The 72,089-nt window shown below is 39.7% G+C and overlaps 2 protein-coding genes and 2 long non-coding RNA genes across 13 annotated transcripts; 3 read left to right on the top strand and 1 right to left on the bottom strand.

The window, feature by feature from the left end:
• The first annotated feature begins 22,341 nt into the window (after positions 1-22,341).
• Positions 22,342-24,057, top strand: LOC111916133 (uncharacterized). The gene is made up of 3 exons (XR_002858411.3): positions 22,342-22,436; positions 23,205-23,290; positions 23,886-24,057. It is a non-coding gene; the product is annotated as an uncharacterized LOC111916133 (long non-coding RNA).
• An 804-nt stretch (positions 24,058-24,861) lies between these two features.
• On the bottom strand, positions 24,862-30,407 carry LOC111916139 (uncharacterized). Of its 10 annotated transcripts, XR_006192280.2 has the most exons (8): positions 29,209-30,405; positions 29,068-29,137; positions 28,762-28,941; positions 28,591-28,669; positions 28,185-28,374; positions 27,587-27,726; positions 26,885-27,099; positions 26,500-26,801 (listed from the first exon to the last, which is right to left on the bottom strand). It is a non-coding gene; the product is annotated as an uncharacterized LOC111916139 (long non-coding RNA). The 10 variants fall into 10 exon arrangements; XR_006192278.2 differs by adding an exon at positions 24,862-24,876 and having other exon boundaries at positions 26,436-26,801; positions 28,762-30,403; XR_006192281.2 differs by adding an exon at positions 27,864-27,884 and having other exon boundaries at positions 28,762-30,407.
• Positions 30,408-50,892: 20,485 nt separating this feature from the next.
• Positions 50,893-51,759, top strand: LOC111916132 (uncharacterized). Its single transcript, XM_023911765.2, has one exon. It carries the CDS (start codon positions 50,893-50,895, stop codon positions 51,757-51,759), a length of 867 nt encoding a protein of 288 aa, XP_023767533.2.
• A 345-nt stretch (positions 51,760-52,104) lies between these two features.
• On the top strand, positions 52,105-52,575 carry LOC111916131 (uncharacterized). The gene has a single exon (XM_023911764.1). It carries the CDS (start codon positions 52,105-52,107, stop codon positions 52,573-52,575), a length of 471 nt encoding a protein of 156 aa, XP_023767532.1.
• The last annotated feature ends 19,514 nt before the right edge of the window (positions 52,576-72,089 follow it).

Raw genomic sequence — 72,089 nt, 5'->3', positions numbered from 1 at the left:
ATGGCTTGCACTCCAGCCATTGTTATTGGTTCTGGTGCTGCTGCTACAACAGGTATTTGCTCAATCACTGGCGGTTGATTCCTGTTTTCATCCGCGTTTCCAACGCCACTCCTTATTCTCACCATTTTTGATCTACACACCAAATAAGGTGAAATTAGATCCTCATCCACGATAGATATTCAAATCATCCTTATTACTCCGAAACGTTTACATGTTAGTTCTAATACCGTAGACGTACGCTTAGAATCCTACACACATAGGCTTTCCAGATCCGGATGGCAATAGACCATAGATCCGAACAAATAATATCATATATGGCAACATATAACATTTAGCACATAAAAGCATTTTAGGCAACTTTCCTAAAATAAACTAGTGCTCGTGTCTAAAATATAACAGACACACATCTAACAACCTTCACTTAGCATTCTAACTTTAAGTCTAGAAATCCTACAAATTCCTAGTTCACTTAAACTAATGCTCTGATACAAACCGTGACATCCCCAAAATCACGGCCAGAAAAGACCGATTTCATTTATGCTTTTTAAAATAATTTCAGAGTAAATCATTTTGATTTAAAAGAGTTGCGGAATTTGTTCCCAAAACAAAATATGATAAAATAATATTTATCAAAGCATTTCATCAAGAGATGCACTTTCATTATATAATCAAAACTCGGGATGTCATGTTCCGATACAGACCATAAAGCATAAACGATAACATTACAAGTCATTCAACAAATATATACATATACAGACTTTTAAACAAAACAAGTCGATGATTCATCCATCTTATGCCCTTGCGCCACTTCCTGTAATACAAATAAAACTGAGTGGGTCAGGCTTGGGAGCCTGGTGAGCATATAGGGTTTTCAACCCACAATAAATAATTATATTTAATTTCACCAACCAACAATAACCCGATTACCCATTCCCGTTATCCTCACTTTACGTCCCTAAAACAACATCTATCTCAAGGGACCTAATCTAGGATTTTCATTGGGACGGATATTATTGCGAAGGGGTTTCCTCAACAATAGATATCCTAAAGGCAACCATGAGGGGGATAGAGTACACCGGTGAACACATCGTTCACAACACCTACAGGTTATGAACCTGCTAGCGTTCCACAAGACTGTCTAGAAAGAGTCTGTGGTCGTTATCCATACTCTGCTGAATAACTAGATCAACAACAACAACATCGAGGCCTCTCATCTGTTTATCACACACTAACTATCTACCCATGTTCTACCCAACATATTAGTAGATAAAAATATATATTTTTATACATAGTTTAAAACCTGTATAGCATTCTCATTCAATACATATTCCAATCAACAGATGAGGCACACCCACATAACACGTATTTCATAGAGAATAAATCAATTCTATGAGATAGAAGAAAGTGAATATACATTCACACACATAACAACAAAATTATACACATAACACGTATTTCGTATAAAATACTTCATAATTATGCGTTAGAAGAAAGTAACTACACACTCACTTGATCAGAAGATGATCGGATAGTACTACAACTTGCAGAAGTAGTATCCCTCAGTAGATCTGGAAGATCTTCACAAAAACTGGGCTTCTCATGAGTAGAGCTTCGGCTCGGGAATGGCACTTCTCGGGATCTTCGGGGCTTCGGAACTTGCTTCGGGGATCGAGATTTATACCGGGGCTTCGGGATACTTCTGCCATGCAAAACGATGCAAAACGGGAAAAAAAGAAGAGAATTTGGCGAATGGAGTCGACTTCCCTCGCAACCCTTTTATAGGATATAGGAGCCTGAGGCCTCGCAGTACGCTGGGCGTGTTGCCTTACGCCGGGCGTACTGCCTCCGAAATCGTCACTGCTTACGTATCCGAAGAACTCGAGTGCGAGGCATGTCATGCTTCGCTGTATGCTGGGCATAACCTGGATAAGTCCGGTGACTCCCCTTCATATAATGTCGGATTTAATAATTAAAATTTAATTTTAATTATTTAATAAACTTCGAAAATTCATATCTTCTTCATACGAACTCCGTTTTCGACGTTCTTTATATCCACGTGTAGGTGAGACTATGCTCTACAACTTTCTTTTAGACTTTGTTGGCTAATTTTGACTATATTTTTATTATTTATTTTTAGTAGGCCGGGACAAGAAAACTCCGTTATAAATTCATAACTTCTTAATCCGACGTCCGTTTTCGTCTGTCTTTTCACCAACGTGCTAATATCAACTAGATCTTCGATTCTCATTTAGATTGTTTCAACCAACAATCACTCGATCTTGAATCGAGTATTCGGGTTGCATACTGCTAAGTCGAAACTTCAGAAAATCATAACTTCCTCATACGAAGTCAGATTTGGGCGTTCTTTTTATGCACGCTCTCGGTTTAACGAACTCTACGACATTCGTTTAGATCACTAAGGCTAAATATCGATCTAACGTAAATTTCACTTTTTACGTCATTCAGCGTTGCCGGTTCTGTCGCGAAACTTCAACAGGTCATAACTTCTTCGTTATAACTAGGATTTTTGCATTCTTTATATCTCCGTAATCCTTGATTCAACCACTACATCTTCATGCAAAGATATCGGGCTTATCTCACACTTAAATTTTGACGCTTATTTTATTCTTAATTCATTTAAGCCACACAATTAAGCAATTAAGCATAAAACACATAATATTCAAATAATACATTCTTATTATTTCAAAATGGGTTACAAAGGATAACCTAGACTATTACATTGATATTAATGACAAGCCTAGAAACACAGGCGTTACAAGTAAACACTTATATTGAAGTGTTACAACCATATGTGATTGTATATAAGGGGTGTTTGGCTACACAAGGGAGTGTATGGTCAATACACACACTATAAGTGTGAGTGCGTCCAGGGTGTGCAGCCAGGAGGCGTGTGCGGCCGTACACATAGTGTTCTTGATGTTCTTGGTGTTCTTGACTAAAGATGCTACCTTTTATGAAGATCCTCAAGGAGATTTGGATGATACTTGAGAGGATTTCGGGTCCTAGCTTTGTAGAAGTGTAGAAAGTGTTCCAAATGGCTAAGTGTTCTATATATAGGGAGAGTGTGCGGCTGGGATGGGTGTGTGGCCGCACACACCTTGTGTTGGTGTGATTGGCTCAAATGCAAGGCGATACACCCACAATACTTATCCCACGACTCCTACCATGCTTATACTAGGCTTTATACACTCTATTTGACTCCAAACAGTGCTAGAAAATAGCAAAAACGAGTTTAACTTTGATAAGAAATGAAGAATGTAAGCTAGAAATTTTCGGGTTGTCACATAGAAGAACATCAGATCTAGTTATGTTTGAGCTTTAAAAGTTCAGATTCCCGAGCTTTATCAAGCCAAACACGCATGCAAGCCCAAGATCTACACTTTTGGCTTATTTAGGGCTTTTAGTCCTCATCTGATCATGCATGCACGTAAAGTTGGAAACTTTACGTGTAAAACCCACTCTAGGAACCCAGATCTATGAATTGAATGCCTTGGAATTGATAAAAATCAAAGATATAGTTGTGTCATGCAAGCGACTTGGCGAGTTGTTCATCGGACTCGACGAGTCGAGTCGCGAGTCCCCAAATTTATTCCTTTAGAGAGATTACGAGTGGAATCAGTGAGTAGGACGTGGACTCAGTGAAATGGGACACGAACTCAGTAATAGAGGGACTCAGCGCGTGTACGCCCTGACTCGGCGAGTCCAAGGCAATCTTCTTGCCTCAAGAACATACTCAACGAGTTGTTCATACTACTCGGCGAGTCACAGACTAGACATGTTCATATAATAAGGATGGACTCGACGAGTTGTTCATACAACTCGGCGAGTCGGATGAAGTTAGACCGGATGCCATTATCAGAGAAGAACTCGTTGAGTCTTTGCCAAACTCGACGAGTAGTAGCGAATAGTGGATAAGAAGAGAGTGTAGGGACTCGAAGAGTTGGCGGCCCAACTCGGCGAGTCTGGTCAACTAAATGTTGACTTTGACCAGGGGTAAAATAGTCATTTTACCCTAAGGGCATTTATCAGTACCTGATCTAGTGTTTTGGGATTTGTAGCCAGACAGTTCCGGAGCAGCAGTCAGCCAGTTTTAGAGTTAGCATCTCAGCAGCCAGCGTTACGAGGTGAGTTTTCCTTCCAGTAGGAACGGGTCTACGGCCTCAATGTTGGCCCGTCTAGTTAGCAGTTGTTCCGGACTTTGGTCTGATGCAGTAGTTCAGTGTGCTTGATGTCTTTGTGATTCAAGCATGTCTTTGTGTTATGTGTTCCGAACTTCGATCCGATGTAGTATGCAGTATATGTGCTTATGCTAGTTGATATGTTTATGCTATGTTATGTTATGCTCAGTCAGTTTCCGGAATTCGGTCCGATGCAGGGGACAAGGTCCTAGTTAGTTCCGGATTTCGGTCCAATGCAGTTAGTTCCGAACTTCGGTTCGATGTAGGGGACTTCAGTCCCAGTCAGTTTCGGACATCGGTTCGATGCAGTTTCCGGACTTTGGTCCGATGCAGAGGGCAAGGCCCTGGTTAGTTCCGGACTTCGGTCCGATGCAGTTTATGGACTTCGGTCCGATGCAGTAGGCAAGGCATAATAGTTGTTTACGTGCTATTGTATGGTATGTGGTAGTTTGGGGGAGCTCACTAAGCTTCGCGCTTACAGTTTCAGTTTTGGTTTCAAGTACTTCCGCAAGCAAAGGGAAGAGCTCGCAATGATGGCATCGCACACACCACAACTTCAGTTTATCCTGGGAGTTTATTTCGGATGTTATTATGATAGATACAGTTTTTTTTGACACAGTACTATGACATTTGAGTTACTCATTCCATGGTTTTATTATATATGATTTGATTTTCAGCAATATTAAAACAAAAATTTTTGGGTCGTATTTTGGGACGTTTCAAACGTTGTGCATAAAACCACGACTTGATGTCGAGGATTTTATTTCTTTAATCAAAAATTCATTTTTCTTCTAAATTTTTTACTACTCAATCAATTCCAAACCCTATATTTGATTTTTTTTGTAGTAATAAAAATAATCAAGATGACTATGATAAATATATATCCTTAAACTCCACTAAAAAAATTAAAAAAAAATGAAAAGTAAAATGCAAACCAAGCTCGGGTTGCCTCGTTATAAGCGCTTCTTTTTATAGGAGTCATGAGTCAGACTTTGTGTCGCCTCATGTTGAATCGGTTGGAGTGTCAACCACCAACTTCACCCTTTGTTCTTTCCATTTTCTCTTGTATGCCTGAACCCTCCTAAGATGCGCCTTCTTAGAATGGCTCTTTGAATATTTAAATAAGTGTATGGATATTTGATTATTTAAGTGAGAGAATGGTTTTTTGATTATTTAAATAAGAGTATGGTCTTTTGAACAATTTATTCAAAAGGTAGGGTATTGTTACTACTATATATACAAGACTTGAGGCTTGCAGTTTTCTTGCCTTTTATGAGTGAAAAACGTGATTTGATGAGGGAGATGCATTCTCGCTCATTTTTGTTCATCTCATGAAGATTACTTGCCTTTATACTCTCTTGCAGTTCATGCTTTGGTTATAAACTTCAAGCATAACAGTTTAAGAGTTTATGGACTAGCATCGACATCAAGTTGAGCCGTTATTGGTGTCTCAAAGGTTCCACATTCTTCATCAACTTCCAAGCCTCCCAAGAGGACCCAAAGAACTACAAAGGTTGTTATATCTTCTTCCTTTCTTTAGTTGGTGTTTAAATCTTTCTATAACTTGTAAGGAGATCCTTGGTGGGTATAAAATGTTATGTTATGCTCAAAATTTTAAGTCTTCCGTTGCCATATTTTTTAGTTTATGAAATTATTTTTGAACTAAAACCCAACACAAACTTCCTCTTTTCTCCTACCTTAGCTCTCTCCAATCCCTTCTCCCTTAACTGGGTCTCAAAATGCTTAGTTACTCAGATGGCAACTTTCAAGATGGTTGCTTGTTTGACTATTGGACCAAAATCTGCTAGCAATCCATTAGCAAAATTGTTGACCTTGGAGAGTTCAGTTGGAACTAAATAAGGAACAAGCTTCATTTTCTCCGTAAATCTTTCAGCGTACTCGTTGACGCTCTTCCTTCCCTTCTTCAGATTCTAGAACTCGTTGTTGAGCTCCAGAAGATCTTGCTCAGAGCAGTAACTTCCACCAGCTTAATACCCAGTCTTCAACAGTTTTATGCGAGAACGGTCTTCTACTTGTTGCTACAGTCACAACTTTCAAACATCATCTCTATCTCGGAGATCCAATCCATGACTTCCACCCGTTTTGGGCTTCCATAAAGACTTGGTGGCTTGGATGCCATGAAATCCTTGTATTTGGTTAGTTCCTTCTAACAACTCTTGGCTCTGCTTGGCTAACAATCTGGTTGTAGTTTCCCTCCTCAGACCGTCCTTCATTCAAATCAAGTTGCACAATAGGTACAGTAGGTTCATCCCTATTATTATGAAACATTTGTCACATCTCCTCCTTTTTTTTGGCCATCATAGCCCGAATCGTTGTTTGGAATCCTGCCATCGTGATGCTCGGGTGCAGCTGCTACCTCTAGTGCACGCTTAATCACTCGTGGCTCAAGCTACTGCTTACCGATTCCCAATCCGCTTCGATTTTTCACCATGTTGATCTATACACCAAAGCAAATGTTCAGTGTACAGTGACGACAATTAAGATAGGGATAGATTTATTTACGATAGACGTATAAATCTCTTTATCATGCCGAAAAGTTACATGCTAGTTCTAATACCGAAATTAACTGTTTACAAATCTGAACACATAAGGTTTCCAGATCCAATCAACAATTGACCATAGATTCAATCAAATAATAGCATCATAAGGCATATAAGGCATTTTATAGCTATACACAAATTATTTAGCACATAAAAGCAATTTCAACATTTTACCTAAATAAGCTAGTGTCCATGTCTATTCAGGCATACTTCCTAAATATAGTAGACACTCACCTCACAATCATCCCTTAGCATTCTAAGTTTAAGTCTATAAATCCTACAAATTCCTAGTTTGCTTAAACTAATGCTCTGATACTAATCATGACATATCCAGTTTCACGGCCAGAAAAAACTAATTTTTTTTATTGTTTATTTAAAAATCAGAGTATCCTTTTGAAGAATAATAGTGCATAATTTGTTCCCAAAAACATGATAAAGATATTATCAAAGAATTTCCCGAGAAATGTATTTTAATTATATTAAAAACTTTGGGATGTCATCGTGAATACAGTACATAAGCATAAATGGAAATAACATAGGCCTTACAAACATCTATTATTCTACTGGCCTATAATACATAAGTTTCTTATATGATCATCACACCCGTGCTCTTGTGCCATTATCTATAATAAAAAACTAAATGGGTCAGGCTTGGGAACCTGGTGAGCATATAGGGTTTTCAACCCACAATAATTAAATTCTTTATTTTCATCAAATCATTCAACCCGATTACCCATTCCTGTTATCCTAACTTTCTATCCCTAAAGCATATAATTAAAGGGATCTATCCTAAGGATTATCTTCAGGATAGAAAATAATTCTTAGGGGTTTCCTTAGCAATATATGTCAGTAAGGCAACCATGGGGGTGATGGAGTACACCAGGTGAACACTTAGTTCAAAAACACCTACAGGTTGCGAGCCTGCTAGCGTTCCATTAGACTGTCTAGAATAGTCCGTAGTCGTCATCTATACTTCACTAGACGCCCGTATCATCTTTAAAGTCAAGGCATCTCATCATCTATTTCATCTTTCATCTCTTATCATCTATATCATCCTATTTATCCATCATTACCCAACATATTTATAGGTAAAAAAATACATATACAATTTAAAAAAAGTAAAACATGTATAAATTGTTCACCTAGCATAGATATCTGGGATACATATAAAAGGAACATATAACATGTATTTTATCTTAAATACATATTTATGTGTAAGATGAAAGTAACTATGCACTCACTTGTTAAAGTGACGACTCGAAATTTGGACAACGCTTCATTTCTAGCAACTTTCTTTTCCTTTGACGTAACCTAGTATCATTATCACTAAGTCTTAGTCTAATATTTATTGCGACTAATTATTAGTCTAGATTCATCATTGATTTAAAGTCTACTGATATATAGATGATAAGGGACAACCAGGTAAGATCATATCAGAGGTAGGGTCCGTTTGATATATAGAGTATACTGTTTGGAAATCCCACTTTAAACACCTCACTAAATCTAACCTTGTCATCATCCTCGTAAGTAGATCAATTAGTATAACGACTTGGAATCACTGATAAATCTTGTTTATAGGTTCATAATAATTATAATGAATTTAAACATAAGTTACATTTAAAGCGTAATAGGTGTAGCTCAACTTACATGGTTTCTAGCGAAAACTTAGAACTCCGTGGTCAGAAATTCATCGTTGAATCTTTTTTCTAAAAAGATTCTTGTAGTCCTTCAGTGCACACCATACTATACCAAAACTATAGAAAGAGAAGTCGAATCATGAGTGATCAAGATGCTCAGCGATAATAAAAGAAAGACTCTTGAATCAAAAGAATGGTGCAAGAAATATGAGAGCCTAGAGCCTCATATTTATAGTAATTGAATTTTAAAAAACTACCATTTCTAGATACTTAAATGACCTGATAGTTATTTAAATGAGCCAACGTCCATTTATAATCCTACTTTAAATAGATTTAACAATATTTGTACTAAATTAATGTCGAAAGTATTCAGTGTTAGTCTTATAATGACTGCATTGTCGATACTTTTCTAATGATATATACATATGTATACATATATATGATTTATACTTTATTTTAATACGTAAATATGATATTATAAATTATAACTTGTTCATACGAACTCTGTTTTTGATGTTCTTTATAGCCACGCATAGCTATCGACTAGATCTACAACTTTCGTTTAGACTGCATCAACTAATTTTGACTTTATTTTTCGTCCACAGTTTTATAAGATTAAATAATTTTGCAAAAACCATATCTCTCTCGTACGGACTCCATTTTTTTCATTTTTTCTCAAAATTTTTATTTTAAAGAGTACTACGGTTTTCTTTTGGTGGCTTTAGCTAAAAGTCAACCATTCTCTTCGTAGCTTTTTACGTCACACATTCCTTGTGCGTGGCTGACTTTTATATCTTATAAAAATTATATCGAATTCATACGGAGTTGGATTTCTACGAAATTTATATTTTCGGGATCAAGACGACGTGTACTTTCTCTGTGTGTGTGTGTGTGTGTGTGTGTGTGTGTGTATATATATATATATATTGACACACTTATTTTTACGATTTACGTGCGATTAGGTTGATTTTTTCCTATTGTATTATATTATAATAATCATGAAGCACATAATATTCACACACTTCTTCTTTATTACATCAAATTGGTTACAATTGTTGACCCTAACTATTACATCATCTTATTAATTCTTAGTGAGAAACGCAGACGTTACAACTGGATTGCTCTTGAGTTTGTTAGCTTATAACACAAAGCAGTATTGCCTCAATCCAACTGCACCATGCCAACATATACAAACAATAATCAATAACTAGCAAGTACAGATAATCATACAGATCTACCAATCCAATAGATCATTATAGCATAGAAACATCATATACACAAGGATATGTAACACAAAAAAATGGGTCAGCATTGGTGCCTTCGACCTACGAGTATAATGAGAAAACTCACATCAATCCAAAGACAAGATAGACCACATTCCCCAGCTGACGATATCCACTATCGTCATGCTAAACGCATAATAAAACTCTAATTAATAATTAAGGTAAAACCTAACTCATGAAAGACCTAGGCTTACAATTAAACCTCCTTTAGGCAAAAGACTATTTTACCCTTCCAATCCTAAGTCCTAACACGGTTGACCAAAAGTCAAACCGGTCAAAAAGTCAATGTTCAACCCTAGGTTGACTTACGCTGAGCGTAGCATAACCTACACTCAACATAGAGCTATACCCAGCATAGAGCTACGCCTAACGTAAAGAGGGATACGTACAACGTAGAGCCCCTGCTCCTAAAAACTTATATTAAGCTCTAATACAACAAGCCAAACTTTCAAACTCCCTGATCTGATCTAAATGAATGTCTTAATGGATAAAGTGTATGACTTTATCCCTTTGCATGCCCAAGATGAACACAAAACCAAACTCTAAGTCCATATTGTTACCTTTTTCTCAAGAAATCATGAATAGATGGATGAGAGTCCCCAAGCTCTCATTTTTGTGACTCTATAACCTCAAAAACATCAGAAAGAGGCATTCAAATGGTTTGGAGTTATCCATACTCATAAAAACCAATATTATGGGGAAAAAAGCATAAAACTCATAACCATACTAAATCTGACATGTATAAGCATCAAGATGAAAGCTTTATACCTTCCAAAGATAAATGTTGTGTTGCAAATACCAAAGCTACACACCTTGAAGCTTCCTACTTGATTCTAAAAACACTTTCTTCCTTCAAAGAGCACACAAAACCCTCTAAAAGCTCCAAAACTCACAATTGGTGGATAGAGTTTCAAAGGAACGACATGAAGTGATGGAGGTTGGTCATGGGAAGGATTACATGAAGTTAGAGCCCTTAAATACAACTCAAAACCTTACGGTTAGGGTTTTGGTTTGCAGCGGCTACGCCTAGCGTAGAATAACCTACACCCAACATAGGTCATTAAACTCACATCTAAAATTTAGCACATACGCTCAACGTAGCTTTCCTACGCTCAATGTAGGGCAAAATTCCCAATACCCATGCAACTCCAAACAACAATAACTTCTTCGTTTCAACTCCGTTTTCAATGTTTTTATATGCACGGAAAGGTATTGACGAGCCCCAAAATTCTATATAGTTACGTTTGACTAAAAACATATCGAACTAAAATCCTTAATTCATGCAAGAGGCCTACGATATCACCTTTCTAGTTTTACGTTTTTGCTTCGTGGCACAAATCGAGGGCTTTAATCACTTAATCCAACATTATCAATATTCGAAAGGGTCTAAACTCTATTCCTTTGAAATTATAATATCACTAAAACTAGGTGTTACAATGAGACAACTCATAGTGAAACATATTTTTCAAGTAGACCCAAAATGATCCATACATCAAATGTAGGAGACGGTGACAAAAATATCATCCTCGATGATAATTTAAGACCGAACAAGCATGATATGCTCTTCTAAAGTCCATGTAAGTGGTTGATTTGTAGCCATTTTTATTTCTATAATTAAAGACCATCTAACTCTTAATTATAATGGTTCAAGACCATTACACATACCTGAATGCGTACATTTCAAACTAACATTTTAGACCAGGATTCAACTCACACATTCTAGAAAAATACCTCGCACTATTAATATGCATTTACCATCCACTACATAGCTGGTTACAAACTAAGTACAATATCAAACTAATGGCATAAGAATGAGTTCATATGAATTTGGTGTTTGGCATTGTGAAGAAGAAGATTGTTATGTTTGTTCGTATATTAACCCATTTCCTAAAGGCCCAAATTTCCCACTCCTAGATAAAATACATGATGAATTTTTTCAGTGATGACAAACGACGAAGAAGCCAATCTAAGGGACCCTGAAAAGATTCAGATACTCAATCAACGTTCATACGATCTAACAGAACATGTAAATGAAAAAGAAAAATTGATTGTTGGAACTCTATTAAAACTTAAGGAGGTTGAGAAGTGGATTTGGGATATGGATGTGGAGATAGATAGACTTCGGGCGAAACATGGTCATCTAACAAATGTTAGAATTAAAGGAGATTTCATCGACCACGAACAAAATATGTGTGTAACATACACTTGACTAAACTTGTTCAATTATCATGTTTCATATGCATGTTAGTTTAAAAATGAATATTATTAGATATTATATGGTTTTAAACGTTTAAAGTAGGTAGTTATAATAGAATAAAATTATATGTGTTATAAACACCATTTTTCGATATGGTTTTGAGCGTCAAGTTATAACGAAATAGTTTTATAATATTTGAAGTAAACTAAATTTAGAATCATTTGAAAGGTATTGGAAGCGATGGGGATGTCTTATGTGATTCCGATCAAAAAGTCAACTATCGGAATTAATGAAAGTATAACGTCTAAGTTGGAAATATGTAAAACTGATTTTTTAGATCTTTTCTGGGATTTTTTTTTTGGAAGTTGTAAATTATATTGTTAGAAACGTATAGGCGAAAACCTCATCGAAAACGGAGTTCCGAGCGAAAAGTTATGCAATTTTTAGTGTTTAGGGGTAAAATGGGTACCCAAACCGGGTCAAACCCGACCCAACTCGGATTTTTACCCATTAAAACACGATCTTGGGTCATTTTTCTGCCATTTTCAGTTCCTCACCATCTGTATGGGAGATTTTCACACACATGATCAATCTTGAACAAGTTTTGAAGATTAAATCAAGCTTTTGAGTGTTCTTGAAGTATCAAGTCTAGTAATCAAGGTATGAACTCTTAATTTTTGGATTAACCCTTGTAATTAATGAGTTATTAAGAGATTAGGGTTTGATCAAAGTGGGTTTACCACTTATTCCATGAAATTAGGCATCAGTTTATGTTATTAACCTAGAATCTTAAATGGAAATCAAGTAACTACATGTAAACTTGAGAATTAATCACGGTTTAAGAGTAATTAGAGAAAATTAGTAATGAAACTCATGGTTTATACTTGAATCAGCATGAATTACTAAAATATTCAGTGTTATCATTGTAAAACAAGAACTTAGTGATATTGATCATGTAAAGGGTAAAATAAAATCATAAAGGGTATAATTGTCCTGTTTTTGTAAAAATCACCAAAATTTGTAGAAAAATAGTATGGATATGTGCTCTATATCCATGGAAAGCTAAGAATTTGTACTTTGATTTTTGTTTTAAAACCAAAATCTAATTCCAGACTTAAGATGGGTGAAAATAGCTATATGTTCAGAGCAGTAAGGCTGAATTTTGAAAGCTTTGGGACATTTTGATAGCTTTGGGATGCTGTGTTGTAAAATTCATAGTAAATTATAGAAAAACCATAAAAATGTGAGGTCAGTGGAATTATAAAGATATAGGAGTCTATTTTGTTAATATTTAGAATTTGTTAGTTATTTTGATATTTAAGAAGGGTAAATAGATCTGCAAGTGACAGCTATACAAAGAACAAAAAACTAAAATTTCCAAATTGAAAACAACATAACTTGAGATTAGTTGAGTAATTGCTTATGAAATCTGAAATATGAACTCCAGGGGTATAATTGAAGGTTTTAGAGGCCTGAGGATGGTGTAATTTCATCAGAATTCAGAATTCTATCGCAACATTCGGTTACAGCACAGTGAGTTAAATATATAGGAACAATTGTATGTTATGTGTTATATGTGCTATATGCTTTCCTGAGTTATTTTGGTTTTATACTGTTGATCATGTAGAGCATGTCTCGTATCACTTCTGGTATTGGCTTTGAGCCTTTGGCCATGTATAGCATGTCTAGTATTATTCTGGTATCAGATTTTTGCCTTTAGCCATGTAGAGCATTTCTCGTATCACTTCTGGTATTGGCTTTGTGCCTTTGGCCATGTAGAGCGTGACTCGTATAACTTCTGGTATTGGCATAGGGCTATGTAGGGCTGAAAGCCTGTATATTCTAGCAAAATGATAATAAGAAATTGTATGTTTTCTGTTCCATTTGGGGTGAAGTGTTATTGATGTATATCAAGTATTCAAATTGTTATGTCTCATTGATTGTATATCTTTGAATCAAATCATTGATTGATATGGAAAGTTTGTCACATGATTCACATATGCCTTTGTTGTTCTTTGTTCTTCTTTGCTTCTGTCATATTGGTATATATGGCATAACGTTATATTGTATCTATTTTTGAACTCACTAAGCATCACCGCTTACCCCTCTCAATGTTTAACTATTGCAGGTGATATTCATCCAATATAGTTATGTACTATTAAAAGATGTAGAATATATAATACTATAACTTTTGTATTTAGTGTATAAATTCCTGGGAAATTATGTAATATACTAAAACTTAGTCCGTTTGTATCCAGTCTTTTGTAATTAAACTATCAATGTAAAATATTGTTTATGAATATGCATGTAGCATGTTTTAGAGTAACTTGGAGTAACAATTTCTTTAGTATGAAAGTTTGGGTGCTTTCAATCATGGTATCAGAGCAGTAGTTTAAGTGAACTAAATATCACAGATTGGTATTTAGACTTAAAGTGTCTAACGTTCAATATATGAACGGAGTCATTTGTAAGTATTTGGATACAAACCATAGGAAACATTTAAGTGGGGTATTGGGTAGTGATAAAAACCAGCATTCTAAAATATTAAGTTACTTCAAAATTTTCAGAAAATTAGTTTAAGTGAACTAGGAATTTTGAGAATTTCTAGACTTAAGCATGGATTGATAAGGGATGATGATACGATGTGTATCTAGTATACTTTAGGTTGAATACCTAAATGGACACAAGCACTAGAATATTAAAGGAGACATGCCTTATATTCTAATATGTGCTAAATGATAAACGAATATTGCATGCCATAGGTTTCTTGCTTATATTGCTATTACTTGAGAAAGTTTAAGGTCTGTTGCCGACCTTGGTCTGGAAGAGGAAATTTTATGTATTTCAGATTCTAAAATTTTCGTGTTATAACTGATAAGATTTTTTTTCGAAGTGATAGAGAGACTTATGATAGTTGACATCGATAATTTTATCGATAAATGATCGAGGGATATCATAAAATAATATTTATCAAGTGATATCGTAAATAGTGTATTAATACCTATAGAGTGGTATTGTACATTCAAAGTATAATTGATGAGATAATAACACCTTTAGAAGAATGATGTACGTTTGAAACACATTTGGACGAAATGAATGTTTTGGTGTAATCTGTGACAACCCAAAAATCTCCGTTAGTTTTAACTTCGAAATTAAGTACGTCAAAAATTAGCCAAATTTATCCCAAAAATATTTTTGACCGGATTTAAACCCGTTGGAATATTTTAAATAATATTCGTCAAACGAACCGAAAATAAGGCGGTCTAATTTTAAAAATTGTCGTATTTAACGGTAGTCGTGAAAAACCCCGTTCGCGGTTGGTGTCGGGTGGACCCCAACCAGGCCATAAACTCCACCCTATATAAGGGTTGAGTGGGTTTCATTCCAACCCTTTTCCACACCTTAGGAGTCTCTCTCTCTCTCTACTTTCTCTCTCTACAAATCGGGTTTGGTCAAAAATCACCTCTTTCAAGCCCCAAACTAGTAAGTGATCTACCCTAACTTGTTGTTTAGCTCATTTAACTTGTAGATTCGTGTTTAAAACACCCAAAACCCTCAAGATCATGAGTTTACGGTCCAAGAACACTCTTGGACCGTAAACACTCATAAATGGGGTTTTGATGCCCAAAAACCCTTCCAAACCACTTGTGGAGCTTAGTTATGACTTAGGGGCTTACATGAAAGGACTTAGAACACCAAAATCTTAACATATGGGGAGTAAACATGAGTTTACGATCTAAGAACATTCTTGGACCGTAAACCCATCTTCAAGGACCATAAACACCTTTTTGGGTGTTAAATTACCCCTCAAACACCTCCAAAAGCTTCCATGAGTGCCTAGAGCCTTGTATTCCTTCCTAAGATGCACCAAAACATGCCCCAATGAGCAACACTTGAGTTTACGGTTTGGGAAGGTCTCCCAAAACTGTAAACACCTTTCCAAGGTGTTTAAGTGCCTTTAACACCTTCCTATGCTCATAAAAGTGACTAGAAGCTTGCCTACATAGCCTAGAACCACCAAAGCACAAAAGAAATGGACTAACATGAGTTTATGATCGTAAACTCATGTGTTTACGACCGTAAACTCGTCAAGGAGTGGTCCAAGGACTGTAAACTCCCTATCGTGTCCATTTTGAGACCCAATCACTTCCTTAGCCCTTGATTCAACTCTAGCATGATTCTATGAGTGAGATAAGGCCATTAAACATCCCATGACACCACTACCATGAGTTTACGGCCGTAAACTCATGGGGGAAGTGGTCTTGAAACCGTAAACACCCATACGGGCCATCATTTGAAGAGTAAACTCCAATGTGAGTCCATACACACCTTATATGCAACCCTTGGTACTTCTAGCACTTGTAGCAAAGTGTTTTTATGTAGTAAGACATCCTTACTTGCTTAATTAGTTATTAAATGACTAATTAGATACTTAAATGTATCATTACATGTTAAATAGGATTCGAGTGTGTGGTCAAGTCCTCACTTGACACTTAGCATCCTATACCGTCCATTCATCCGAAACGCCAACGTCAGGTGAGTTCATACCCCCGAATTAACCTTTTAAATGATTTTAACTGCGTTTATAGGGGGAATACAAGTGGATCTATACAGTTTTTATATAAATCACATGTGATTAATAATTGTATAGCCAAATACATTTTTGCATGATAACTGTTTTATCTAGCTTAAGATTTTCCAATCTCACTTTCAACTCTTGTTAAAATATGAAGTTCTCTTTTAGATTATCATAAGTATTCGGAAGGTTTTACGAAGGTTTTACAAAGGTTTTCAAAGTTTGTTTTATAGAATGACATCAAGTCGAACTTCCTTGTTAAGGTTTTCCCAAAGGTTCTCTTCACCTAAACTGTTTTATTCAAATCGTTTTCAAAACTTGTTTTACAAACTAACATCAAGTCATAAATTTCTTATGAGTAAAGGTTTTCCAAAGTTTTCATCAATGTTATCTTCTATGCTTTTATTTTGTTAAATGCATGCCTGTATTTGTATAGTTATATAAATAATGTTTAAAAGACTTAGGAAGGCTAGTTCGCCCTATTTCCTTTTCCTCGTTTGGATGTGGTCTGGTGGGTATCGGTTATCCGTCCGAAGGTCATTTAAACATTAGTTATATATCATGTATACATATACGGACATAAAGGGATCCATCGACCAGTTCATTTCCCTTGGGTAGCAAGGGCATCCTTTCATTCACCATTCATAGATCAGAGACACTAGTAACTATTATAGGAATAGTTAGGAGATTCTATTTACTCTTTCTAGTATGAGAATTCCAAAGGAATCAGTTCATTCGTGAGTCTATATCGTTATTTCCAGTACTTACATTAGAATTCAAAATACGAGATGCATCTTCAAGACGCGGATATCCCCGTCGTCAAGTTGGTAACCAGAGTCTCCTGGAAGGAGAGCGAGCATTGTATGTATAGATCTATATGGGACTGACACTCCCGCACCCTGACTACTAGCTACAGTCCTCGGCCTACCAAGCCAAGGGGTGACAAATGTCACATTTATTCCGATGCTTGCAGGGCGTCAAGTACTCTAGTGTCAATCAGTATGGTTACGAGTATCTCCATGTTTACCTTATAATTCATGGCTTTATGGTAACGAGAATCAACACCGTACTTCGAGACAATCCACTTAGGATTAGCGGATGTTTTAGACCTTGCTAGCTGTGTCATTCATTTGATACTGTCTGGGGTCTGCGTTTCTTTATTTTTGACCTTGCTAGCTGTATCGTTCATTTGATATTGTTTGGGGTCTGTGTTTCTTTGTTTTAGACCTTGCTAGTTGTATCGTTCATTTGATAATGTCTGGGGTCTGTGTTTCTTTGTTTTAGACCTTGCTAGCTGTATCGTTCATTTGATACTGTCTGTGGTCTGTGTTTCTTTGTTTTAGACCTTGCTAACCGTATCGTTCATTTGATACCGTCTGGGGTCTGTGTTTCCTTTTGTTAGACTGAGCCAGGCGTATCATTCATTTGATATTCCCTGGAGTCTATGTTTTCTTTTGCCTTAGTCAGCAGTATTTCTGCTGAGGCATATGTTATTTTCCCCTAGTATTTTACTAGTGATATTCTCCTACTTTTTTAAAGTCACATACCATATTTTGGTAATGATAGTATGTAAGGGAAAATTACTCTTTAAAACCTAACTCTGTCGAGTCTTGGTAGAAGACTGCTTTTATTTAGAAAATATAGGATTTTCTGGAAAGGATGCTAATACACCGTAGATTCTAAACTACTACTTTTCATAAAGTTATTTTGAATAAAAATGCTTACTTACACAAATGACACTAAATACTTATGAACTCACCAACATTTATAAAATGCTGATACTCGCTTTCAAAATAACTTGTATTCTCAGGTCAGCGATAGACAGGTACATCCCAGGAGCTTTTGTGGAGTTAGACTAGAACCGAGCTGCATATATACTAGTTTATGTATTACTTTAATGTCTCTATGAAATGTAACTTATGTAAAACTATTACTATTAATGCAATGGTTGTTGTACTTTGATTATTATACTACATATGTTGTGATACTTGACATGACGTCATCCACCCCAGAACGTTTCCGCCGTTCCGGTATTGGGGTGTGACATAATCCATGAAGTTATTCCACCGCTATCCAGATTGAAGTGGTGATTGCTTATAGAGTCGGAAGAACCAAAGATGATGATAAATACTTCGGCAGTATCGAAATTGATGTTGTGTAAGATTTAGAAGAATTAAAAGAAGAAGATATATACGCATAGTATTACATAAGAAGATATGTTGTTGTTAGAAATGATAGAGAACCGAGTCAAAGCTAGTAGAACATGTTGAGATGCAGCTATAATGCGGACATCTTAGGATAAACTCCTATGAAGTAGACTTAAAAGATACAACCATCAGAAGAAAACTTACTCATATGCAGATATGACGATGTCATGAAAGGATAATGAAACGAACAAATGTGCATGATGGTTTTCATGAGTTAGAAGATGATGCAGGTAGTTGGAGACCGTTTGTCTCCATGTTGCTAGAGTAAATTCAGGTATAGTGTGTCATGTAGAGTAGACACTACCCGAGAAAGAATTTATATGAAGAATTGGAAGTAAAATTTCTATCGACCTATGAAAAAGTATTAGAATATGCTAGATCGAGCATATGCATGAAAAGGATTCTAGAAGGCGAGTATAAGAAATCCAAGATATGTTTGATAGAAATGCGAAATCCCCAGTTGACTCTAGGAGAAATTGTCGTATGTACTTGTTTGAACACATTCATGTGTGATAAGTTCCTTTGTAAAATTCTTGGTATGGTGACTTGGAGACTGCGAGACAATTCTTGGAACGAGTATGAGTAGGTGTGAATGGTAGTAGAGGCCTATACTACCGGAAGCACAGGACAGGACTCACGCTTGAATCAGGAAAAGTCACAAGGTTACTAAGGTACTCATAGTTGATATTGTTTTGTTTGTTTCCTTAATTACCTTCGTTTCGGTGATGACCAAGAAGATGATATTTGTTCAGACTTTAGTGGTCATAAAGAATAGACTTCGATTAAAGTAAATTTGCGAAGTGAATTGATTGGTTCAGAGAACCATGTCTCGTCTAGTAACAAAATTTCAGTCAGAGAATTGAAGAAGGAGATGGTCAAGGTAGTTGACAGAAATATAATGATCTTCATTAAACGATTGAGCAACCATTAGTCAGAGATGCTTCCTATTATGAAGACGATGAAAATTTAGTTATTCATGGAAGGATTACGGTATGAAATCCGTGAATTAATAATTAATCGAAATATTCTATCATTCGACAAAATTGTTGAGTATGCACGAAAGTGTGATCATGACTTAGAAATACGTGGTGCCACTCTTTCTATTCCGAAGCATCCACGTGTTGATCAAACTGTCTCTGTTTTCTTTATTCCACCAGCTCGATCTGCTCGATATGATTCTAGCAGACAAATACAATCTCATAATACCTTTCGTGATCGCGGTAGGTCACAATCTTTTTCTCTCCAGTCACCATCGTGTCGAAAATGTGGAAAGAATCATCAGGGTCAATGAATGACAGAAAAGGGCCAATGATTTGCTATGGATGCGGAGAAAAGGGTCATGTGAAGCCCATTTGCCCGAGGAAGAATGTTACATGCTATGCTTGTGGTGCTACTGGCCACAAAAAACATTTTTTCCCTACGCTTTTTAGTTAGATGGTCGGAAGTCAAGCTTCCGTTCAACAACTGATGAGTACTTCAACTAAAAAGGAGGAGGTTCCAAAAGCTAAAGGCCATGCATACTAGATTATCGCAGAGGAGGCACGCAAGGACCTGAATGTTGTGACCGGCACTTTTCTCGTCAAATTCTAGACCTGCTCACATCTTATTTGATTCTGATGCCTCAGATTCTTTTGTGTCTCGAGAATTCGTGTATTCTTTTCAAATTACTTGTTACGCATTTGTCTAATCATCTCATGTAGATACCATATGAAGTATATCATTACTTGCTGATAAAGTCTATAGAGATTGTGTCATAGAAATTGAAGGTTATAGTTTTCTTACTAACCTGATTCCTATCTCTTTGCCCAACTTTGAAATTATTCTCGGCATGGATTGGTTGTCAAAGAACCATGCAAAACTCTTGTACTACGAAAAGATGGTATGCATCCCTATCGAAGGGGAGGATTCTATTTATGTCTACAGTGAAAATAATAATTTCTTTCTTAAAAACTCGTAAGTTTATATCGAATGGATATTTTACTTATCCGGCTTATACAGTTGATATCTCAAAAGAGGGGAATAAAATTGTAAATGATGTTCCCGTTAATAATGAAAATCCTGATATTTTTCCCCGACGATTTTCCTGGTCTTCCCCCGATAGGCAAATAGAATTCTAGACTGGCTTTATGTCTAGTGCTGCTCCAATTGCCAAAGTTTGCTAGACAGAATGATAGCATTTGGGTAGTTATCGACCGACTAACTAAGAGTGTACATTTTCTTGCCATGCATGAAATAACTTTAATGGAGAAATACGCACAGTATACTTGGATGAAACGAATGCGAGACATGGTGTGCCACTAAAGATTATTTCCAATCGTGATACTTGTTTCACTTCTCATTTTTGGGCAAGTATGCAATGTGAAATGGGATATCGTGTTACTCTTAGCACAACCTATCATCATCCCAGACTGATGGTCAGAAGAAAAGAACAATCCAAACAGTAGAAAATATAGTGAAGGTATATAAAGCATTATATAGGCGTAAATGTCATACTATGTTGGCATGATGTAGGACAGAAAGTCCTTAGTGCTCCTGAAATGATTCAAGACACCACTAATAAGATTCAAATTGTACGAGAAAGAATAAAAGTGGCCCAGGATCGACAAAAGTTCTATGCAGTAAAGAGAAGACGACCTATAGAACTCCAGGTGGATGAATTCGTAATGCTGCAGGTATTCCCATGGAAATGCATTATGTGATTTGGGAAGAAAGGAAAATTGAGTCCTAAAATTGTTGGACCTTTCAAAATCATCCAGAGAATTGATAAGCAAGCATACCGCTTGGAATTGCCGGAAGATTTGGCAGGTATTCATGATGCGTTTCATGTGAGTTATCTATGTAAATGTTCAAGCATATATGATGAAACGGTCCCGTTATCCAAGGTGAAATTGGATAATAAAGTAAGATATGTAGAAGATCCCGAAGAGATTATAAATGAGAGAACGGTTTATTTATGTAATAAAGAAGTAGAGTTAGTGTTTATTAAGTGGAAACATCATCGAGACCCAAATTATACTTGGGAAAGTAAGAGTGAGATAAGAACGAAATATCCCCGGTTATTTAAATCGATATGATTTCGGGGACGAAATCCTCAAAATGAGGAGGTTTTTGTAACATACACTTGACTAAACTTGTTCAATTATCATGTTTCATATGCATGTTAGTTTAAAAATGAATATTATTAGATATTATATGGTTTTAAACGTTTAAAGTAGGTAGTTATAATGGAATAAAATTATGTGTTATAAACACCATGTTTCGATATGGTTTTGAGCGTCGAGTTATAACGAAATAGTTTTATAATATTTGAAGTTAAACTAAATTTAGAATCATTTGGAAGGTATTGGAAGTGATGGGGATGTCTTATGTGACTCCGATCAAAAAGTCAACTATCGGAATTAACGAAAGTATAACGTCTAAGTTGGAAATATGTAAAACTGATTTTTTTAGAAGATCTTTTCTAGGATATTTTTATTGGAAGTTGTAAATTATATCGTTAGAAACGTATAGGCGAAAACCTCATCGAAAACGGAGTTCCGGGCGAAAAGTTATGCAATTTTTAGTGTTTAGGGGTAAAACGGGTACCCAAACCGGGTCAAACCCGACCCAACTCGGATTTTTACCCATTAAAACACGATCTTGGGTCATTTTTCTGCCATTTTCAGTTCCTCACCATCCGTATGGGAGATTTTCACACACATGATCAATCTTGAACAAGTTTTGAAGATTAAATCAAGATTTTGAGTGTTCTTGAAGTATCAAGTCTAGTAATCAAGGTATGAGCTCTTAATTTTTGGATTAACCCTTGTAATTAGTGAGTTATTAAGAGATTAGGGTTTGATCAAAGTGGGTTTACCACTTATTCCATGAAATTAGGCATGAGTTTATGTTATTAACCTAGAATCTTAAATGGAAATCAAGTAATTACATGTAAACTTGAGAATTAATCACGGTTTAAGAGTAATTAGTGAAAATTAGTAATGAAACTCACGGTTTATACTTGAATCAGCATGAATTACTAAAATATTCAGTGTTATCATTGTAAAACAAGAACTTAGTGATATTGATCATGTAAAGGGTAAAATAAAATCATAAAGGGTATAATTGTCCTGTTTTTGTAAAAATCACCAAAATCTGTAGAAAAATAGTATGGATATGTGCTCTATATCCATGGAAAGATGAGAATGTGTACTTTGATTTTTGTTTTAAAACCAAAATCTAATTCCGGACTTAAGATGGGTGAAAACAGCTATATGTTCAGAGCAGTAAGGCTGAATTTTGACAGCTTTGGGATGCTGTGTTGTAAAATTCATAGTAAATTATAGAAAAACCATAAAAATGTGAGGTCAGTGGAATTATAAAGATATAGGAGTCTATTTTGTTAATATTTAGAATTTGTTAGTTATTTTGATATTTAAGAAGGGTAAAGAGATCTGCAAGTGACAGCTATACAAAGAACAAAAAACTAAAATTTCCAAATTGAAAACAACATAACTTGAGATTAGTTGAGTAATTGCTTATGAAATCTGAAATATGAACTCCAGGGGTATAATTGAAGGTTTTAGAGGCCTGAGGATGGTGTAATTTCATCAGAATTCAGAATTCTATCGCAACATTCGGTTACAGCACAGTGAGTTAAATATATAGGAACAATTGTATGTTATGTGTTATATGTGCTATATGCTTTCCTGAGTTATTTTGGTTTTATACTGTTGATCATGTAGAGCATGTATCGTATCACTTCTGGTATTGGCTTTGAGCCTTTGGCCATGTATAACATGTCTCGTATTATTCTGGTATCGGATTTTTGCCTTTAGCCATGTAGAGAATGTCTCGTATCACTTCTGGTATTGGCTTTGTGCCTTTGGCCATGTAGAGCGTGACTCGTATAACTTCTGGTATTGGCATAGGGCTATGTAGGGCTGAAAGCCTGTATATTCTAGCAAAATGATAATCAGAAATTGTATGTTTTCTGTGCCATTTGGGCTGAAGTGTTATTGATGTATATCAAGTATTGAAATTGTTATGTCTCATTGATTGTATATCTTTGAATCAAATCATTGACTGATATGGAAAGTTTGTCACATGATTCACATATGCCTTTGTTGTTCTTTGTTCTTCTTTGCTTTTGTCATATTGGTATATATGACATAACGTTATATTGTACCTATTTTTGAACTCACTAAGCGTCACCGCTTACCCCTCTCAGTGTTTAATTATTGCAGGTGATATTCATCCAATATAGTTATGTACTGTTAGAAGATGTAGAATATATAATATTATAACTTTTGTATTTAGTGTATAAATTCCTGGGAAATTATGTAATATACTAAAACTTAGTCTGTTTGTATCCAGTCTTTTGTAATTAAACTATCAATGTAAAATATTGTTTATGAATATGCATGTCGCATGTTTTAGAGTAACTTGGAGTAACAATGGCTTTAGTATGAAAGTTTGGGTTCTTTCAATGTGTCCCTTATAATTTTCAAATTTGTGAATATTAATTTAAGTATGTAATAGCTTTTGTAAGGTTCGTTTATTTAATTCGAATGAAAAGTATCACCCTTTAAGAAAAGCATACCATTTCTTTACATATTTAAGTTTAAAATGACATTGTATTATTTAAACTTAGAGTTTATTTCTAGGATAATTGAGAATTTACATATAGTGAAAACTAACAGTGTCTATATGATAAGTTCTTTGTATTACAGACAATCCTGATTAGCTCTACGGATTCCGAACACTTATTTTGCATCCCAAAATCATATTCAATAGATAGTCTATACTTATTTCCTCTTTATAGAGTTTTAGTAACAGATTTGAAGTTACTTATATGGTCATAATGGTTAAAAGTAACAATAAATCTACTTGTAATGTATTTCGGACACGTCATAATGGCTAAAAGTAACAATAAATCTACATGTAATATATTTCGGACACATTTTATGCATTCATGACTCGTTCTATTCATTCCAATGTACATAAAATTGTTTATAAACTTGAGTTCAAGTACATGAATAAATAGAACTAACCTATCTGTTGTATCAATGATATAAAACGCTAAAAAACTTTGTTTTTTGGTTGCAAGAAATTCAAAACGAGCAGCATCCATAATGATATCTTGACATGTGAATGTCTGGCGCCATATTTATACAATCCGGTATTGGGCTTGACCCGTTTTGCCTGCTTTAAAATGCCCATTCCTAAATAAATGATCTTTAAAGAAAAGGTTATTATATAAAAACACCCTTCAAAATTTAGTTAGATTACTTTCCATATATATATATATATATATATATATATATATATATATAATACGGTTCAGGTTCATTTGAGACCATTCTAATTTTGTGAGACCGTGAGACCAAATCTAAAAATAACTTTAAAATGCAAAATAAATGGAAAAATCCAAAAAAAAAAATTTTAAATATTATTTTCAGAACTTCAATTAACTAAAAAAAATATAAAAAAATTAAAAAAATAAATAAATAAAATCCGTTTTTTTTTTTTTGAAAAATACGTGAAATATTCTAAATAGAATATTACACTGACATATTCTAAAAAATAATTTTAAAATGCAAAATAAATGGAAAAATCTAAAAAAAAAAATTTTTAAATATTATTTTCGGAACTTGAATTAACTAAAAAAAATTTTAAAAAAAAAATCATATTTTTTTTAAAAAATACGTGAAATATTCTAAAAATAATTTTAAATGCAAAATAAATGGAAAAATCAAAAAATTCTTTTTTTAAATATTATTTTCGAAACTTGAATTAACTAAAAAAAATAAAATAAATAAAAAAAATTAAAAAATGTGTCTCACGGTCTCACAAAATTGGGCTGTCTCACATGAACCTAACCCTATATAATACTATAATAGGATAATACTAAAATAGGCTGCCATAATACATATATAAAATATGATTATATATGATAGTTGGGTACGTTTGGTAAAGTTGTGGCAAAGGAAAACAAGTTTTGTCAAAGCTTTTTCATATTGAAAAAACTTACAAAAAAAAGTCTAATCATGGTTGCTTTAAAAAGTATTTAATGTGAACTGTAATAGTTAAGTAAATACAATATCTACATACAAGTGAATTAAGCATAGAACAAACTTTAATTCGGAATATTTAGCGTATTTCTTCTATTTCTGCTTATACTCAGTCATGTTTTGCAAGCATTTTTGCTAGTTTATTAATAGATTTTTACCGTTACAAAAAATCTAAATATAGTTTTTGACCCAATTAAGCACTTGGGTTGGAGCTTGCTTGGGTTCGTTCACTGAGGTTAGCAATGACTTGAAGGTGATGGTTGCAAACATCAAATCCACCGAGAGTGGTAATACTCCTAGCATCTTGTCATATCAGCTTTTTGAGTGTCATCTTATTTTATTACATTTAACACCTAATTTAATAGGGAGTGGTAACACTCCTAACACTCTATATTTTTTTTTTCTTTTTTCTAATTTTATTAAATTACTTTATTTTAATACACAAACATTTTTTATACATAAATATTAGTCAAATTTTATTTTTTTAAACCACCAACAATTAATATAATATAAACTAGATAGATGACCCCCGCATTGCGGGGGTCGGAAGGTGTCGTTTTTGTGCGGAAGTATAGTACATTGTTCTAATTGGTAGCTATAGTAAAGTATGTTGCTATTGTCAACGTTTCGCCAATTTACAAATACACAAATATGTTGTAGTATGCTATAATATAATGACCCCTTTATGTTGCAAAGTAAATAGCAAGTGCAAGTAGTTCTTACCAATCACATCAGCTTTACAAAGAAGGGCAAAACTCGGAATATGAAGTTCTTGGATCATAGCATGTGTGCTCTCAATGCATGGCTGTTATTAACTGAACAAATTTAAGTGCATAAATATATAATATTTTTGCATTTAATTTAAATTCATTTGTAGACGAACCCCATCTAAACCCTACATGAAAAAGGCCACATATTATGTAAATGCAATGCATTATTCAAGTCTACATTTTATAATAGATTATGAAAATTAAGAAAACTGAAGGAATGATATGTTGCTGAAGCTGTTTCAGCTACGTGGGGATTGCATCCTCCGGAGTTCTACTAAAAAGCTTTGTAGGTAAGTGCCCAACCACCTCAACTCTCGCTCTGTATGTTATAAAAGTATTTAGAAGCTAGATCCATAAAATAAACCAACATTTAAAACCGAGAGGGTAAAAAGGTAATTATACCTTCGAATAGATAATTTGTTGGACAACAGTAGATGACGGAACAACTGCAAGCCATATTGGTACATTGGTATGACAACATAAGCTGCAAACATCTCTCTTATTCTAATCTTTCTTGCGACTTTTAAGGCGAATTCCATTTGAATACAACTATCAACTCCTAATTATTCGAAAAAAAGTACCAACATTTCCATATCACAATCCTGTGCTTTTATTTTCTGCAAAAAAAATGAGATTGCAATTAAAATTTATAGTAATTGACTTTCTTAATGAACTTTATGATAGTCAAACATTCAAAAATAGCCGATGTCGACTATAAGTTGGACACATGACATGATAAAAGAAGTGTTAATAGTTTCTGCTTGTAAGTTTGTCTTCCTAGATATAAAAAAATACATATGTTTTCATTTAGCTTGAAATGGAAATTGCATATCATGTGATACCCTTATTCAATTGAAATATAAATTTAAGAAATTGATAAACAAATCAATTACAATAAAAGAAGTGTTAATAGTTTCTGCTTGTAAGTTTGTCTTCCTACATATAAAAGAAAATACATATGTTTTTTGAATATCAAAATTACCACAAATTAGAGAAATAAGCATACACTCAAAGTAACATCTACAAATACAAAATTACAAAATATCAAAATTCATCTTATGCAGTTTTAAATATTCAGACAAAGTTTTAGAAAAAATACTCAACTCTAACCTGTGCAGAATCCTTCCTGGAGTTATCACCAACAATTACTATGTAAAACCAATTTGAACCAACTTCCATGCTTTCAGGACTATGTACTCCATCCAAATAAAACACCACGCCACCTTCACATTGCTAGAGCATCCCTACACTCATATGGCATACAAAAAGCATCAATGATTGAATAATAAATATGTAATAATGACTTTTTCTTAAATCAAAGTAAGTATGTTTGTATATGAATGTTGGTCAAGATCTTATTGCTGACTTGTCCTTCAACAACCTCTCATATGTATCTTTTCGACTGTAAAAACAATATCAAACATGTGGATTATAAGATCTAGCAGCATATATCAACATTCTCTGCTGATAACAAATACCAAAATGCCCCTACTATCTATGTAACAAAACTGAATCAACAAAGTACAACAACAATGAAAATATGGATCTACTTAATGAGATAAGCACTTCATGTTCATAATCATATGTTATACCCCAACCATAAGTAATTGTATTCTAGTAAAAACTAAGTTGCAAATTTCAAACATACTATTAATACTATCTATGAAAATAAACTTTAATGTTCCTTTAAAGAAGGATTTACCTGTTGGTGATTCTGGTTGCTGGTGAATCCATGGTTTTTGTTTGGATGATATTACCCTTCTCCTGTTTTCTGGCTTAGTGCTGCTGAAAACCCAAAGGCCAATTCAGACATAAAAATCTGTTTGTTGACCATTGTTATGGTCAATCACAACGGAATGGCGTCGTTTCTAGTCTGATGCCACCTGTTGGTCCTGAAAGACATAAAACAGGGAGTTTAAAAGGAGTTTGAGTATGGATGAATAGATCCAATTATAAATGTCAGAATCAACTAAACTAAGAGTCTACTTAATCAAGTAGGGTAGACAAACCAAAATGGAGTTTCCAACAAATACCAATATAAATAACATGAGAGAAAGCCAAAGAAGAAGACAACAAAACAAAAAGGGACAAACAGTTAGAGACACAACTATATTTTAAGCAGCTAATGAAAGGCGGTGAGCACCACTTCCTCCCACCTTCTTATCGTCATCTCCTACTAAAGTGAGCCTTCATAGGAAAATTTGATACCTTCGTTATTGATCTGAATCTATTAAAATATCTAAGTATACAATCAAATTAATGGAAAATAAAGAACTAACCAAGATCTGCCGGAAACCACCCATTAGGCAGTGGTGTATTGGGATACTGTTGGAGCCAGGACACCCTCTACCCTAGGAGTATGAATGATGGAATAGAACGGCCAACCCACATGATTAAAATGAAGAATAATATAAATAAAAATACTTCCCGGTATACGACCTTAGAATGTCATGACCAAGCTATCACCGAAGAATCGATAGAGGAGGAAGCGGAGGTGGAGGTGTAGAAAAATGAGACGAAGATGTGATGAGTAGGGAATCCCCAATACTGGAAATGGAAATAATAATATAACAACTCCTCCATACCTGGTAGCTTGCGTCTGCCCCTGACTCCACTAATTGCAACGATCGTCGACGCTGAAGCTGTTGAGCTCTCCTGGTTGGGAAACAGGATTCGACCTCAGCTGAAAGAAATAAAAAAACGCAAGAAGGTGACTAATTAGTGACCTTATCGATGAGTTATGGCTGTGGTGGTTGAGACTGGTGTTGCCGACGCGTTTGATTTTCCTCTGTGTCTAATACGAACGGTCGTAGGGTTGTGGTTGCCGGCATTCACAGCGATCGAAGAGAGAAGGCGGAAGAAGAAGCAATCGGTGGAGACATCGATTAGAGGATGGAAGGATCGAGAACTCAAAGTGTTAACTGTAAGGCGACGGAGGAATAAGGCAAAGAAGAAGCGGTAGAGAAGAATACAAAGAGATTATAGAATGGGAAGCGGTGGGTAACATTGAGAAAAGTGTGTATGGGCGGTGGATTGTTTGAGGAGATAACACCTGGCCATCACGTGTAATCCACTGTCGGTGGTGGGTTCTTCTGCATCATATGGCGGTGAATGTAGTAGCGGTGGTTTGTTATTGGAAGAGGAAGCGGTTGTATGCATATTAAGCGAGAAGATGAGCGGTAAAGCGAGACACAAACAAAAATAGAGGGACCGAAAATGTAATTTAAGGGACCAAAATTGGGCAAAATGTCTCACGTTTAAACATAGACAAATAAAGAAAGGACTAATTTTGCCAACCCTTAGCCACTTTGGGTGGATAAATTTAATATATTGTATAATCAATTACATGAAAATAAGTATAATATTTAAATGCGTGGTCCTTTTGGTAATTTCAGAAACTTGGTTTGTGAGAGAAATTAAGATGAGGGTGTGATGTGTAAGTCTGAGATTTTTAGAGGTCCATTTCTATCAAAGTCAGATTTTCATGTCTTGTCCTTCCCAATAACAATCGATTGCATTTCGTCGAACACATTGGCTGCATTACTCATCTCTCCCTTTCTCTAACCTATTTGTGAAATTGTCAAAGCTGAAAACATGTCAATTCAATCATGACTTTACCCAATTGGTTTTCAGGAAGAGAAGGAATACCGCAAACCAAACTGCGAATAACTCAAAGTTTGTGAAGAGGAGATTAGGGGCTGAATCACAAAAAAAAAAAAAAGAGTCAATCATCTCTCTCTCCCTCCCTCCCTCTCTCTATCTATCTATCTATCTCTCTCCTTGGTGGGTTCTTTGCAAGCCATTTAACATAACCAATGGGGTGGAGTAGCGAATTGGTAGCGATGATAGGGGCGAGGCTTAGCACCACCCACTCCCTTTAGTAGTAAAGTTCCAGACGAACAGGTTTTGAAGTTCAACAACAAGTAAATGATATGTAGACAGCCATGGAGAGGCTTTTGGGTGATATGCAAATTTGGTCCTTAGAAAAAAAAGTTGGAGGTGATTATTTTGACATTTTGTATTAAAGAACTATTAAAAAAATTTAATAAACATTAAAGAAAATGTAACAGTTAAATTATCAAGTAAAATAGTCATTTATTTCTTTTTAATTTTAATTGATCATATCCACAATATTTTACACGAAGAAAATGACCAAGCCAACCATTTTTGCAATTTTTTTCTAGATATTAGCAGACGGAATAGGCATTGTGGTGTGCTCGTTGTGCTGAGGTGGCACCCTCAACGACGTCATGACGGGGGAGAACACCGCCCCCTTCTTGTTGCATCTTGTTGTGGTGCTTCTTGTTGTCTCCATGACAAGAAGAAACGAGCAATTCTATTGGCTGTCAAATTATCTTTCTCTATCTCTCTCCTCTTAACATAGTGTGATAACATCATGAACACCACCTGTAACGACCGAAAAATACAACCAATTTTAAATTTTCAAAAACATCTCGATTCCATTAAATCTTTACAAAAAGGTTTTCAATACAAAACATTTAACGTGTTCCCAGAATCACAATACTACGAAATCATGAGGAGTGGTACGATCACGCCTTCGCCTTGCCACGATCCCCTGAAGAACCTGAAAAACATAAAACCACAACTGTAAGCCCGAAAGCTTAGTGAGATATCCCCAAAATACCAACCACAAATACCATACACACATAACATGCCATAACATATCCGATCACAGAACAGCCATGCACTTCGGGTCTACTGTGTGATTGGTCCGCCGCACCGGCCTACAGTCCACCTGGTCCACCCTCTGAGTCTATCCACATACATCGAGTCTGCAGTGTGATTGGTCCGCCCGCTCCCGGGCCTTCAATCCACCTGATCCACTCGCTGAGTCTACAGTATGACTGGTCCACCCGCACCGGGCCTTCAGTCTATCTGGTCCACTCTCCGAGCCTTCGGCACGTCTGGTCCGCCCTTTCGGGGCCTATAGCCTATCCGGACCGCTCGCTGGGCCTTCGGGACAACCGGTCCGCCCTGGGTATCTTGGCCTACAGCACACAGCAGGACCCGCCTCAACCCAACTACAGTCCAAACAACCATGTGCACATATACATACAATCATATAGCAATTCATAGTCAACAAGCAGATCAAACAGATCACATAGCATATCATCATCTAACCAGGATACCGACCTAACAGGTCACTAGCATAGCATCTCCCTATCTCTCAGGATACCGATCTCAATCAGGTCTCTAACATATACCATCCTAGCTCTCAGGATGCAAACATATCATAGCAACAACATAACAACAACTACCTGGGTCTCAATCCGATAAGGGTCGACCTTGGTGCCTTAGACCCTGTTGATATAGTGAGGATAACTCACCTCGAAACTGCCGACTGAATAGATAACCCAAGCTGCTCCGATCACTGATACGATCTCCACTATTGGACAATCACCAATGCACTGAACTCAAAACAATAAACAACAATTACCAAAATGCCCCTAGAAACCACTGGCCAATCCTTGGTCAAATACAAGGTCAAAGTCAACCCCTGACTGACTCTACTCACCGAGTCAACCCCGATGACTCGCCGAGTCCCCATACTCAGAACTTCCCTCAATCCGCGACCTAACTCGCCGAGTCACCCCGAGACTCGTCGAGTTCAACAACTCTGAGTCCACTCGCACACAACTCACCGAGTCATCCCTTGACTCACTGATTCTCGACTCGACCATAAAATATTGGGACTCCTCGACAAGACTCGCCGAGTCCAAGAACAGGCTCGCCGAGTCTAAGGCTATCTTCAACCTACTCGCCGAGTTGTTCATACAACTCGCCGAGTTCCAGGCCATCTTCATCCAACTCACCGAGTTGTTCTTCCAACTCGTCGAGTTCCAGCTCATCTTCAAGCAACTCATCGAGTACACCCATGTGACTCGCCGAGTACCACCGGTCTGAATCCATTCAGAAGCATTACAGGCCATGCAATTGCTCCAAAACATAGATCTAGCCTCCTACAACTCATCCATCATGTAAAGTGGCTAACTTTACGTGAATCCAAAGAGATCTATGCAATTTTGCACATTAGGGCTAAGGTTTGGGACATGATAGCTTTATCCAACACTCAACACAGGGACTTTCATGTTTTCCAACACTTCTCCATTCCAGATCTGAGGTAGCAACCTCAGATCTAACCTCTAAACTCCAAAACACCAAAAGATATGATCTCAACACCCCCAAAATGAAGAATCTAGACAATAGCAGCTCAAACAATGGAAAGATACCTCAAAAGGAAGCTCCAAGAGAAGATTATCCTGAATCCTTGCAAAGCCCTTTGATCCAAGCCTCTTCTTCTTTAGAATCTCTTCAACAACCACCTCTCCAAGCTCTAATTTGCTCAACAATGGTGCTTCTCCACGATTTTGGGGTTTCTGGGACTCAAGGGGTGATAAAGAGGCTGGGAGGAAAACATAATGTTCTTTATATAGGGCTCAACCCCGTGAATTAGGGTTTTCTCCACTCAGCGCCTACTCGCCGAGTCCACCTCATTGACTCGCCGAGTCGGCTACTTAACACGCGACCAAATCGCGACTCTACTCGCCGAGTCCATCCATGGACTCGCCGAGTCACTCTTTCCCAATTTACTCTTTTAGCCCTTCCACTCTACTCTTGATATTCCGGGATGTTACAATTCTCCCCCACTTAAATTAGGCTTCGTCCTCGAAGCCTACAACAATTCAATCCCAAAGATACTCCCACAATGCGCCACCTGGCCTTAACCGGCCAAGTCCCTCAAGGCATACCCATCGAAACTCAAACACACTTTCTCTTTCCTTACGGTGTCCTGACCACCGTCTCGAGCCGGCACCGGCTGTACCCTCTGATAATCACACTCAACAACCGAGAATTACCCATGAAGCATCACTGCCCCAAATCCCAACAATCACTCGACCCATAAGGGCTAGAAAGCCATGAACCATCGGATCCCTGATCCGAATCCCACTCTATCCATCTCGTGACGACGGAAATACCCATTCTCAATCTCAGAGCAACTCCCACGAGTTCTCCTCTTGCAATCACATACACATACTGAATTTTCTCTAGCACCCTCAGGTTGGGAAAACCTTATACACTGATGATATCCTCCAACACCCCCCCCCCAGGATGAACCACCAATACATATCCAATACCCTGATCAGAATCACACTAAGAGCCCAAGACTCTCTCCCTGCATCCCTTCCGAGTCTCTTGGCTCTACATCTGCGGAATTCCTCCGCAACCTCAGCAGACATCCCAAACCGGATGAGCTTCTATTCCACTGCCGCAAACACGCTGCTTAAAAACCATACTCGAATTACTCTAATCATAACTCTGCTCTGCCGTTTTCACTTTCGTGAACTTGCACTCCCTCTCGGAGTTACACACCTCTCTCACTTCCTTTTCCAAGGAATCCACTTGGCCATATTGCCACTCCAACAAGTGCCATGGTGCTCGCCCAACGCTACACCACCCATTTAGTGTATCCACTATCCATCCAACACACATACTCTGACTCTCATCGCAGGGACTCTCAAGCCCCTGCACTATCTCCACTAATCAAGATCACTACCCGGGGGCAGACCTTCTAATGCAATCACACTGCAACATACACAATCCGTATCCTCAAACTGATCCAATAATACCTGCAGAGTCTTCAGCATGACTGGACCGCCTCACCAGGCCTTCAGCCCATCTGGACCACTCTCAGAACCTTCAGCCAATCTGGACCGCTTTCAGTGCCTTCAGTTTGACTGGACCGTTCTCCGAGCCTTCGGCCTGGCTGGTACGCCTACCGGCCTTCAGTCTATCCGGACCGCTCAACTAGCATCCAACATTCCGAGCTATCCCCCCCGGAAATCCTCCCATGCATACCGTTCTAGCCCTCTAGGGGTTCCGAACTCTAACTCCATCATACATACTCGATCCCCGCCTGCTCCCAGGCCCCCCCCCCCCCAATCAAATGCCCTAGGTCTGAATCCCGCCCCGCATGTCCGACACTTACTCCTATCAGCCTATACTCTAGGCTGACAGAACACTTGTTGAATCCCAACAGCTAAGCACTTTCAATTACTCATCGATCTCCCGGAGAATTCTCCAATTCTCCCCCACTTGGGCACTAACTATCAACCACCGGTCGCCATCACCGACCTACCAAAACAACTCTTGCACAAAGAAAACACTTACACACGGACTGCTTCTCACAAGCATAAACAACCTCAACAAGATCTCACATCAATCACTGATCATCCTGCTCGAAATAAACCCAATCTGCATCTAACCACTCCTCAGAAAGCAAATATTACCCGGCCTGCAACCCAATGTCGGGTTTCCACTAATAACCCTCATGAATGATAACCAACGGAATTCCAAAACAATAACCCATAATCAAAACCACAACCCGCAAAATGACGAATACCACAACGAAAACCAAACAAAATACTAGCTCATAAACAATACACCACAATATCACAAGATAACGAGATATCAAGAAAGAAACATACCCGCAGCTGCATCCGACACTGCTCTGACCTCCTCTGCCGCAAGCTAATAAGCACGACCCTGAGCCCTTGGGGGCTCCGCTCCACCCTGACCTCCACCTGTGATCCTCAAAGTGGCCGGTGCTGGAGCCTGCACCGGTCCTGCAGCAAGCTGTGGACAATTGACCCTCAAATGCCCAACCTGATGACAATGATAACAAATCCTCAAATCCCGAACTAGCGTTGATTGCTGACAATCCCTCGCATAGTGCCCCTCCTTTCTGCACTTGCGGCATGCACCACCGGACCTACAAACCTCGGTGTGACCCCTCCCACACTTCCCACAAGTGTGGTTGCTCAGATCCCCCACTCTAACATCAACGGTCTTGGACCGTTTCGGCGTCGGCTGCGACTGCACCGGAGCCTGCCTCAGCTCACACAACTGCAACTCAATCTCTAACTCACGCCGCCTAGCGGCCTCCTGCAACTCCAACAAGGTCTCGCACCTCTGCGCAGACACAAACTGTCTGATGTCCCTCTTGAGCATGCTCAGATATCGGGACATCTGAGCCTGCTCCGAAGCGAACTCTGGGCAAAACATCGCCCTCTCAGTGAACATTCTGGAGATCTCAGTCACCGACTCTGAATCCTGCTTCAGCTCAAGGAACTCCTGAGCCAATCTCTCCCTCTCAACCTGCGGAACATAACGAGTGCTGAACATTTCTCTAAACTGATCCCACGAAACCGCAGCCCTCTACGCATCCGAATATGACCCCATGGTCAATCTCCACCAATCCTTCGCCCCAAGCCTCAACAGGTTCAGAGCACACCTCACCCTCTGATCAGCAGGGCATGAACACGTGAAGAAACACCCGTCCACGTCTGATAACCACCTCATAGCAACAATCGGGTCCTGAACTCCATCGAATGTGGGAGGCTTCGTATTATCGAAGTCCCGATACTGAAAACCCCGACTAGCTCCTCCCCCTGCCGCTGCTACAGCCGCTGTAGCCGCCGCGGCAACCATCTCAGTGAGAGCTGCATAGCGCTCATCAAAATACTCAACCATGGCGGTCTTAATTGACCCAAACAGCTCTGGCAACTCAGCCCGGAACAACTCAGCAATCTCATCACGCAGGATCTCACGAATCCTCGCATCCAACTCACTCGTGCTCATCTGACCGATAACCTCGGGCGGCACCGATCCGCCCGGAACTCTCTCTCCAACTCCCGATCCTGACCCGGATCCACTCTCATCATGCCTCCGATTCTCCATACTGAAAAGAAACACCACACAAAATCTCAGACTCTTCCCACCATCCTGGGATCCAACTCTCTCAACCCAACCCTAGAGATCATGGTTTCCCTAATACGCGTATGGGTCCTGTGCTTTCAGTAGTACGGGCCCATACTACCTTCCACACCTACCCATATTTGTATGAAGTGTAACGACCCAAATTTCACGTCCAAAAATTTTGTTTTAAAAACATTACTTTAGAAAACATTAATAGTTTAAAACATTGTTTGATCAAATCATAACAAAACGTAAGCCATGTCTAAAAAGTCAAATCATACAATCATCAAAATATCAGAGTATAAATCCCAGAGAATCTCGTAAGTGCGGAAACCCGTGTGTGTGCATGATGTGCCGCTACCGCGCCGGCTCCTTCCCCTTCGACGAAGAGGTACCTGAAACTAAAACTATAAACTGTAAGCACAAAGCTTAGTGAGTTCCCCCAACGTACCACATACCATACAAACAAATAACACGCATACTGCCAGACTATTCTGGGGTGCCTGACTACCCGGTTCGGCCATTCTGGGGTGCCGACTACCCGTGTCAAGCCATTTTGGGGTGCTGACTACCCATGTCAAGCCATTCTGGGGTGCTGACTACCCATTAGTCCTAACAACCGATCCTCAGGGACTAGTCCCCTCCTACTACCACTATCGCATATAACATAACAGGCCAGCATGCAAACATATCATCACGTACTGTCAGACATTTCTGGGGTGTCTGACTACCCTCCGGTCCTAACAACCGAACTCTACTATTATCACATATAACATATCATGCTAGCATATAACATATCAGATAGTAGTAACCTAGATGATATCACAAAGACAATCATCTAATACAAATCCTACTGTTGGGCCGGCATTGTGGCCGTAGACCCACCGCTACTGGAAGGTAACTCACCTCGAAGTAGCTGCCGAACTGAGCGGGAACTGACTGTCTACTGCTGCTGCTGCTCCGGAAATCCTCCGGCTGCAATTCCCACAACATACTCAATAAAACACTGCTAACTGTCCTTTGGGTAAAATGACCATTTTACCCCTGATTATGACCTAAGTCAAAATCAGAGTTAACTTTCAGTTGACCCGACTCGCCGAGTTGGCTTTCCAACTCGCCGAGTCCCTACCCAAACGTTTGCCCTGAATCCCGTTCCTACTCGTCGAGTTAGGCGACGACTCGACGAGTTCTCCTTCTTAACAGATACTCAAGTCCTTCATCCAACTCGCCGAGTTGTATGAACAACTCGTCGAGTTCATCATCATCCGATGAACACTTATGCTAAGACTCGCCGAGTTGTATGAACAACTCGCCGAGTCTGTTCTTGATCTAAGGAGATTGCCTTGAACTCGCCGAGTACCTCCATAGATGAGTTCAGCTTCCGATTCACTGAGTCACACCCCATGACTCACTGTTCACTCGACACTACGAAAAGGGGACAAACTCGCAGACTCGTCGAGTCATATGAACGACTCGCCGAGTCGTTGCCATGCACCCACTAAATACACAGATTTGCTCGATTCCAGTCCATGCCATTCACAGATCTGGACTTCTAGGACACGAATCACACGTAAAGTTTCCAACTTTACGTGTGGATATTCACCAATATGGATTTTAGGGCTCAAAATGTCTCAAAAGGGTAGATCTAGGGTTAACAAGCAACATGGGGCCATAAAGCTAACAGATCTGAGCTCCTGGAGCTCAATCTTGCCTAGATCCAGAGGCCAAACATCTTATTACGACATATAATGCACATACAAGCTTGGGGATTTGTCCAAGAAAGACCTAAATGAAGTACTAAGCATAGAATCATGGGGAAAACGGGTTATACCTCAAAGGAACTGTTGGAAGAACACAATAATGTCTGGATGGCTTCCCTTCTTCTGGATCTACTTCCTTCCTCCTTTAAAACCTTCAAAAACACACACAATAGCCTCAAGCTCTCAAGGAACAAGCTTAGAACGAGGGTTGGGAGCTCGGGGGGGTGAATGGGGGCTGTCCTGGGGCGGATAGGCTGCTTAAATAGGGTGCAAACCCCTGAAACTTAGGGTTTCATCCAACAGCGGTGACTCGCCGAGTCCAGAATATGGACTCGCCGAGTCGCCAACTTAAACATGTCCCGGGTCCCGTCCTGACTCGGCGAGTCTGACCTATGACTCGCCGAGTCCATGGCAAAAAGAAAGAGAATGCTCAAATAAGATTTACGTACCAGGAACCAGGTGCTACAAATCTCCCCCACTTATTTTAGACTTCGTCCTCGAAGTCTGCTGCTCGAACCTGAAACAGCTCGGGGTAATGCTCCATCATCTCGTCCACCGGCTCCCAAGTCCATTCCGAACCCTTGCGGTGCTGCCATTGCACCTTCACTAGCTCCACCCTCTTGTTCCTCAAATCCTTCGACTTCCTGTCGAGGATTGCGACTGGGCACTCAATGTAATTCAGGCTGTCATCAACCTGAATATCCTCCAACGGCACTACCGCTGAATCGTCCACTAAGCACTTTCGCAGCTGAGAAACATGGAAAGTGCTGTGGATCTGGCTGAGCTCGGCTGGCAGATCCAACCTATACGCCACCTTGCCCACCCGGGCTACAACCCTGAACGGTCCGATGAATCTCGGGCCCAACTTGCCACGCTTCCTGAATCGGATGACGCCTTTCCAAGGAGACACCTTCAGGAGAACCATATCCCCGACTTGAAACTCCAAGTCGGATCGACGCTTGTCGACGTAACTTTTCTGTCGACTCTGAGCAGTCTGAAGCCTGCTCCGGACCTGCTGAATCCTCTCGGTCGTCTTGAGCACCACTTTGGTGCTCCCCATGACTCTCTGGCCAACTTCACCCCAGCATATCGGGGTTCTGCACCTTCGTCCGTACAACAACTCAAATGGAGGACAATCAATACTCGCGTGGTAGCTGTTGTTGTATGAGAACTCGGCCAGGGGAAGATAGGTATCCCAGCTACCACCGAAGTCTAGCACGCACGCCCGCCCGCAACATATCCTCCAGAGTATGGATGGTCCGCTCGCTCTGGCCATCCGTCTGCGGGTGAAAGGCGGTGCTAAAATGCAGACGAGTGCCCAACTCGTCATGGAATCTCTTCCAAAATCTGGAAGTAAAACACACATCCATGTCCAAGATCACCGATACCGGCACCCCGTGCCGTGCCACGATCTCCCTGATATAGATGTCGGCCAATTTCTCGGCCGATATGCTCTCCTGAATCGGAATAAAATGAGCACTCTTGGTCAATCTATCCACGATGACCCAAATCGAATCCACTCCACCTGCGGTCCTGGGAAGCTTCGTGATAAAATTCATCGTGATATCTTCTCATTTCCACAGTGGAATATCCAACGGCTGCATCTTGCCATGCGGTCTCTGATGTTCGGCCTTGACCTTCCTGTAGGTCAAACACCACTCGACGTACCATGCCACATCCCACTTCATGCAGGGCCACCAGTAATCCAGACGAAGATCCCTATACATCTTCGTCGCCCCGGGATGAATAGAGAATCGGGACTTGTGCGCCTCCTCCATCAAAATCTGGCGCACGCCTCCGTGATACGGCACCCACACCCTACGGTGTAGTGTCAATAGTCCTCGGCTATCATAATCAAAGGAGGACACCTGACCCACTACACGCTCACTCTTCCGATGTTCCTCCTTGATAGCCTCCTGCTGAGCCTCCCGAATTTGCTCCAACAGGGGAGTCACCACGGTCATCCTCAAGCAGACGTCCCTAATCGGCGCCGCCTTGCGGCTAAGCGCATCGGCCACCACATTGGCCTTCCCCGGGTGGTAAAGGATCTCGCAATCATAATCCTTCACCACATCCAACCATCGACACTGCCTCATGTTCAGATTCGGCTGATCCATGAGGTACCTCAAACTCTTGTGGTCCGTGTAGATGGTACCTCGAACCCCGTAGAGGTAATGTCGCCAAATCTTGAGGGCAAAAACCACCGCCCCCAACTCCAAATCATGCGTCGGGTAGTTTGCCTTGTGAGGCTTGAGCTGCCTCGAAGCGTAGGCAATGACATGCCCCCTCTTCATCAATACCGCGCCAACCCAGAAATGGACGCATCACAATAAACCACAAAATCCTCTACGCCGTCTGGCAGGGCTAAGATTGGCGCCTCGCATAATCTCTGTCTCAGTGTCTCAAATGCAGCCTGCTGCTTGGGCCCCCACCGAAAGACCACGACTTTCTTTGTCAGCCGCGTCAGGGGCACGGCTATCTTGGAGAAATCCTGAATAAATCTCCGATAGTAGCCTGCCAATCCTAGGAAACTCTGAATCTCAGATGGAGACTTCGGAACCTGCCATCTCATCACGGCCTCGACCTTGCCCGGATCGACCAGAATCCCGCTCTGGTTGACGAGGTGTCCAAGAAATTGCACCTCGCGCAACCAGAACTCACACTTGGAGAGCTTGGCATACAAGCTCTCCCTCCTCAGGGTCTCCAACACCTCCCACAGGTGTTCCTCATGCTCTTCCTGAGTCTTGGAATATACCAAGATGTCATCGATAAAGACTATCACAGACCGATCCAGCATCGGTCTGCACACGCGGTTCATGAGGTCCATGAACGCGGCAGGAGCATTGGTGAGCCCAAACGGCATCACCACAAACTCATAGTGGCCATAGCGCATCCGAAACGCTGTCTTCTGCACTTCTTCCTCCCTGACCCTCATCTGATGATAACCCGATCGCAAGTCAATCTTGGAGAACCAAGATGCTCCCTGAAGCTGGTCAAAGAGGTCATCAATCCTCGGGAGCGGGTAACGGTTCTTCACCGTTACCTTGTTCAGCTCCCGGTAATCTATACACATCCGATGCGACCCATCCTTCTTTTTCACAAATAGGATCGGGGCTCCCCAAGGCGAACTGCTCGAACGAATAAATCCCTTGTCCAACAGCTCCTGCAGCTGCGTAGACAACTCCTGCATCTCGGGAGGAGCCAACCGATACAGTGCTTTGGCTATCGGAGCCGCACCAGGAACAAGGTCAATCCTAAACTCTACCTGCCGCTCCGGAGGTATCCCAGGTAGCTCCTCCGGGAAAACATCTGCAAAGTCTCGAACCACCGGAACCTCGCTCACTATCGCCTTGCCCGCCTCCCGGGTATCCATCACATACGCGACATATCCTGCGCATCCCTGCTGAAGGTAGCGCCTAGCCCTCGCTGCTGAACATACAGTGGGTTCACCCTGAGGCCTCTCACCATGAATCACTAACTCTCCCCCGCTTGGGGTCCTGACCCGCACTAGCTGTTGCGCGCAGTCTATCACTGCCCCCATTAGGGCTCAACCAATCCATGCCAATGATCACCTTGTTCCCGCGCAACGGAATGGGAACCAAGTCTACCAAATAACGCTCCTCAAACAAACGCATAACGCAATCTCGAAACACCATCGATGCTCGCACCGATCGATCATCAGCAATCTCTACCTCTAAAGGGCAATCTAACTCGCCCGAAGTCTCATGAAACTTCTTGCTAAGCGCAAGAGAAACAAACGATCGGGATGCACCCGAGTCGAACAATACCTGAACTGGGATGTTGTTCACATGGAACGATCCTAATGCATACATATACATACGGAGCACATATCAATATCATAACATCATAAAAAAAAAAAATAGAGGGAAAGAATCATACCCGTCACCACATCGGGTGCGGCGCGTGCCTCCTCGGTAGTCAACTGGAATGCTCGGCTCCTCACCACCAGAGCCTCTGCCTTACCCTGCCGGCCATCCGTGATCCGCAGGGTCGCTGGAGCTGGCGCCTTTACTGGCGCTGAAACTGTCAACTGGGGGCAATTGGCCTTCTTGTGGCCCCTCTGGTTGCAGTGAAAACACAGCAACTTTGATGTCTGAATAACTACTGCCGGAGCAGTGCAATCCCTGCTAATGTGCCCAGGTTTGCCGTACTTGTAGCAGCCTGACGATCCCATCCTACACGCCCCCTCGTGCGGCCTGCCGCATTTCCTGCAGCGGCTCGGTCCTGACTGGCCTTTCGGCCTACCATCTAATCCCTTGGGCTTCTTCCTTGAAGCCCCTCCTGCCTGTCCCTCCTCTAATTTCCGTTTCCGGATGTGCTCCAAATCTATCTCCCTCTCCCTGGCCCTGGCAATCATAGAGTCCAAGGTAGGGCAAGCCGAAAAGCTAACATGCTCCCGGATGTCAGCTCGTAGCATATCGTGATAACGAGTCCTCCTCATATCCTCGTCACCAGCATACTGGGGAACCAACAAACCCTCTCCCGGAACTTGGCGGTGATCTCCGCCACAGTCTCCGTCGTCTGTCTCATATCCAGAAACTCCCTGGCCAGCTGCTAAAGCTCGACGGATGGCGCAAACTCTTCCCTGAACCTGGTCACGAAGTCCGACCAGGTCATAGCCTCGATAGCTGAGGCTCCTAACGAGTCACCCACTGACTCCCACCAATCCCGGGCTCGGTCCCGTAAACATTCTGCTGCATACCTCACTTTCGACCCCTCAGGGCAGAAGCTAGTCAACTGGGCAAACTCGATGTATGCAATCCATCGCCTGGCAGCAATGGGGTCTTTCACCCCATGGAAATCCGGCGCACCACCGCCCCTGAAGTCCTTGAAGGACAGTGTGCGAGATCCTGACTGGCTAGATGCCAAATCACTCCTGAATGCCCGCAGGCGATCCTCCATCAACTCCATGATCCCTTCCTTGATCGACCCAAAGAGGATGGGGGTCGACTCAAGGATGCCCCTGGTGATCTCTGACGCGATGAACTCGCGTAGTCCCTCATCTACCGGCTCGGAACCTGATCCCGAACCTGACCCCTCTCCTGAACCGCCATCTACCGGCCTCGATCGAAGTACCACCATTCTGCAATACATCACAACAATAATTAGAGATACTGATACTTCCTGAGGGATCACAACTACATACAAGTTCCCCGGTCTTGTCTTGGCCTTCCTTGGTTCGGGTACGGATCATCTGCTTTCAGTAGTACGGGCCCATACTACCTTCCACATCTATTCGTACCTTCTTCAAGGATCGCCTCGACTCCACCAGATCCCTTTCCCTATTGCTGATCACTACTATACTCATCCCAGGCTCGTCCTAGGAAATCTCCAACTCTACTCGATCCAGTCCTCAGCTGCTGCAGACCTTCTTGTAATGCCAATTAGCCATCACCTGAATACCATCACATGCGATGAGACTCAGATAATCCTTCGAGTACCTGACTCGTCCCTACAACGGTTGGACTCAAACAAGAGCTGCGCAGCAGGATCAAATCCGGCACTCTAAGATTATTCAACTCTGATCACATGTGACGTGACGTATTCGTCTAATGGCTAATTCCCATTATTCGGAGTCCCACATAGCACGAAGCAAGCAGCATTCAGACAAGGGAATCAACCTCAAGCAACTCCGCTCTCATGGAGGGAAACTGAACTAGCACACAGTGCTAACTCACACTACCGGGCACAACCCTAACAGGCTACCCTACTGTTGTCTACTCGATACTAGCATGCAATTCTCATACAGCTGGAACACATAAAGCAGGCACATAAGGCATCACTCCTAGATCCTTAGTCCTATTCTAGCATGCTGTTCTACAAAAGCTGATAAACATAACATAAACTCGTATGGATACTTTGGGGAATACTTACTTGAGCTCGGCCGGTCGCGCACATCACACACTTCGTTCTTTCTTAAACTCTTTTCTCAATTTTTAGAAAACATTTTCTTTTAGAAATTCTTTTAATCCCTCGATTTGAGTTCATACACCCCCGAAGGTGAGTCCGAATCCCTCAAACCAGGGCTCTGATACCAACTTGTAACGACCCAAATTTCACGTCCAAAAATTTCGTTTTAAAAACATTACTTTAGAAAACATTAATAGTTTAAAACATTGTTTGATCAAATCATAACAAAACGTAAGCCATGTCTAAAAGTCAAATCATACAATCATCAAAATATCAGAGTATAAATCCCAGAGAATCTCGTAAGTGCGGAAACCCGTGTGTGTGCATGATGTGCCGCTACCGTGCCGGCTCCTTCCCCTTCGACGAAGAGGTACCTGAAACCAAAACTATAAACTGTAAGCACAAAGCTTAGTGAGTTCCCCCAACGTACCACATACCATACAAACAAATAACACGCATACAGCCAGGCTATTCTGGGGTGCCTGACTACCCGGTACGGCCATTCTGGGGTGCCGACTACCCGTGTCAAGCCATTCTAGGGTGCTGACTACCCATGTCAAGCCATTTTGGGGTGCTGACTACCCATGTCAAGCCATTCTGGGGTGCTGACTACCCATCGGTCCTAACAACCGATCCTCAGGGACTAGTCCCCTCCTACTACCACTATCACATATAACATAACAGGCCAGCATGCAAACATATCATCACGTACTGTCAGACATTTCTGGGGTGTATGACTACCCTCCGGTCCTAACAACCGAACTTTACTATTATCACATATAACATATCATGCTAGCATATAACATATCAGATAGTAGTAACCTAGATGATATCACAAAGACAATCATCTAACATACGACTCCTACTGGTGGGCCGGCATTGTGGCCGTAGACCCACCGCTACTGGAAGGTAACTCACCTCGAAGTAGCTGCCGAACTGAGCGGGAACTGACTGTCTACTGTTGCTGCTGTTGCTCCGGAAATCCTTCGGCTGCAATTCCCACAACATACTCAATCAAACACTGCTAACTGTCCTTTGGGTAAAATGACCATTTTACCCCTGATTATGACCTAAGTCAAAATCAGAGTCAACTTTCAGTTGACCCGACTCGCCGAGTCCCTACCCAAACGTTTGCCCTGAATCCCGTTCCTACTCGTCGAGTTAGGCGACGACTCGACGAGTTCTCCTTCTTAACAGATACTCAAGTCCTTCATCCAACTCGCCGAGTTGTATGAACAACTCGTCGAGTTCATCATCATCCGATGAACACTTATGCTAAAACTCGCCGAGTTGTATGAACAACTCGCCGAGTATGTTCTTGATCTAAGGAGATTTCCTTGAACTCTCCGAGTCAGGGCATTGACTCGCCGAGTACCTCCATAGATGAGTTCAGCTTCCGATTCACTGAGTCACACCCCATGATTCACTGTTCACTCGACACTATGAAAAGGGGACAAACTCGCAGACTCGCCAAGTCATAAGAACGACTCGCCGAGTTGTTGCCATGCACCCACTAAATACACAGATTTGCTCGATTCCAGTCCATGCCATTCACAGATCTGGACTTCTAGGACACGAATCACACGTAAAGTTTCCAACTTTACGTGTGGATATTCACCAATATGGATTTTAGGGCTCAAAATGTCTCAAAAAGGTAGATCTAGGGTTAACAAGCAACATGGGGCCATAAAGCTAACATATCTGAGCTCCTAGAGCTCAATCTTGCCTAGATCCAGAGGCCAAACATCTTATTACGACATATAATGCACATACAAGCTTGGGGATTTGTCCAAGAAAGACCTAAATGAAGTACTAAGCATAGAATCATGGGGAAAACGGATTATACCTCAAAGGAACTGCTAGAAGAACACAATAATGCCTGGATGGCTTCCCTTCTTCTGGATCTACTTCCTTCCTCCTTCAAAACCTTCAAAAACACACACAATAGCCTCAAGCTCTCAAGGAACAAGCTTAGAACGAGGGTTGGGAGCTCTGGGGGGGTGAATGGGGGCTGTCCTGGGGCGGATAGGCTGCTTAAATAGGGTGCAAACCCCTGTAACTTAGGGTTTCATCCAACAGCGGTGACTCGCCGAGTCCAGAATATGGACTCGCCGAGTCGCCAACTTAAACATGTCCCGGGTCCCGTCCTGACTCGGTGAGTCTGACCTATGACTCGCCGAGTCCATGGCAAAAAGAAAGAGAATACTCAAATAAGATTTACGTACCAGGAACCAGGTGCTACATTAAGTACTACCACAACGCCCTAGAGAAACATGCATAACAACGCTCAACCCTCACCACTAGAGGAACACTGAAAATATCCCACAAGGAACCCTAGGCTACAGGCATCACAAATCTGGCAACATATCATGAAATTCTGAAGATCCCTAGCCTATCACTAGCATGCTGTTCTATCAAAGCTCAAAAACAAATAACATGCATGGTATTTTGGGGTTACTTACTGGCTCCGGCTGATTGTACCTCCGCGTCCTCCCTTACTTATTTTGAAAACCATTTTAAATACCCTTTTGAAAACTCTCCTCGATTTGAGACTGGAGTCACACGAATGTTACTCCAATTCACTAAAACCAAGGCTCTGATACCAACTTGTAAAGACCGAAAAATACAACCAATTTTAAATTTTCAAAAACATCTCGATTCCATTAAATCTTTACAAAAAGGTTTTCAATACAAAACATTTAACGTGTTCCCAGAATCACAATACTACGAAATCATGAGGAGCGGTACGATCACGCCTTCGCCTTGCCACGATCCCCTGAAGAACCTGAAAAACATAAAACCACAACTGTAAGCCCGAAAGCTTAATGAGATATCCCCAAAATACCAACCACAAATACCATACACGCATAACATGCCATAACATATCCGATCACAGAACAACCATGCACTTCGGGTCTACTGTGTGACTGGTCTGCCGCACTGGCCTACAGTCCACCTGGTCCACCCTCTGAGTCTATCCACATACATCGAGTATGCAGTGTGATTGGTCCGCCCGCTCCCCGGGCCTTCAATCCACCTGATCCACTCGCTGAGTCTACAGTATGACTGGTCCGCCCGCACCGGGCCTTCAGTCTATCTGGTCCACTCTCCGAGCCTTCAGCACGTCTGGTTCGCCCTTTCGGGGCCTATAGCCTATCCGGACCGCTCGCTGGGCCTTCGGGACAACCGGTCCGCCCTGGGTATCTTGGCCTACAGCACACAGCAGGACCCGCCTCAACCCAACTACAGTCCAAACAACCATGTGCACATATACATACAATCATATAGCAATTCATAGTCAACAAGCAGATCAAACAGATCACATAGCATATCATCATCTAACCAGGATACCGACCTAACAGGTCACTAGCATAGCATCTCCCTATCTCTCAGGATATCGATCTCAATCAGGTCTCTAACATATACCATCCTAGCTCTCAGGATGCAAACATATCATAGCAACAACATAACAACAACTACCTGGGTCTCAATCCGATAAGGGCCGACCTTGGTGCCTTAGACCCTGTTGATATAGTGAGGATAACTCACCTCGAAACTGCCGACTGAATAGATAACCCAAGCTGCTCCGATCACTGATACGATCTCCACCACTGGACAATCACCAATGCACTGAACTCAAAACAATAAACAACAATTACCAAAATGCCCCTGGAAACCAGTGGCCAATCCTTGGTTAAAGACAAGGTAAAAGTCAACCCCTGACTGACTCTACTCGCCGAGTCAACCCGATGACTCGTCGAGTCCCCATACTCAGAACTTCCCTCAATCCGCGACCTAACTCGCCGAGTCACCCCGAGACTCGTCGAGTTCAACAACTCTGAGTCCACTCGCACACAACTCACCGAGTCATCCCTTGACTCACTGATTCTCGACTCGACCAGAAAATATTGGGACTCCTCGACAAGACTCTCCGAGTCCAAGAACAGGCTCGCCGAGTCTAAGGCTATCTTCAACCTACTCGCCGAGTTGTTCATACAACTCACCGAGTTCCAGGCCATCTTTATCCAACTCGCCGAGTTGTTCTTCCAACTCATTGAGTTCCAGCTCATCTTCAAGCAACTCGTCGAGTATACCCATGTGACTCGCCGAGTACCACCGGTCTGAATCCATTCAGAAGCATTCCAGGCCATGCAATTGCTCCAAAACATAGATCTAGCCTCCTACAACTCATCCATCACGTAAAGTGGCCAACTTTACATGAATCCAAAGAGATCTATGCAATTTTTCACATTAGGGCTAAGGTTTGGGACATGATAGCTTTATCCAACACTCAACACAGGGACTTTCATGTTTTCCAACACTTCTCCATTCCAGATCTGAGGTAGCAACCTTAGATCTAACCTCTAAACTCCAAAACACCAAAAGATATGATCTCAACACCCCCAAAATGAAGAATCTAGACAATAGCAGCTCAAACAATGGAAAGATACCTCAAAAGGAAGCTCCAAGAGAAGATTATCCCGAATCCTTGCAAAGCCCTTTGATCCAAGCCTCTTCTTCTTTAGAATCTCTTCAAAAACCACCTCTCCAAGCTATAATTTGCTCACCAATGGTGCTTCTCCACGATTTTGGGGTTTCTGGGACTCAAGGGGTGGTAAAGAGGCTGGGAGGAAAACATAATGTTCTGTATATAAGGCTCAACCCAGAGAATTAGGGTTTTCTCCACTCAGCGCCTACTCGTCGAGTCCACCTCATTGACTCGCCGAGTCGGCTACTTAACACGCGACCAAATCGCGACTCTACTCGCCGAGTCCATCCATGGACTCGCCGAGTCACTCTTTCCCAATTTACTCTTTTAGCCCTTCCACTCTACTCTTGATATTTCGGGATGTTACACCACCCTCTTCTTGTTGCTTCTTGTTAGCCTGGAGGGAGTGGTGCCACCGAAACCGCACTCCCTTCCTCGCCACGTAAGCGTCATGTCACTTTTTACCACTTAAGTGTGGTTTCTTGCCACACCAAGGGTGTGGTGCCACAGTTTTAGTTTTATTTATTATTTTTTTTTTGCTTTTTTTTGTTAACTATTTTAATTTAATAAAACTTAATTTTTAATAAAAAAAACATAATTTTAAACACATAATATTTCATTAATTAAAAATACAAATACCATACATTACTTAATTTAAAAAAAACCTAAAAATTTAGAAAAACAAAGTAGAAACAAAAACCCTACAACTTAAAAAAAACACACACACACAAGAAACCATTAAAAACTTGAAAAAAAGAAAAACTAGAAATTAGCCACGATTCATGTAACGGTTTTTCACTTCCTCCTTCATCGCCAAAACCACTTCAAGCTCGGCCCCGGTCATATTCGACGTGTCCATTGCTAGTATTCGTATGTCGCTCTCCCTTTGTTTCCGAAGCTCTCTCTCAGAAGCAATTTTCAAAATCTTGTCCATTCTGTCTTTTATATCCTTCATGTCGGTTCCCATTTCTTTCAAATCATCTGAATCCGACGCTTTGCCTTTGCCTTTGCTTTTTGATTTGTCTTTTCCCAATGGTCGGGAAGGTGGTGAAACTGGAACAGGTTCATCTTCGTCCAGATCAAATTGAACACGAGCATCTGATGTAGTGTGGTCGGACTCAGATGTTCTACTGCGTTTTGACCCACTGTCGATATGTTGGTCAGATGTTTTGCTACTCAGCCATTTCCTATTATCTTTCAAAAAATTCCAAACTTCAAGAAACTTGAAAGCCTTCAGATTTTCTTTTTGATACACTTTTAACGCTTTCTTCAAAATGACTTCATCGCTTTCTCCACTTTTCCATTGACGTTTCATGTTGTTCCACAAATCATTAAACAACATGACTTCCTTGTTCATCTTCCCCCATTTGGAGTACACTTGATGTTTTGAATGGTATTCTCCACGGTTCATTCCTTTATGGAACCTGTGTAAAACGCGAATCCAAAAGCGGTCATGCTTTTGGTCTTTTCCAACTGTCGCATCTTCTGAAATATCGATCCAAGATTGTGCCAACACTAATGCTTCCAAAGGTTCCCAACTTCTAGCCTCCGCGTTCTCTTTTCTTTTAGTTGCTGCTCGAGTGGGCTGAGTTTCTGTAACGAATTCCGGTTCAGAATCAGAAACAACCGTTTCTGGTTGTGTTTGTGTTTGTTGAACAAACTCGGGTTGGGACAAAAAATCAAATGGATTAAAATCCGGGTCGGGTTGTGGTAATGGTGGTGTTTGTGGATGTGGTTGCCCTGGTCGTTGTGGAAAACAAGGAAACATACCGCCATAGTGGTAATACGGAGGTGAGAAAATCGGTTGATCAAATGAAGGTATTGGGGTGTTGGCGTTTTTGACTGGTGTTTTTTCTTTACTAGGTCTTTTGGAAGAAGACATTTTTTCAAAGAAAATTAGATGAAATGATTGTGTTTATATGTGTTTAAAGGTTGTGTAAATGTAAAAATGATAACATATATATATACACACACACACGGAGTAAATGGTTAAAAAAATAAAATAAATTACACTAATCTTTGAACGGTCAAAAAGAGAAAAGGGGCAGAACTAATCAGCAAACGCGGTCTTCAATGGCCGCACTGCGGTCTCGACCACACCAAACCACACCCTGGGGGGTGTTCGCGGCCCACATAACGTAACCGCGGTTCCAAACCGCATACCACACCGAGCAGCCTATAAGACCTCCCCATACCTATTAATTAATGGTCTTAGAAGTTGTTAATAACAAAACACGGGAAGAGGGAGAGGTGGAGGCGGTATTGGGAGATCGAGAGTTTCACACATTTCCCAACCGGTTAGATGGACAGTCGGCCGACGGCGTGTGATACGTAGCCCTCGATTGCCGCACCAAAAAAACCGATTTAACATCAACCCAATGCTCATCTCCTCTGAACTCGATTCTTAAACTAAAGCCTCTCTTCTACAATCATATTATACCGAATCCTAATCCATGGCAAAAAAGAAAACAAACCCACAATCCAAAAACAACAAATCCCCCGAAACCCAATTAGCAATCCCGCGTCAAACCATTGATGAAGGCTCTTCCGAGAAACTCTACTACTTGAAAACATTGAATGCAATGTTGCTTGAAGAGACCGTTGAGCGACGTCAACAGGTGCATACGCTGACCCGTGTTAATCGCTCTTTGGGATCAGAGTTGAATCGGTGTGAATCCCAGTTAAATGAGTTAATTGAACGAGTGGTGATGTTGGAGTTTGAGAATAAATTGGTGTCTGGTTTTTTTGCGTTGCTGGGGAAAGAAATGTTGGAGATTTGCGGTAAGGAGAGAGTTGCAATGGAGGAGGAAATCCGAGAATTGGAGAGAGACGCGAGTCGGGTTTTAGACGAGACAAATGCAATCGAAAAAGCGAAGAACAAGAAAGTCGTTGATTTTGAGGAGAAATGTATCATGAGTTTTAAAAAAGTAGAGGATATGAGAACGGAGATTGATGTCCTGGTGAAAGAAAAACAAGAAATGGAGGGAGATTTGCGAAGATTAACTGAAGAAAAGAATTTGGTTTCTAAAGATTTGCAGGAGGCTTTGAAGAAGACAGAACACCAGAAACTCATAATAGATGAAATTGTCGTGGAGAAAACGAGAATAAATTATGCCAAGAATCAAGGGGAAGGTTACATTGTTCAGCTCAATGGAGAAATCGATGACTTAAAGAACACAATTCGGACACAGAGGGAAAGTGAGGGGTGTCGAAGGAAAATCGTGTTCCCGAGTTTCATTAATGGAAGGAAAGTGAGGGGAGGAGAAGGATTTTGGAGTCATATTTTCCTCCCAAATTGGGCGGATTTGAGAAGAAAGTGAGGGGAAGGAAAATTTTATGCTTTATTTGCTTTTTCCTCCTAACTCGGGAACACAAAAACTTAAAATTTTCCTTCCATTTCTTTTCATTTCCTTCGAACTCGGGAACACGGAATAATGAATATTTTCCTTCACCTCCCTTTCTTTCCGTCAAAATTTTTCCTTCCCTTTCTTTTAATGAATTTACAAAAAAACTCGGGAACAAGGCGATTTACGTGCAGCAGTGGATAGAGCCAAAACAGAAAGAAACAAGGCTCAATCCAAACTCGAGAAAGAAAACTCAACTCGAGAGAAAAGATTTCAAAGATGAAGAATGATTTCGAACTGAGATTGCAACGGAAGATATCAATGGCGACTAGAGGCATGACCACACTCGAAAAAGAAAAGAAAGAGTTGGAAAACACTTGTGCATGGTTAAGATCCACTGTTGAAGATGTCAATAGGAAACATTCTTACACGTTTAATGATCTAAATCATTCTGAAGCTAAAATGGAACGAGTCTTGAACATCTTGAAGACCACCTCTTTGATCTGTAACTCAATGGGAGATGATCACAAGGGTATTGATAAAATAACTGAATTTGGAGACAATATCAAACATCACGTAAAAGAAGTTGAAGCGATCATGAAAGCTTTTGAAGCAATGAAGAAAACATTAAAGGATAAAGAGAAAGAAGTTGAAGCAATTACGAAAGCATTCAAGGATAAGGCGAAGGGGAAGAAGTTCTGGACAATGGTGTCATGTGCAACCACCGTTTTAGTTGTTGTTTCTTTAGTTTGTTTTTTTCGAGGCTATCGCTTAAACGGAGGATTTTGTTAACCTGAAAGAGAATTTGTCGAATATTAAACATATATTTTCTTTAGTACTGCCATTCAAAACCAACTATTCATTCAGTTGTATCACGTTGCATAAACTAGCATGCAGACCAGTTGGAAGGCACTGTGCAATTTAGTAAAAATAAGCCTTAAATAGATTTTTAAAAAATTAAAAATCAAAATTTTAATTTGTCATTTCATCTGGTAATATATTTATAAGACAATTTCATCCAAAAAAATCCAAATGAAACAAATATATTATAATACCAATTTTTTAAAGAAACAAACACATCCTTTTCATACATGGATTCAAAACTGACAAACACATTATTACTTTGCATTCATCCTTCATAAATATGATAAACACATAGTCTAACAAAACATTGGAAAAAGACTCCATTCTTGAATCTTCAACAATAATTAACAAAAAAAACTCCAAGTTTAAGGTTTCAAAGCATTCTTGCCCTGCTATGAATGTAATGTTCATGATTGAACTTACAATCATATCCACATAACGCCTGAAAAACCGAAAAAAATAGTATACACAAAAGTCTATATGTCATTGATAAAAAATAACTAATTTGTAATTCTACATTTGATAAATTTAGTATACGAAAAAAACACATTTACTGCTTTTTGGAGGAGTTTGAAAGCAAAACCATCGAGTATAATTACCTTCTTTGAATTCATAATTTTCATTTTACTTAGAAGAAAATCAAACTTGATGCTCAATATTGGCCGAAAATCTACTTCTAAACCTTTACATTATTGCAACCACTAGAACCACATTAAGTAAAAAAAACAATTTCTAGAATTTTAGAAAAATAGCAGTCATAAATTTAAATTGAATGTCGATTTCTGTTTCTGATCAAGAAGATAAGAACCGGCTACCGAGATAATCAAGAAGGCAAGGCCATTGTTGCCAAGGAGTCTGGACAATTTAACTTAAAAATATTGTTGTTTTAAGGAGTTTAGAGGCTTCATCATCATTAATTTATGCCCATGCCTAAATTAAAATCACCAATCAGCAGCGAGACTGAAGAAACCAAAGGGACATTTACTTTTTCCTAAAAAAAATTTATTCCCGCTCACCAATGCTTGCGCCGTTTCTGATTCCTACTCAGATGTTGCGTCGTTCGTGTCTCGCCAGATACACTCCCCAACCAAGGCTAACCTAGGGATGAGCGTGGGACGGAACCGGTACCAACCCGTCCCGTTCCCGATTTTCCGAATACCGAATTTGATCGAAAGTCAATCCCGAGTACCGAACCGAATTAACATCATAGGTACCGATACTGGGAATGGTATCGGTTTTCGGTACTAGTACCGGTACCGACGATACCTATTCTCGAATTCATGTATTTAGAGTACCAATTACCGTCCCATATTTTTAAATTCGGTACCGGTTCCGATACAGTACCGGTATGGGATCGGGATTTTGGATAAATTGCTCATCCCTAGGCTAACCTAATAAGATATGGGCAACGGAGTTTTCTTGTCCCGGCCTACTAAAAATAAATAATAAAAATAAATTCAAAATTAGCCAACGGAGTCTAAACGAAAGTTGCAGAGCGTAGTCTCACCTATGCGTGGATATAAGAAACGTTGAAAACGGAGTTCGTATGAGGAAGATATGAATTTTTGAAGTTTATTAAATAATTAAAATATTAAATTTAATTATAAATACCCGATATTATCCAAAGGGGGGGAGTCAGTGACCTTATCCACATTACACTGAGCGTAATTCGGGGTTTCAGCCCTCTATAAATAGATGTCGAGTGCAGCCGATTTCTATTGCTCATTTCTTCATTTCTCTAGCGTTTTTACCTCGTTTTGCGTGCAAGAAATACCCCAAAGCCCCGATATCATTCCCAAGACCCGAAGCAAGTCCCGAAGCCCGAAGATCCCGAGAAGTGACATTTCCAAGCCGAAGCTCTGCCCGCGAGAAGCCCAGTTTTTGTGAAGATTTCCCGGTTTCACCGAAGAATACTACTTTTACAAGCCGTAGTGTTGTCCGAGCATCGTCTAATCAAGTGAGTGTATAGTTACTTTCTTCTAACACATAAATATAAAGTATTAACTATGAAATACATGCTATGTGTTATATATTATTTGTCTATTTGAGATGGGCTTGGAATTGATGTTTTTATACTGGTGTTAAATGATTTAAACTGTGTTTGTATTTATATTTATAAAAATGTTGGGTATAACATGGGTAGATGGAATAGTTGGTGATGATGTGACTTCGTGCCTATTGAGTAAAACCTTGGTGACAATGTGAATTCGTGCCTATTGAGTAAGCCTTGGTGACGATGCGACTTCGTGCCTGTTTGATAAACCTTGGTGACGATATGACTTCGTGCCTATTGTGTAAACCTTGGTGACTATGAGACGTAGTGCCAATTGTATAAACCATGGCGACTATGTGACGTAGTGTATGTTGTATAAACCGTGGTAGCAAATGGACTTTGTGCCAGTTCCTTAGGTAAATCCTTAGGAATGAATGAATGAAGGATAGTTGGTTCTTATGGTAAACCCTTGACAAAATAAAGGAGATATGGGGATGGGTATTTGGGTTGATTGTTTGATAATTGAATATAATAAATTTATTATTATGGGTTGAAAACACTATATGCTCACCAGACTCCCAAGCCTAACCCACTCAATTTTCTTTGCATTACAGGTGATGACATAAGGGTATAAGTTGGTGGACTTGATGAGAGATTTTGGATTATAGATCAGTAGTTATAAATAACTATTGTAAGGTCTATTTTATATTATTTATGCTTTTGGTCTGTATCGGAACATGACATCCCGAGATTTTGTTATTTAATGAAAATACATTTCTTTAAGAAATGTTTTGATAAATTTTATTTTATCATATTTTATTTTGGAAACAAATTCCGCAACTCTTTTAATCAAATGATTACTCCGATTTTATAAAACAAAGCATAAACAAATCGGTCTTTTCTGACCGTGAAATTGGAGATGTCACAATTACTCACCTTAAAATGGCTTGCTTTCTTGATGTTCTAACACTACTTGTACAATATAACTCGAATCATCATGTATAAGTTTAATTGAGAAAAAAATAAAAAATGTTGAAAATAGGGGAATCATTCTCAGCCGCTCATTTATTTTTGTCGCAAAACCTCTATCATACCGGCGGAAACAGGAAAGAAATACACATGTGTTTTCCAACAAAACATGTTTCCTTAAACTATACTAATCATTACCTTAATATATACAAAAACATAGTTTTTTTCGTTTTTATTTTATTTTTAAGGAGCTATTTTTATCGAAAAATGATTTTTTAAATATATCAAAATTCATAATTTTTTATTCTCTATAAATAAACATCCATATAGATATAGTTTTAACATAAATTTAAAAAAAAAAATATAGTTTCGACTATCTTTATTCATAATGAATAAAAATTCATCAGGTTTTTACTACAGTACATTCGTTATTCACTTATGAATAAAAAAATATGATTACTTTTTTTACAGTTTAAGTATCATGTATACTACTTATTCATATATGAATAACATATTAACTATGTCACACCCCCAAACCAAGGATGGCAGAAACGTCCAGAGGTGGAGGACTTCATGTATAGTATCATAACAACATTTGCAATAGTGATTAAAGTAAACACAACCAACATATATATAATTGAAAGAGTTACATCATTGTATGAATTACATGTTTCCAAATCAATTACAATATCTTGGAAAAAATGTGAAATGTATGACGCCTTAACGTCTCATCCTCAAAAGCACTTGGTTACCTGTTTAGTGATTTCCTGAGAATACAAGTAGTTTGAAAAAGTGTCAACACAAAGGTTAGTGAGTTCATACCCCTACATTTTCATGTTTTCTTAAGTTTTAAGAGGGGGGGAATACAAGTTAAACACCAAGAACACAATTAAAAAATTTCTAACAGCTTTCATCAGAAAAGTTGGGCTCCATTCACGGACAATTTTGATCAACTTAAACATTTTAGTTTTCAAACCTGTTTTAGGTGCAAGTAGTTCCAGTTCTTAGATTTAAAATGGATACTTGCACATCTCCATGCGATTTTTCTACAATTTATGGTGATTTTTACAAAACTGTCTATCATTTCAAGAACCAATCCGGACCAGTCTGTGATTATGGACATTTTCACACATGTTGGAGACCACTAAAAATCATGAGAAAATTTATGAACAAACTAGGCACGTTTTACAAACTCCCAGAATTTACGGATTCTGATTTGGACCTGTTATGAATTTTCTATAAATTTTCTAAGAACAGTAATAGAAAATGTTATCATCAGAAAAATATCATCAATTTCATTTCACCTTGTAACATGTTGAGCAAGGTGTATATCTTTATGTGATTATATGTTATTGCAATATATGAAATTTTGTCCTAGTATATAGACATGCATAAGTTGACAAATGGATTTTGATATATAGAACATAGAGAATAACAAATTGTTGTAATCAAAGTACATCCATTACATACAAACATTGGAATAAACTATGTTAAGTATAGTTTGTGTATACTACTACTACTACCCTTGTTTTGATAAACTATAATAGGTATAGTTTATGATACATCACATAAGACATTCATTACAAAAAGGGTACATTTATACAAAAGGGATTTTCATTACATTACATGTAAATTCGTTAATGACTTTTGTGAGACATTCACTTCACTTTACCAATAAGTCATGCATTGTAACCAGAGTCTCCTGAAGGGAGAGCATGATAGTTGTATATTGATCTATATTGAGTCTGACAAACCCATACCTTAGTTGCATGCAACAGCTAGACCGGCAGGTCTGGGGTAACAAATGTCATAACATTTCCGACGCCTGAAGAACGTCGTTTCAGGCCAACTAGGTCATAGCATGGTTATAATAACTCACATTAAGTATTAAAAAACATAGAATTTACGGGGATTTCACTGAAATCAAACGAGTTTATGTCGATTTTAACTTGCATTATTTACTATAAGTAAGGAAAGATACTTATACATTTCGGTCTTTGGGATTTTAAGACTACATTTGCACATTAAGGAAAATATTGGATTTTCTGGAACGAATACCACTTTTACAAGAAAAGGTTTTCATAGCTACATACCAATTCTTATGAACTCACCAACCTTTGTGTTGACACCTTTTCAAACTACTTATGTTCTCATGAAATCACTAAACAGGTAACCAAGTGCTTTTGAGGATGGGACGTTAAGGCGTCTGACATTTCACCTTTTTGTCAACATATTGCAATTGATTTGGAAACATGTAATTCATACAATGATGTAACTCTTTCAATTATATATATGTTGGTTGTGTTTACTTTAAGCACTATTGCAAATGTTGTTATGATACTATACATGAAGTCCTCCACCCCGGACGTTTCCGCCATCCTTGGTTTGGGGGTGTGAATCTCTCACAAAACTTCTTTTGATTTATCTTAATCATTTGGGGCATCCCGATACTTGACTTGGTGAAAAACCACTCGAAAAGGGGTGAAATATTAGAAAAGAGCCTTTTAGGGCCGAAGCCTCCCTATGGGGGCCAAGTCCTCCCTGATCCGAGGCCACAAGAAATGAGACCGAAGTCTCCTTGAGAAGCCACAGCCATCTGGCTATAGCCACCGAGACCGAAGACCCCTTGAGCAGCCGCAGCCACCGAACCCGGAACTAGCACCGCATCCGAGCCTCGCCTTCGGACCGCAGTCCCCTTCTCTTTGGATCGCAGTCCCCTTTCACCCCTGGACCGCAGCCAACAACCAAGCCACTCCAGTGCTTAGGCTACTGAGATTGAACCCTTACCCATACTTCGGATTTTCCATCCTTTTACCCGGTTTTCGACCACGACTTCGTTTTAAGCCCGTTATTAACTATTTTAAGGGGGGATTTTCACCCAAACTTATCTTTTGTCTTATAAGGTCCCATATATATTCATAAATTCAACATATTTTTAAGGAAAATCTTATTTAAGAATAAATTCCATTAAATAAGATTTTGTGGTGAAGTGTTGACTCTTCCATAATGTTTGACACAAGCAACCACCCCATACCCACTCCATGACCAACCATTGTCCTCCCCACCATCCCTAGTCACTTCATAGTCCTTTCCCACTCATTTTACCTCCATTCCCATGTCCAAAGAACTTGAAAAACCCACTCTCTCTTCACTTCACTCACTTCCACCAAAGATCAAACACCACTTTTCTCTCAAATTCTCTCACACAAATTCGAGATTTCCAAGGCATTTTTCAAGCTTTCCTCCTATATTTGGTAATTATCATCACCCTCCTTATGGTTATTACCTTTCCTTTTACTCAAATCATTGATTCCTTACACAAACTCCACCAATATTGTGTTAGATTCTCGAATCTTCAATCAATCCTCCAAGTGTTATTAAGTTGAACACTTCTCTCCTTCAACATCCATCCACTGAAATCACACAAGGTGAGTTCATACCCCTATATTTTCATGCTTTCTTAAGTTTTAAGGGGGGGAATACAAGTTAAAACACCAAGAACATAATTAAAATTTTTCTATCAACTTTCATCAGAAAAGTTGGGCTCCATTCACGGATTGTTTTGATCAAGTTAAACATTTTAGTTTTCAAAACTGTTTTAGTTTCAAGTAGTTCCAGTTCTTAGATTTAAAATGGATACTTGCACATCTCCATCCAATTTTTCTACAATTTATGGTGATTTTTACAAAACTGTTTATCATTTCAAGAACCAATCCGGACCAGTCTGTGATAATGGACGTTTTCACACATGTTGGAGACCACTAAAAATCATGATAAAATTTATGAACAAACTAGACACGTTTTACAAACTCCTAGAATTTACGGATTCTGATTTGGACCTGTTATGAATTTTCTATAAATTTTCTAAGAACAGTAATAGACCACCCCGCACCACCAATGAACCCCCAAGGGAGAACCGTTCCCCCGAAGCTGAGATCGCCGCACTGCGACAACAGTTGTATGCTATGGAGGCTCGGGCAGTGCGAGCTGAGCATGAGAGGGATGAGGTTATTGGAGACATGACGGAGATGGCTCAGTTACTGGCGCAACATTTCGGCATATGACCCCGCCACTACGTAAGACGCAGATCGTCGCGGTTAGGGATAGAGTTATCTTAGTAGGTCATTAGGAACTATGCTATGTACCCCGTCTCTATGTTTAAGTGACTACTCTACTCATAGAGCCGTTATGTTGTCGAACTTGTGTCACTCATGTATGCTCTTACGAGCAAATTTTTCATATATCAAATGCGGATAATATTAGTAAACTTTTTCGTGCTTTATTATGATATTACAAATTGCTATGTGTTGAGAATCTATGATTGTATGTTGAATGGTAGGAGTGTTTAAGTTCGTACACTGCACCTAGTCAGTAGGGTCACAACCTCCTAGAAACCCCAAACACTCAACATTTTTCCGTTTCATGACAGAAAGATGCCTCGCCGACCTACTCGCGGAAACCCTGGACCAACCCCACCCGAAGTTGACTCCACTGCATTCCAGGTGGCCGTGTCTGCTGCGGTCACCGCAGCTATGGCACAACTTCACCAAGGGAATAACGGAGGAGGCAACGGGCAAGGGGCCGGGAGTTCGAACAACGGGATGAATCAAGGACCTACTAAAACATGTACCTACAAGGACTTTACAAATGCCAAACCACGAACTTTTAACGGCACTGGAGGAGTGATCACTCTGAAGCGATGGATCGAGAAGGTGGAATTGGTATTCGAGATATGCGATTGTCCTGAGCAGATGAAAGTGAAGTTCGCGGCCTGCACTTTTGTCGATCAAGCGCTCACCTGGTGGAACGGACATGTGGAAGCCATGACACTTCCTGTAGCCAACTCTATGCCGTGGGCAGAGATGAAAGAAATGCTGATGGCTGAATACTGCCCACGAGGTGAGATTCAGAAAATGGAGCAAGAGCTGTGGAACCTCACTGTGCAGAATGCAAATATCGATGCCTACATATCGAGATTTAGTGAACTATCTCTGTTGTGCCCGGGTATGATCACCTCGGAAGGAAAGAAGATTGAGCGATTCATCTGGGGACTAACATCACCAATTCAAGGAAATGTGATAGCTGCAAACCCCGAAACATTTGACGGTGCAAAAAGATTGGCAAATAAGTTGTATGACCATAACAACAAGAAAGGTGACAAGCCAGCGGAGGCTGAAGGAAAGAAGGAAAGTGATGGCAAGTAGGGGAAGAACAATAAGAGGAAGGGGCGTCAGGGCCTCGAGACCTCTAAAAAGCAGCAGACAGTGGCAGTTAACGCTGTCACCGCACCGGTTCCAGCCATACCACATGCTCCAGCCTCAGCTGCTTCAAATGCTTCAAGACCTTATTCCGGTAATCTTCCCAAGTGCAACAAGTGCGGTTTCCATCACAATGGAGAATGCAAGGAGTTATAGTGCACCAGTTGCAACCGAAGGGGACACACGGCGAAGTACTGCAGGACTTACCCTCCCCAGAACCAACAACAGGGAAACAGCAACCACAACAACAATCACAACAACAACAACGTCACCACCGGCGGCAACAATGTAGGGCCTAGCCACACCTGCTATGGGTGTGGGAGGACTGGGCATTTCCGCCGAGACTGCCCTAACAACAACAATCCCGGAAACGGAGGAACAGGAAGGATGCTGACCATGGGTCAGGGAGAGGCAATTCAGGACCCCGCTGTTGTTACCGATACGTTTCCCCTAAATCACACTTATGCATGCATCCTATTTGACACCGGAGCGGAGCGAAGTTTCGTAAGCAATAAGTTTAAACATTTATTAAAACAACAGCCCCAGAAGCTAAATGAAACATTTATGGTGGAAATGGCCAATGGGAAAACCGAATCCACCGGGGAAATCTACATCGGATGTACCCTAACCCTAAATCAACACGTCTTTCGAATAGACTTAATGCCTGTATCAATTAGGAGTTTCGATGTGATTATTGGCATGGACTGGTTAAGCCCCCACCATGCTGAAATTATGTGTCACGAGAAGGCCGTTCGCCTTCGCCTTCCCAATCACGAAACCCTAGTAGTTTACGGAGACAAACCTAGCATGAACCTTCGCCTCATCTCGTGCATCAAGGCACAAAAACATCTACGAAAGAACAACTTGGCGTTCCTGGCTCACATAGTTGATAAGACCAAGGAAGAGGTTAACGTTCAAGACATTCCCGTAGCATGTGAGTTCCCAGACGTGTTTCTTGAAGATCTTCCAGGAGTACCCCTGGAGAGACAAGTGGAATTTCGAATCGACCTCGTTCCAAGAGCAACTCCTCTCGCTAAATCACCCTATCGGTTAGCTCCTGCTGAGATGCAGGAATTATCCAGCCAACTCAGTGAACTCTTGGACAAGGGATTCATCCGCCCTAGTTACTCACCATGGGGAGCTCCAGTCCTCTTTGTCAAAAAGAAGGACGGATCCTTTAGAACGTGCATCAATTACAAAGAGTTAAATAAACTCACTATTAAAAATCGCTACCCACTCCCATAAATCGATGATCTATTTGACCAGCTCCAAGGAGCTAGTTATTTTTCTAAGATAGATCTACGGTCCGGATACCACCAACTCAAAGTCCGGGAATAGGATATTCCAAAAACCGCTTTCCGAACTCGCTACGGACATTATGAATTTGTCGTAATGCCCTTCGGTCTAACAAATGCCCCTGCCACATTTATGGACCTAATGAACCGAATCTGTCGACCATTCCTCGACAACTTTGTCATTGTTTTCATCGACGACATCCTCGTCTATTCTCGAAGTAAAGAAGAGCATGGCCAACATCTCCGACAAGTCCTAGAAACTCTGCGATCGGAAAAGCTATACGCAAAACTCTCCAAGTGTGAGTTCTGGCTCCGGAGTGTGAACTTCCTAGGTCATGTAGTCAGCCAGAATGGAATTCATGTGGATCCCTCAAAAGTCAAAGCTGTTGAAGGATGGGCAATCCCGAAAACACCTAGGAAATCCGTCAGTTCTTGGGTCTAGCAGGCTACTATAGGAGATTCATTCAAAACTTCTCTAAGATCGCCAAGCCACTTACCTCGCTTACACAAAAGGGCGTACCATTCAAATGGACGGACAAACAAGAAGCCGCATTCCGAACCCTGAAACAAGCTCTCTGTAGCGCCCCGGTACTGTCGCTACTGGAGGGAACGAAAGATTTCTTGGTCTACTGTGATGCGTCAAATCAGGGCTTAGGTTGCGTTCTCATGCAGCGTGGAAGGGTGATAGCTTACACATCTCGCCAACTAAAGACGCACGAAGTAAATTATACGACCCATGACTTGGAATTGGGAGCCGTGGTCTTCGCTCTGAAAATTTGGAGGCACTACCTGTACGGTACGAAGTGCACCATCTTCACGGAGCACAAGAGTCTCCAGCACATCTTGAACCAGAAAGAGTTGAACATGAGGCAACGAAGATGGGTTAAATTATTAAACGATTACGAGTGTGAGATCAAGTACCACCCAGGCAAGGCCGACGTGGTATCCAACGCATTAAGTCGGAAGGAGTACTCAAATCGTCGTACGAAAACTCTCTCTATAACCATTCAATCTCACCTAGTCACTCAAATTGCGGTAGCCCAGTCGGAGGCCATGAAAGCGGAAAACAGGGCAAGCGAAGCATTGCGCGGGATGGAGAAGAACCTAGAGGCACAGGATAATGGAGTATACTATTTTATGAACCGTATTTGGGTCCCTAAACTCGGAGGATTTAAGGAGGTAGTCATGAAGGAGGCCCACAAGACGCGATACTCCGTTCATCCTGGCTCAGACAAGATGTATTTGGATATTAAACAACACTACTAGTGGCCTAACATGAAGGCAGAAATTGCTACCTATGTTAGTAAGTGCCTTACGTGTGCCAAGGTAAAGGTGGAGTACCAGAAGCCCTCAGGGTTATTACAGCAACCGGTAATTCCTGAGTGGAAATGGGAGGGGATTTCTATGGATTTCGTGACCAAGCTACCCAAAACGTCGGATGGACTAGACACCATATGGGTAATAATCGACCGACTGACGAAATCTGCCCATTTCCTGCCAATAAAAGAATCCTACAAGATGGATAGATTGACACGTTTATACATTCGAGAAATCGTGAGACTCCACGGAGTGCCAATATCTATTATCTCGGATAGGGACAGTAGGTTCACTTCACGTTTTTGGCAATCACTCCATAAGGCATTGGGAACTCATCTCGACATGAGCACCGCTTATCATCCACAAACGGATGGTCAAAGTGAACGAACCATTCAAACGCTTGAAGACATGCTCCGCGCATGCATGATAAACTTTGGGAAGTCTTGGGATACCCACTTACCTTTAGTCGAATTCTCGTATAACAATAGTTATCATTCGAGCATCAAGGCCGCTCCTTTCGAAGCACTGTATGGGCGTAAGTGTAGATCACCGTTATGTTGCGCTGAGGTGGGCGATACTCAACTAGCAAAAACACATACGTCGGACAAGGCGCTAACGGGACCGGAGATCATTCGTGAAACCACAGAAAAGATCGTCCAAATCAGAGCTCGATTACAAGCATCGCGCGACCGATAAAAGAGCTACGCCGATAAACGGCGAAAGCCCTTAGAATTTCAAGTCGGTGATCGAGTACTGTTGAAAGTCTCACCCTGGAAAGGGGTTATTCGTTTCGGAAAATGGGGAAAACTGAACCCACGATACATCGGGCCTTGCGAGATCGTCGCCCGAATAGGTCCAGTGGCGTATAAGCTGCAGCTACCCGCAGAGTTAAATAGTGTTCACCCCGTGTTCCATGTCTCTAATCTAAAGAAGTGCCTATCGGATGAAACACTTGTCATTCCCCTTGAAGAAATCGAAATCAACGAGAATCTCCTGTTCGTGGAAGAACCGGTTGAAATCATGGACAGGGAGGTGAAGCATACTAAGCAAAGCCGCATCCCGATCGTGAAGGTACGGTGGAACGCGAAGCATGGGCCAGAATTCACATGGGAGCGCGAAGACCAAATGAAGCAGAAGTACCCTCACCTAGTCTAGCATTCTCAAATCTAGCTTTCAAACAGAATTTCGGGACGAAATTCCCTCTAACGGGGGGATGATGTCACAACTAGAAATTTTGTGTCATGTAATCTCTACACTCAAGTAAAATGTAGAATCAAAAACTTAAAGAGCATGTAAGATGCTTACTCTATGACATTTAATTTTCAAACAAATACACCATACAAGTGCTACAAATAATCAATAATCAATTGGAAACCCTAGAGGTTCTTGTTAAGTCCATTTTGGACTAGGACTTCCTTATTGGACCCATTGGGCCAATAAGCCTCCAATTTGACTATCATGAGATTAGAACCTTTAAATGGGCTCTAATTGGACCCACATCCATTTATTTCAACATTTTGGGCCATATTGGGCCTAGAATGAAATAAATTAAATTGTATGAACCATAATTAACCTAAACTAGCCCAACTAAGTATAAAAATCACACTTATATTTTATAAGGCCAACAATCATCAAACCTAACTCTAATATGGGCTTAGGGGCATTAAAGCCCAAAAATCACTTCTCCCCTCTCCAATCTCGGCCCAAGCCCAAAGAAAAGGGAGAGTTGACCTTTGTTGCCACCTCATAATTATTCAAAGGTCTTCCATGCAACTTATCCCATGTAACCATGCAAACATCACTTCAAGGTCTCTCTTCTTCTCCCTCTCTCTCACTCTCAGCCGAACACACACACATACACTCACCAAAAATTCCTTTCATCCTCTCTAAGTCTTGAAGAACATCCCCTCATCCTTTCTTCAATAATTTCGAGATCTAAGGAGCATTCAAGAAATTATCTCCACAAATTCTCTACTAAAGGTAAGATCAAGTTAAGATCTATGATTTTGGTACTTTATTTTATCAAAATCTTCTTCTAATCCATGTAAAAATCTTGATCACTCTCCTAGAAACTCTCTAAATTCGAGATCTTCCAAGGAAAGGTTGCTTAGGCCGAAAATCACCTCATTTCCTCCCACCTTTTCTCCAAAACCGAAACCACAACTCAAGGTGAGCTTCATACCCCCTTATTTTCGGTTTTTATAAGTTTTGTGGGGGAGAATACAAGCAAATGTGTAGATCTATGATTATGAGTATGCTTTGTATGATTTCTATGTTTATTTTCATATTATTATGTGTTAATGGTGTTGAAACTAGTCACAAGGACCTTAAAATCAAGATTTGCAATATGAGTATGAAACAAGTGCTAAACATATCCTTACACATAAGTAATTACTAGAAAAATAACCAAGTTGGGTTAGATGAACTCCTTGGGCTAAAAAAATCACATTTTTGGACTCAAAATGTAAAAATATGAAATTAAAGGGACCAAAATGTCAAAATACAAATTCTGGGGGTTAATATGTGTCAAAAAAGTTTCATAAAGGAATTTTCCAGAAATTGACACTTTAGAATGATTAAAATGTAAATTTTTAAACTTAATGGGCTAAAAGTGAACTTTTCGGCCCAATAAGGCCCAATATGCAAGATTTTCAAAGTTGAGGGGCTGAAAATGTATTTTTCCGTAAAACAGGGGACTACTAGTGTTCCAAGTCCATTTCAAATGTTAAAAATGCTTTTCATATTTAAAAGGGACCAAAAATGCAAAAATTCTCTATTTTGGGCCAAAAGTGTAAAATTTGCGAAAAAGAGGGTTCCAGCCGAAAAAGTTTCATTTTGAGGGACTAAAACTGTTTTCCAAAAAGCTTTGAGCTGAAAAATACTTTTTCTACAAGTTTGATACTAAAGTGTCAAGAAAAATGGCCTAAGGACTAAAATAAAAAGTATTATATATAAAGGGTCCAAAAGTGTAAATTCATCCAAAAGGAAGGGGCTGAAAAATGTAAAAGACTAATGTCTTAAACAATGAACCCGACACGATGAAACACTAATACCTCGGCTATCGACGAAACACAATTCACCTTCAACACCAAAATCGTTATCAAACGAATTGATTCGGTCTCGAATCAATAACAATCCGAAACCACTAACACGATGATATTTCAATACACACATGGAAATCTCGGGAACTCAATACACACGCGAGAATACACCAGACGTCGATACACCGTCTTTGGGCCCAAAAGTTTCAAATCATGTTTGTTGGACCTAGCTAGCCCAATGGCATGATCTTTAGGCCCGAAGGAAACTCGCTTACATGTAGTTGGGTCTTATATGACCTAATTTCGTGTAAAAGGACTTTTACAGGCTTTGTGCTGTTGGACCCCAAGGGCCTTCTGGTGCTGCTAGTAAAGTCGAGAATTCACCAAATGCGAGTCGGACTAAGGGTCCTTCGCATTCACGATAGCCTTGAACGACGTAGGGAAATACCGGGGTTTCGCACCCTCTTCTTTTTCCCCTCGGTTGTGAGGCTACATGAGTCCGGGTAGCTGGGTTAAGTGAATAGTGCAAACGACGCCTAAGGGATCGTTTGTACGGTTGTCAACTGGTCGTTTTCATTAATGTGCGTTTACAACAATTCACAATCCGCAATTAATCCAACGTCTCCGGAGCTCAACGAATACACCTGTCGTAACGAAAAAACAAAACATAAATTATTTAATGCAAAGTATTAGGAAAACGTCGGGTTTTCCTAGGGTTTTCAATTAATACACCTACGAATTACATACCGAGTTTTACAAATCGTACTCTTACATTTATAGAAACAAACAAGCATACTTTCGGATCTTCACACCTTTTATACTATACAATTTTCAGAAAATATCGGATTTTCTGGTGGTTTTCAAAACAATACAAAACATTGGATTTCAAACATTACTTATGAACTCACCAACATTTCATATGTTGACGTTTTTCAAAATACTTGTATTCTCAGGTAACAGATAAATTGAAGGAAGAATTGTACTCTATGACGTTTTGCCGTTGTTTAATTAATATCGAATAATTTACTTTTGGGCATGTAACATTAGGGAACAATGTAATGAATGTAAACACTATTAGTTGTAATATTCCAATGCTTGGTGTTGTATGATGTTATGTTTCATGTATATTCATTGTGATGGTATTTAATTGAGTCATAACAGCCCCCGGACGTTTCTGTCGTCTGGTTCGGGGGTGTGACAAGGATCGAAGAGCGTGATAGTTGTATATAGATCTATATTGGGTCTGACAAACCCACACCTTAGTTGCATGCAACAGCTAGACCGGCAGGTCTGGGGTGACAAATGTCATAACATTTTCGACGCCTGAAGAACGTCGTTTCAGGCGACCTAGGTCATAGCAAGGTTATAATAACTCACATTAAGTATTAACAAACATAGAATTTACGGGGATTGAAGGTCTCGTTAATAGGAGTTCAACAATATAAAGGCAACCGAAAACGGACATCAGATGACAAAGTTATGAATTTTTAACGGACTTTAACTGTCTAAGCATGTTAAAATATAACTTTTAAAATAAAGTCAAAATTAGCCGATGGAGTCTAAACAAAAGTTGTAGATCATGATGCTACCCCCAATGAGTGGAGCTCGTATGCAAAAGTTGCGAATTTTAGAAGATAATAAATTTTTGGGATTAACCAATGAGTGACACGTGGCAAGATCCGGGCCACAACTTCTTCCCCACGACTTTGCACGAGACTGTGACATGTGGAATGAGTACGCCCAGCATAGCTCTATGTATGCCCAATATACGAAGGTGTTGGCAGCCTATAAATAGGAAGTGTTTTTCACTCTTTTTCTTACATCTTCTCATCCATTTCTCTCTCAAACACCCCCAAAACCCTCTATTTTTTCCCCTAACACCTCCTAGGTGTTAGAAGTGAGTCCTGGAGCTCCATAAGGCCCCGAAAAGAAGAGATTTCGGCTTAGAAGTTCTGCCCGTGCAGAGCCCGGTTCCTCGCTAAACTCCCTTGTAAGTGAGTTATGCTTACCCTACTTTACATATAACTTATGTTTAAGTTCATTATTGTTATTATGAACCTATAAACAAGATTTATTAGTGATTCCAAGTCGTTATACTGATTGATCTACTTATGGGGATGATGTCTAAGTTGTGATTTAGTGAGGTGTTTAAAATGGGATTTCCAAACAGTGTACTTTATATACCAAACAGACCCTGCCTCCGATATGATCCTACCTGGTTGTTCCTTACTTGATAGATCTTGAAGTAGACTTTGAGTTAATGATGAACCTAGGCTAATAATTAGTCGCAATAAATATTAGACAAAAATTTAGTGATAATGACACTAGGTTACGTCAACAGAAAAGACAATTGCTAGAAGCGAAGCACTGTCCGAATTACGAATCATCACTTAAACAAGTGAATGCATAGTTACTTTCATCTTACACATAGATATAAAGTATAGGGATAATTACATGTTTATGTTCTTATTACCTATGTCATGAATATTATGTGTTAGTAAGATATTATATGATGATGTTTAACTAATTTAATCATATAAGTATTATATACTTACAAATATGTATTGGGTAGCGACAAGTGATGAGAGATAGGTGATGATAGAAAGGTGCTGATAGATATGCGATGATGAATAGGTGATGCGAGATAATAGATGATTAGGTGATGTCATAACCTTGACACGCGATGTTGCGATGTAGTCATCTACCATAGTATAGGTGACGACCACTGACTAATCTAAACAAGTCATGTGGAAACACCGGCATGCTCATAACCTATAGGTGATGAATCATGAGTTCAGACGATGCAGTAACTACGTATTCATACGATGATACTCTAACCCTTACTGGACATGTAGTAGGGGAGTAATCCTCAAATCAGTATTGTATATGTGATGTAGGCGATGATCCTTACGAAAAGTCCTTAGGAACAAACATATAAGGAAATATGATGTAAGGAGATGACCCTTAGGATAAATCTTTAGGAAACAATAAATAAAGATAATGGGGATGGGGATGGGTAATCGGGTTAACTGTTTAACATGAATATGTAAAGAAACAAATTAACTATATTATTGTGGGTTGAAAACCCTATGTACTCACCAGGTTTCTCAACCCGACCCACTTAGTTTATTGTATCGCAGGTGGGTATATTAATGTATCACAGGTGGCTATATGAAATATAAAATATGCAGATGGATTCAATGAGATGTAGATAATTAGGGTAAATTAATGTAAGATTTATTTATACTTATGTTTATGTATTAACGATAACATCCCAAATGTTTTAATATAAATAAAATACATTTCTTCGAAAATGTTTTGATAACATATGTATCATGTTCCCTGGGAACAAATTTCGCAATTCTATTTTCCAAAAAGGATAATCTGATTTTTAAATAAGCATAAACAAATCAGTCTTTGTTGGCCGTGAAAACGGGGATGTCACACCATCCTACTAGCCCATCACATAATCCAGATAGGATACACACCTAAGTCTAGGTTGCTACCCTTAGCCTTACTAAGTGTATCCCCTAGGGATGCAAATGGGGGCGGATATTGGCGGGGACTACAATCCCCATCCCCGAACCCGAACTCTGATACCCACAACCATCCCCATCCCCGACCCGCATAATCCCCGATGGGTTCGGGTGAAAAAATCACCGTCGGGTATGGGGAACCCATCGGGCACCCGTTTTTATGGCTCAATGCTTATTTAATTGGCTTTCGCTTTAGATTTTTCCTTAAGAAAGCATAAAAAGCCACTGCTCAGCTTAAGATTAGCTCACAAAATGAAAGAAACCTTAGATACTCGGCACTAAAATCCCATTTATTGAGTTTGTTTTATATAAACTAAGAAACACTCTTAACAAGCACCTTCAAAATATAAAATTAACTTAAGGTGCTTTTAATTTATAATGAGTTCCCCCTCATTTGTTTATATCACCAAAACGACATGGGAAGTCAAATACAACGATAATTACACAAGTCATCTTCCCCCTTATATATTTGTTTCCCTTCAAATCACGTATCTACTGGGACAATGTGGGATTAGCCTTTTTAGCCTACAATATTTATTTAGAAAACAAAAGATTTATAAAAAAATTAAGCGTACATAAATTAATCTATTCAAGAATTGAAATGTTACTCTTGACTATTACGAGTAAATTAGTATCATTAATTGCAGTCTATGAATTACACTATAAAGGAATATTAAACTATATAAAAAATGTGTTAGCATGGAATGGGGATGAGGTTGACAAGGGTTATTGGCATGTGTCACCAAGGTTTTGGCTTTTGTCATTTTAGTGTTGATGGACACTTTTCCTCCAATATCTTTCTTAATAATTTATAATATAACATGTGAATATCTCTCAAAACTTGCATCGATAGTATACCTATTATTAGCAGTTCAATAACGTAACTTAAATTGGTTTAACGTTAGTTAGAACAAAAAGAAGTAAAAATGATGTATGATGTATAAACTTATAAAGACAGAGGGGTTAAAGACATCCCACATCGGCTATATACGAGAAAACAACAAAATGAGACATCTTTATAAAAAGGAATCTCACAGGATTGTGTTTCCATATATATATATATATATATATATATATATATATATATATATATATATATATATATATATATATATATATATATATATATATATCCGGGTATTAAACGGATGGATAATGTAATACCCGTACCCGCTTCGGGTTTGAAAATAAAGCCCCATCCCCGCCCCATTACCCGTTAAGTCGGGGAATACCCGCCCCGTTAGGGTCGGGTCCCCACGGATACCCGAATCTGCGGGTCAAACTTGCATCCCTAGTATCCCCCCTTTTCACTATTAAGTTATTAATTCATCATACAAGGAAATTACACGTTAAACCTCCTTAAGTAATCATGCATAATTATTATCATCATTTAAGAGCATATTACTTCTCAATTTACTCATTATGTAGACATGCAAAATAGTTCTTACAAATTAACCATTTTACATCAACATACAATATCATGCATATATCATCATTATAGCATATCATGTCACTATCATGTTTTGTCCTAATCATCATAGAAAAATAATTTTCAGAAATCATAACATGCATTCATCATTCACAATCAACTCAAGCCCTCTTTCTAACATGAACATAACACACCCTTCACTTCAAATATCATATAATGAAGTTTAGCATGCAATACATTCTAAACTTCAGATCATAGATAAATACCACATACATAGCATACAAATCAACCTTAAATAGGGGAAATGCATCCAACAACATTCTAAGTTCATTCCAGTCACTCTAAAATATGGAATTTCCTAACTAAGTACTTAGATTTCCACAATGATTGACTCACCTTAACCTTGATGAATGGCTCCGTTCACTTCAAGTGTCACACTTATTTAAAGTTGTCTAAAACTTCCCTACAATCACACATAACAACCAATATCAAGTGAATATTAATAATACAACCTTGACTACAATTCATGTTACTTTGCGGAGTTTTAGGATTTTCCCAGCCAAACCCTTATTCAGTGTTTTGAGCGTAAAACGTAATCTACAAC

Source organism: Lactuca sativa, chromosome 5 (genome assembly GCF_002870075.4).
Source record: "Lactuca sativa cultivar Salinas chromosome 5, Lsat_Salinas_v11, whole genome shotgun sequence".
NCBI lineage: Eukaryota > Viridiplantae > Streptophyta > Magnoliopsida > Asterales > Asteraceae > Lactuca > Lactuca sativa.
The sequence above is the reverse complement of the archived record's forward strand: the minus strand, read 5'-3'. Positions and strand labels throughout refer to the sequence as shown.

Coding starts and splice junctions, on each gene's coding strand:
- LOC111916132 (XM_023911765.2), top strand. CDS start 50,893: ATGGCAAAAAAGAAAACAAACCCACAATCCAAAAACAACAAATCCCCC.
- LOC111916131 (XM_023911764.1), top strand. CDS start 52,105: ATGGCGACTAGAGGCATGACCACACTCGAAAAAGAAAAGAAAGAGTTG.